The sequence below is a fragment of the Hypomesus nipponensis genome, chromosome 19, assembly GCF_054491055.1.
Source record: "Hypomesus nipponensis isolate SF chromosome 19, ASM5449105v1, whole genome shotgun sequence".
Taxonomy (NCBI): Eukaryota; Metazoa; Chordata; class Actinopteri; order Osmeriformes; family Osmeridae; genus Hypomesus; species Hypomesus nipponensis.
The window spans coordinates 7,648,609-7,718,606 of record NC_140379.1 but is presented as its reverse complement, the minus strand read 5'-3'; the positions used below and the strand labels follow the sequence as shown (position 1 = coordinate 7,718,606).

The 69,998-nt window shown below is 47.7% G+C and overlaps 4 protein-coding genes across 5 annotated transcripts; all 4 read left to right on the top strand.

The window, feature by feature from the left end:
• Positions 1-11,162: 11,162 nt before the first annotated feature.
• Positions 11,163-14,701, top strand: cyp1a (cytochrome P450, family 1, subfamily A). Its single transcript, XM_084682773.1, has 7 exons — positions 11,163-11,261; positions 11,698-12,562; positions 12,699-12,825; positions 12,940-13,029; positions 13,198-13,321; positions 13,417-13,503; positions 13,596-14,701. Exons 2-7 carry the CDS (start codon positions 11,723-11,725, stop codon positions 13,891-13,893), a joined length of 1,566 nt encoding a protein of 521 aa, XP_084538899.1. The 5' UTR covers positions 11,163-11,261; positions 11,698-11,722; the 3' UTR covers positions 13,894-14,701.
• A 274-nt stretch (positions 14,702-14,975) lies between these two features.
• LOC146246759 (enhancer of mRNA-decapping protein 3-like) lies at positions 14,976-26,323 on the top strand. Its single transcript, XM_084681922.1, has 7 exons — positions 14,976-15,079; positions 15,431-15,598; positions 15,804-16,027; positions 19,262-19,627; positions 24,493-24,646; positions 25,118-25,335; positions 25,589-26,323. Exons 2-7 carry the CDS (start codon positions 15,435-15,437, stop codon positions 25,921-25,923), a joined length of 1,461 nt encoding a protein of 486 aa, XP_084538048.1. The 5' UTR covers positions 14,976-15,079; positions 15,431-15,434; the 3' UTR covers positions 25,924-26,323.
• Positions 26,324-28,896: 2,573 nt separating this feature from the next.
• On the top strand, positions 28,897-50,463 carry cskl (c-src tyrosine kinase-like). Of its 2 annotated transcripts, none has more exons than XM_084681923.1 (13): positions 28,897-29,037; positions 41,662-41,745; positions 42,791-42,904; positions 43,256-43,368; positions 45,669-45,888; positions 47,615-47,708; positions 48,393-48,458; positions 48,615-48,714; positions 48,964-49,054; positions 49,216-49,289; positions 49,478-49,673; positions 49,823-49,909; positions 50,095-50,463. In XM_084681923.1, exons 2-13 carry the CDS (start codon positions 41,731-41,733, stop codon positions 50,275-50,277), a joined length of 1,353 nt encoding a protein of 450 aa, XP_084538049.1. In that variant the 5' UTR covers positions 28,897-29,037; positions 41,662-41,730; the 3' UTR covers positions 50,278-50,463. The 2 variants fall into 2 exon arrangements, with proteins under 2 accessions (XP_084538049.1, XP_084538050.1); XM_084681924.1 differs by lacking the exon at positions 28,897-29,037 and adding an exon at positions 29,493-29,511.
• A 13,791-nt stretch (positions 50,464-64,254) lies between these two features.
• Positions 64,255-67,632, top strand: cplx3b (complexin 3b). Its single transcript, XM_084682673.1, has 3 exons — positions 64,255-64,409; positions 67,101-67,188; positions 67,408-67,632. Exons 1-3 carry the CDS (start codon positions 64,255-64,257, stop codon positions 67,630-67,632), a joined length of 468 nt encoding a protein of 155 aa, XP_084538799.1.
• Positions 67,633-69,998: the final 2,366 nt, after the last annotated feature.

Genomic DNA, 69,998 nt, shown 5'->3' with positions numbered 1-69,998 from the left:
TGTGTGTGTGTGTTTGTGTGTGTGTGTGTGTGTGTGTAGGCTATCCACTTGGCCTCCGCGGCCAGCTCAGTGTAATTGAATTATGGCCGAGTGCTGAGCGGCAGGCATTCAGGGTGTCTCCACCTCCCTGTTCAAACAGCTCAAGAGCACTGGCCAGGCCACAGTAAGCCTGGCTGTCAAAGCACGTCAACCCCAGGCCTACCAGGGGGGACACTCTACCGCAAGGAAAAGCATGCTAATTGCTAACGCGTCAGTGCTTTCCTATCACTAATGCTAACAAAAGGCTTAAAAGGACATTTACTGATTGTTGGAGGACGTGCATTTTAAACAAAGTGGAACATTGATATGAAACTGAATGGGCCCCATAAGGCAAGTGAGTTGGAACAAAAACAGCAGTCAGTTGAAAGGGATGGTGACATTTTAATGTGAGAGAAAAAAGAGCCAGATCCTCTTTTGAAGCTGAGAGGCAAATTCTGTTTTCATTACTATGTGTGTGTGTGTGAGTGCGTGCGTGCATGTGTTAGTGTATGTCAGCAGGTGCGTAACCCAGAGGTGCATAGAACCATGGGGCGTGATAGCAAGAACAGCAACACTCACATAAACATCATTTAAAGACAGTTGAAAGGCATTTTGATTTACAATCCAAAATGGCAGTTTGGCAGTGAGAGCAGCTTGTGGTGGCTTTTCATCTCTGTCTCTTTCACAGCATCCTTCCCTGCGGCCCTCACTGACATTTTCCGGGACATTTTCATCTGCAAAAACTTCCTGCATGATGAAAAAAAGCACAGGTAAACAAATACAGTCATCAGACTGACGCACGGCTGTCATGTGTTAATGGTTTTCTGCACAAGAAATGTTGATTTAAGATGTGATCCTGTGATCTTGTCCTCTGTATATAAATGTGTCTGTGTGTGTTTGTGTGAAAGATTATGTTTTATAAGGGTGCACACACAGACAAATGCATGTCATGAACTGATTGTGTGACAGTGATTACTATACCTGTTGGATTATTCGAGGGTGCAACGAAGAGACATGGCAGATGTCATTCCACTCATAACTGCCGTCAAAAGTATTTTCTCTGATAGGGTCTTTCTCTGTGTGTTTCTTTGGGTTACATTCTTCATTGTGTACAAAATCGACAGTTGCACAACAGTGCTGGATCTCACACACGCAAACCTGTGATCTAGGTGAATGGACCTTTTACAAGCACCTGCACACAGACAGAAACATCGTACAAGCCATGAATCAACTTGCCCCAGATCCAATCAAAACACACAGTGCCCATCTACTCTGGAATATTCAAACTGAACGATACAGAAGCTGACCAGGTTCTGCTGTCCGTCTCGGCAAACGAAAACAGAGGGTAATCAGTGTAAGAAGATGGTGTCTCTAAGAAAGTCCTCTGGACTATGAAGAGACAGACTGTAGCCCAGGTTAATGCATTCTATCTTATTGCGTGCAGCAGGATATTCATTTTCACTAAAGATACATTTCTAAAGTTCACACAGAGCACCCCGTCCTTAGAAAGAGAGGCCATCTCAGGTTTCATGAGCGATGAGGCGTTTCACATATAGGATGTTTCAAAAACACACACTCAAACACATTCCCTCCCTCCTGGCACGCACTATTTTCCAACAGCTCTCCTGAATGCACTCTGTTGCCCTCTGAGGTTGTTGTGACTATGATGGACAAGCCTTGGGGTTGGCGTGAGAATATCCTCTTAGATACTCTTGTCCTTACAGCTGGTGTGTGTGAGTGAGAGAAAGAAAGAGAGAGAGAGAGATACTAAGATATACTAAGAGATACTAAGAAAGATCAAGTTTGAGTGAAAGGGGGAAGGCTGACAAAGGTGTAAGAGTTCAAATTATAACATGTGTATTACATCTATGGGTGTAACAAAGGAAACAATCCCTTTACATCCCGGGTGATCAAACCACTGAAACTTGATAACTTGATTTGTGAGAGAGAGACGGAGAAGGAGAGAATCAAATAACCTTTGTCATTCACACATGTTGATTTGTGAATGGGAGTGCCTTCTAGGTTGTTTAGTCAGTGTGCAGACTTCAAGGCACTGGTAAACTGAAGCACACACATTCCAACCCCGAGCAGTGTACTTGACAAAAGGGGTACAGATCTTAAGAGAAAGGAGATAAAGGAGTCTGTGAAATCCTTTCTGAGTTCACACTTCGTTACCACACTACAAACCCGATATCAGAAGCTAAACGCCATACAATGTGTTGGGTGTCATTTGCAAGTATAAGACTCCTTTGATGCTGTATTGCATCAGAGAATGGTAGGAGAAACTGATATGACCTCTGAATCCTTATTTTGAAGTAGGATTTTGTTGCCTTTCAGACAATCAATCTTGATAACTAGTTTTTGCAGCTTTATTCAAAGTAACAGGAGACGGTATGAGCCTGATGTTTTATCAATCCCTAACATCTCCAGCAACTAACCAAATTAACCTTGCAAGTAGCACGCCAATATGAGGAGATAGGAATTGCTATCACTTAATCTGACTCACTTCCGATTCTTTCATAACTTGAAAATGCATACAGTAACTCCCTGCTAAGCATTATTGGAACTGTTGGAAGACAGACTTAGTCACAGTCTCATATAGTTAGTCATGGAGGATCACACAATGATGCATACCTATTCCTTGACTCAACGTTCTCCTCGCTGTCTATGTACACAGGTTTAAAACGAGCTGATCCACATCAACTTAAACGGAGGAGAGATGGCTGTTGTCACTTGGTCCCCACCCATGTGCATGTCTTTCGTCTCTCCTCCATCCCTTCTCTCCCTTCTCTTCCCCTGTCTTTCTCCCTCCTACGGTTCTTTATTCTGTCATCCTCTACCTCCTTCGTACTCTTATTGTGTCCTCTCAGAGTCAGGCATGCTCTCCAAAATTGTGCCTAATGTCAGCCATTTGTGCGAGGTCATCTATTGTACATTTGCTGGCTTCAACTCACAGAGGATCATTACAGTATCTGTGTATACAAGTGACAGGAAGCAAGTTATCAATTTAAGATCAAATATGTGGCTGGTCAGTGAAATCTCATTGTACACTGATTGTAGGGTACATCATTTAAATACATACTATGACGGTGTTTGTCTTGGCCTTGCAAGTGACATGCCAGTGTATATCAGATTGTTGACCTCAAATACTGCATCAGATTGTAAGGGGCTTAAAATAGCACATACCAGGCAAGAATAACAGATCTAATATGGTGTTGGTTCCTGTAAAGGGGGAGTGTGTGCGTGCCACTACTGTTCCTCCTGCCCCTATCGTTAGGGCCATCTTCCACTGAAGCCTGCAGGATTTACCACCACTACGTGCCTGCAATCATGTTCCTCTCGTGGGCAAACAGAGGAAGTGGGCACTATGGTGCCCATAGCTTCCCCGGGAGACTCAACACGCCCGAACATTACACCAATGGATGAGGGGAGTGAGGGAGGGGAACTGAGAGAAGAAGAGAGAAGAAGGAGATCAGAAAATGACAGGATATCCCGAGGCAGAACAGTAGCACACGAGTCGCATATACTTTGAACATGGAATAATTACAGTGGCTCTTAATTGGCAGTTGGTTGTTAAGAACTGGCGGGGGATGAAATCGTAACTGTTCACACCTGACAGACAAAGTAATAAGCCTGTTGGCAGATTGATTAATAGCCCAGTTTTAAAGTGACAAGGAAACACAACATAAGAGAAGTCAAACAGGACATCTACGCTTTCTGTAGCGGTCTGCCAAAAGTCCTACCACAGCCTCAAATTCTCATCATCCACTGGTCAATCATTAACTTAAACTCTACTTGTTCTGTCAGTCACAGGGTTCGCAGCCCCTGGTGCATGCAGGGAGGGTAGTTTTGACAGAGTGTTCTCATCTGGGAACTGGAGACCCGCAGGGTGCAGAGAGAGGCAGCACGCCAAGAGAGGAGGAGAACAGGTAGAGCAGTTTCCTCCCTGTGTTACTGTAAGCAGGTGGAGGAGGAGGTGGATGGGTTAAATAGGGTGGGTGGAGAGGGAGGGAGGGAGGGAGGGAGGGAGGGAGGGAGGGAGGGAGGGAGGGAGGGAGGGAGGGAGGGAGGGAGGGAGGGAGGGAGGGAGGGAGGGAGGGAGGGAGGGAGGGAGGGAGGGAGGGAGGGAGGGAGGGAGGGAGGGAGGGAGGGAGGGAGGGAGGGAGGGAGGGTAAAGGAGAGGAGGGAGGGAGGCAAGTAGGGAGGGGGCAGGGTGGAGGCGTGTTGTTGTGTTTGTATTTTCAGGTAGCAGAGCCCCCGAGCCAAATATTGGGTGTGTGGAGGGAGAACAGCTTGCTCCTACGGGGACTACAGTTTATTTAGGACAGGTACCTCCCTTTTCTCATTCATTGTTCTTTCCCTCTCACACGCACATACACATATGAATGCACATACCTGTGACTGTGTACACACATGCACACACGCAATGTATTGCGCCATGCGCACCGCAAAATTATACGTGTTCATTTAACACCGGGAGGGTTTCGCGTGTTCCAGATCAAAGCTGGAACACTCGTCCAGAAAATAAAGTGATTCAATGTTCTCTGTCTCACCACTTTCACAATGTCTTTCTGATTCTCTCTCTCTTGTTCTTTCTCTCACTTTTTCTTATCTGTCTTTGTCTCCCACCTCGTTAATTTGTTCAATATTGCTCTGTATCTCATTCACATACACACACACACACACACAACCACGCACCTAAACTTGTCTAAACACATTGCACATTCAAAAAAATTATGTCATTTTCTCATCATTTTCGACTTCTCGCAGTTCATCCGTATGAAGCATGGGCATCATCATTGCCACCAGGTTCATCAAACCCGACAAAACCAGGGACAGGTGTTGTTTTAACTACATCTCTAGTCTGGGAGCATGTCAGCATCACCACCTATCAGGCCTTCAAGCTTCTGTATTCTCCTGTAATGAAGCCAATGTGTCTCAGTCCTGGCATGCACAAATGATTCACTGGTGGTGAACAGACCTGATAAAGAGATAATGCTTGGCACACAAGTGCTCCACTGCAATGTGTGTGTACCTTTCAGACCTGTCCGTCCCCACACGAGACAATTACTCCACTCTTCAATTTGTATTCTCAACAAGACCCTTCCGGCAAAGTAAGAATAAATGTAAAAAACGTTATAACTTTACAAACATTGAACAGAGTCAACTTTAACGAGTGCCGCGCTAGTCTGTCTGATATGTTGGAGAGTATATTGAAGGGGCACTCATGTGGGCTTGCTATGGATGTTTGAGTGCTCACAGGAAAGCTGCATATGAAGCAATCACCAAAGACTGCTTTGGGAAGAGGAAGCTGGAGCGTGAATAGCACAGAAATACCTCCTTATTGCTGATGATAGAAGATACTATTGATGACGGGGCTACTGTCTTTAGCGGTACAGCCTTAGGTCACTTCCAGTTAGCTGCTGCCTGGGAAAGCCCACAGAGAACAGCTGCAGCTTACAAGTACTAAAACAGAGACATGGCCCTATAGTGAAATGTACTACTGCTATTGCACTACACTACTATACTCACTGCTACTTCAACTCTACGACTCTCACAACTGACTACAACTATACTACTACTTCACTTATGATTACTACACTATCACACAAACCACTACTGCTGGCCACTACACTTACTACAACGCTTAAACTTAGCTTAGCTACAGTGTAACTTAACCACAGTTACTGCTACTACACTACAACTGCTTAAGTACCACTGGGACTATATGAATGTATGAATGATAGTGACAATGCATTTAGCAGAATTTACTGAGAGTGAGCAGGATCAATAGTTTTGTGTTGATATATATGTTTAAAACTGTTTTTATGAATTTGTGTGTGTGTGTGTCTGTGTGCGTGCGTGTGTGTGTGTGTGTGTGTGTGTGTGTGTGTGTGTGTGTGAGTGAGTGCTTGCATTTGTGTATATGTATTATAGAGTCTGTGTATTTTTGCAAGTTTTTATGTTTGTGTGACTTTGTGTGTTTAAAAATGTAGCCTACATCTGTGTGTGTGCACACACCAACACAGTAGCCGGTAGGGCCGGACATCCTGTGCTGGTAGGGTAAGCGGTATTGTTATGCTTGAAGCGGGCTCAGACAATTACTCAACAGGGCCCTAGGGATAAGCCTTTAGTGCTGTCCAAGAAAAACACTACTCACTGCAGACACACAGGCCTTAATACACACCCCACATAGATACAAACATACTTCGCCACATGCATAAGCCAACAGAATTGTATACATACACCTCCCAAACTATGCACATGCAAGAAAGCATTCACACAATTACACAAATGCACACAGATACCATACACACACACACACACATACATCGTTGTCTATAGACTCACAGTGGGGGCCTTAAGACGAAACATAGATAAACAGAAGTTATTCTGTATACTCTCAATGGACTGTGCACAACATCCATTTATATATATATATATATATATATATATATATATATATATATATATATAATATTTCTGCACGCAAGTAGTGTTATCCCCACAGAGCTGAACATCGGCTAGCACAAGGACTGATGGAGACGGAGACTGTTAGCTCAGTTACTAATATATATGATATGATTGGTTCCAGACAATATTGTTATAAAGGCTTTATAAGTTACTTATTTAAATGCTTGGACTCACTTACTATTTATTTATTGTTTGATTGAGGCCTAATTATTACCAGTGTGTTTTTACCATATGGGGTCAATGTAATACAAATAATGTGAAAAAAATACAGGACAATGAGACTTATTTAGCCTTTTATTGTTTCATACGGCTATTATTATCTGAAGCATCAAAGCTAGGCCTATAGGCAACATATAGAACGGAAATATGCATACAAATGAACTGATTTCTATAGAGAAAATCCATGCGGAATCTAGCCAATCACTGTGAACTTTGTTATTTACACAACAGTAGCGTGCTTCCCCAAAACGGACTGTGATTGTTTTGATAAAACGGGTGACCCGCGAGCCTGGCCGATGCCTCCCTCTGCTCTTTTTGTACACAACCTCGCGACCCTTGGCACGGCCAGAGCAAACAGAGTCTGCACGCAACGGGCTGTGGCACAATGATTAACCCGTGGATGTGCTGTCGACTCATTCATTGCAGCAGTCCGCCGTGAGAAGAGAGGTAGAAGGGTAGACGACGTGTCTCACGCATGGCTTGTTTTGCGTGTCACGCATAGCCTATCCGTATCTACTTTCAATAGAGGTTAGGTTTGTCTTTGAACACGCGTTTCATATTCTCTTCCTTTCTGTGCTGTCTTTCGCTCCCAGAGTCTCTGGAGTCAGCGAGAAAACAACGTATGGTACCTTCGTGCCCGAATATAGAGAGGTGACAGAAAGATGGATGACCGAGATATTTCTGCACGCAACTATTGTTATCCCCACAGAGCTGAACATTGGCTAGCACAAGCACTGATGGAGACGGAGACTGTTAGCTCAGTTACTAATCTGGACTGGTATACACTCTTGTCAGCAGGGGGAAGGTGATACAATTACTCCCCCGTCCGCTGTCATGCCCCCTCCCTATCCAAACTCTTTGTAGTGGCTGCGAGACAGAATGTTGCTCAATTACAGCTTGAGTGTGTGTACGATTGCGTGTTGAGAGGCGATAACAAGTAACGTTTAGCTGATCTTGATACCTGAATGCTGACCATATTTTAGATCGATTCTCACGCTATGGTTTAGCTCAAAGGTCATCAGGTTTTTTTTATATTATTGCCCCCAGTAGTATGTTAAGCGTTACTTCTTTTTGTTCTCTTTTTTTACTGTATTAACCTATCTATAATACAAAAGAATACATTCTCCTACACATTCCAATCATAGACTATAGGTATGCGCCAATTATAGAAACAATTATACAAACGCGTATCCAAGAATCCATAAGAGCATCATTGTCGGGGGCTACTGAATAAATGTATTTCATGAATTTTGTGGGACTTATTGGGTCGATAAATTTGACGTTAAACGAAGTTCATGCCGAGAGAATAAATTGAGTACGTTTGTGTGAGGTCATAGTCAGCATTCATGTGTAAAGTGTCATGACCTGCAGTCCAACGTAATCCTATTAAGTTCAGACTGATCACAGCACACGCATAGCCAGAAGCCTGCTCACTTATAATCGACCTCCTCCATACTTCTCCTCTTACAATTTATTACTTTGGACCTCAGAGGCCTAAAAGAGGCTGGGCACTTTGTTATGCAGTGTGTATATGTTCATTTCATGCAGATGGATCGTTTTCATGGGAGTTCAAAGAAAACATCAAAACATCTGCTGCCATTCATCTGTAGGCACGTACACACGTGAACACACGCATTGTAATGGAATGAACTGTAGACATGTCCTCTCCATATGCTTACAGTAACTGCTTTATGTACCCCAACACATAGGCTACCCACAGGTACGTGCACGCACATACACCTGGTTTCAGGATAAGTGTGACAGGTTTTTTAGAAGCTTAGATGTAACTGCATTCAGTCATTAGACTAGTATCTCCCCAGAAAAAGTGTTTTTATGAGCCTGCTTTGCTCAAGCGGGGAGCACGCACTGGAGAAGAACATTTGAGATCAACTAAACAGCCAATTGTCTGGTCCTATATCGATGCACATGTACAGCTCTGGAAAACAATTAAGAGACCACTGCACTTTTTTTCAGAGCTGTATCTGTCTTGCCCTCAGATTATTTTGAATAGAGAATGTGATAAGTTTGTGATGAGAACATAGTTAGAAAGGTCAGAGTGGCACTATGCCAAACAGTGAAACTGATGGGGTATTTACGCGCGTTTTAAAATCAGGGGAATTTCCATCACCGCCTCTCACGCTGTAGTATTCCCTTTCTTACAAAACCTATACACAACTGAATGGGCGATGCCGTTCCTTCGACATGGACGTTCTGAGTTGACTCTTTCTAAGAACAATTGTATTACATCTGAACTTTTTAAAGCTCTTTGAAATTTCATAACAAGTTCTCCAGTTCACACGCAATAGGTACCTGCCATAGTTGGCATTACCGTGACTATCCCGAGCAATTGCTATTTGGTGGAGTTAAGCAGTTGACTCCAGTCCGGGCGTTTGCATGCCTGCATGAAGCCTGAGTGGCAGATCGCATGACTCAAAAGCTCAAGATCCTCGCATTTACAGAAGCTATAGCGCGCAAATATGTGCACCTCCGTGCCCAAGAAAAAGTCTCACGTCCTGCCCGCTTTGTTCTGCAAGTGTAAGACCCTTGTGTCTTTCCAGGGGCTGCTGCCTTCGCGTGACTGACCAAGCAGATTTAGGATTGTCCCAAAGACCGATCCCACCCCTCCGCGCGGGAGCTCCGCGTTCTCACGCGAACTGCCCAGAGGCGCATGCAGCGTAGAGGGGCAAAAAGGAGCGCGCCACAGGGGAGAGCCGGCCAGCCCGCTCATCAGGTGGAGAATGTCGATCAAAATAGATTGAAAATCTATTGAAAATGTAACGATTGACACTATTCCCATGTCTTTGGTTTATTTAAGTTAGTTCAGCCGAAGTTGAGCGTCTTTTTGAGTTTGGACATTTAGTCATGGTCTTTCATTTATAATCTTTCATAAATGTATTTATTTTGTACTTTCAGGTACGTTTTTAGAACCCACTTTAAATGTTTATGAAGCTGGAACTTTATTATGTTAAAGATAGAAATGATTGGATATCTAATTGTTTACACTTATGAACATCGTCTTGGTGGGTTGAGTCGAAGCTAACCACTATAGGCTACAGTGTAGTGGAAAAGGGGCATGATTCAATATTATTGATTCAATATCATTCAACATCAATGAAAAATTCCCCACCTGTGTGCGTCGTGCGTAAATGTGAAACTCTCCTAAGAAATAATGGGACCCACTCAGACACAAAAATAGCCTACACGCCGTATGAATTTATGGTAAATAACTCACAACATATGTAACATCCATTCCCGAAGGTGAATATAATTCATATTCAATGCATTCATTTAAATATAACACTGCTGGAGGAAAACAGCGAGACAGAAAATGGGACTAATGAACTCATTTAGCCTTTCACCTCAGCAGTGCTGACAGACTACACCCCCCAGCATCCTCATCCAAGGGTCGGGGGAGGCAGGGGCTTGCCACGGCGTTCTCACGCAACTTAGCCAATCTTTAACTCGAGCGCTAACAGGTGCACTCACGCAATGGCTTCTGGCAGTTTTATCACGAAAACAGAGAATGACAAACTGTATGCAATGATCTAATCTGTCGATTTAGAAGCCTGTAGCCTCCCACAGATCACTAGACAATTGGTCACGTAGCCTTTGCCAATGTTGTTAATTGGATGTGTAGTAATTTGCAAAACAAAGGGGTTTAGCCCATGATATATTCTTATTTAAATGTTTTTCAGGGCACAAAGTAAATTTGACTTGCTATAAAACATGATTGAAAACGTACTGACTTTATATATGCTTCTATCAGACTTCAACCATGCCCATTGTTTGTACAATAGAACTATTTGACAGGTTAAGTAACATTTATCAGACTGTCAAGGTGAGTCCCTTGATTATAGACTTGTTAGTTCCCCCGTCCGGAAGAGACTTGCACGCAATCGAGTAATTGCCCTGGGCCATAAAACAAATTGTCATCCCATTGATTAAATATACCGACTATTTAGTAAGCTATTGTAGGATATAACGTTTCACAATGGCATGATCTTATTTAGGTTCATCTTACCTTCTGGTTGAGGGAATTAATTATTATAATGAACATAATTGTATCTGCTGTTTGAGGAGCTGGCAACTATTTTAAATGCTGACTCTCAGGACTCATCGTTAGATCCTTGATCACGCTTTAGAGTGTGATAATAAAGTTTAAAAAGATAAATGCTTTGTAGTTTTTCTGAAGTCGACTCAGTAAGATGCGTTGACAACACATTGTGGCAAATAATTATATACACTTTTAATTCGTCTGTTATATGTCTGTGCAGTGAAACACGTCCTTCCTCCACCCACAGTAAACTTCATTGATGTTTTCAGCTTCTTTTTTTTTTTACTTCTGAGAGCGAGAGAACGAGATAGAGAGAGAGAGAGATTACGTCACAGACTGTAAGCAGCCAATGGAGCTGAAAGGCACACTATAAAACAAGTGCTCATTCAATGTTTTGACACAGCAAACTAAGAGTCAACTATTCTGGACGACAATCCTCACTAACAAAGAACTTGATCTATTCTCACAAGACGATCGACATCTAATTTCTTTCAAGGTAATTACATTTCCAATGCAGCATCTACTTTAAACGGGAAATTTAACTAAATATTTGAATTATAAGCCTGTAATTCATGTATTAGAATACATGTATAGAGTAATGTGAACGTATAAATTATCGAACATTCTCTTGCAACGCAGTATAGTAACCGCTTCTCTTCAGTGTGTCAGTTACCTGTTTCACTTGTTGTCATTGTATGGCTGCAAAATGTACGATTTTTCACGTGTAAGATCTTAAAGTATACTTCATATACTAATGCATGCATTGAGCCAGACAGTGTTGGTAACTTGAGTTTCAATTACTTCTTATGACTCATTAGCATATAATTCAAACACTATTTTGCTATATTTACATATTATACCCATCACACAGTACAATGTCCCCTCTTAAACCTCTGAATGCACACCTAAAAGTCTTTTTTTTTCTTTCTCAGGTTCGCAAAAGTCACAAATATCAAAATGGCTCTGATGATTCTACCCTTAATTGGGGCAGTGTCTGCAGCAGAGGGGCTGGTGGCCATAACAACCATTTGCTTGGTGTATCTGCTCCTCAAGCACTTGCACACAGATATTCCAGAGGGCTTGCGTCGCCTCCCTGGACCCAAACCCCTCCCTATCATTGGAAACGTGCTGGAACTGGGCAACAATCCCCACCTCAGTCTGACCAAGATGAGTGAGCGCTACGGCCCCGTCTTCCAGATTCAGATTGGAATGCGACCTGTTGTTGTCCTGAGTGGTGGTGAGACAGTGCGCCAGGCTCTCATCAAGCAGGGCGATGACTTTGCCGGCAGACCAGATCTGTACAGTTTACAGTTTATCAATAATGGCAAGAGCTTGGCCTTCAGCACCGACCAGGCTGGGGTGTGGCGTGCCCGCAGGAAGCTGGCTATGAATGCCCTCCGCTCCTTTGCTACCCTGGAGGGCACCACCCCAGAGTACTCCTGCATGCTGGAGGAGCACATCTGCAAAGAGGGGGATTACCTGTTGAAACAGCTGAGCACCGTCATGGAGGCGAATGGCTGCTTTGACCCCTTCCGTCATATTGTAGTGTCTGTTGCAAACGTCATCTGTGGGATGTGCTTCGGCCGTCGCTACGACCATGACGACCAGGAGCTTCTGAGTATAGTGAACTTGAGTGCTGAGTTTGGCCAGGTGGTGGGCAGTGGAAACCCAGCGGACTTCATGCCTTATCTGCGTTTCCTGCCGAGCAACACCATGAAGAAGTTTAAGAACATCAACAAACGGTTTAACGACTTTATCCAGAAGATTGTCAGCGAGCACTATGCCAGCTATGACAAGGTAATTATTTAAATGCATCATGTTCATATCAGATTCTCTGCTATTGCAGTCACTATTGACATTATTATTTTATTATTTGTTTACGTTATTTGTGATGTCAGTGATACTGAGGTTCTTCTTATTAACCACTTTTCAGGACAATATCCGTGACATCACTGACTCCCTAATTGATCACTGTGAGGACAGGAAGCTGGATGAAAACTCCAATGTTCAGGTTTCAGATGAGAAGATTGTTGGCATTGTCAATGACCTCTTTGGGGCAGGTGAGTCAAACTTCTCCTCAGCTCACCTGTGACACGTTAATAACACTACACATTATTAAGATGTAGTTGTCCCCAAGAGATTTTCAATGTTTCACATTCCTGTTCCTGTTCCAGGTTTTGACACCGTTAGCACTGCTTTGTCCTGGGCCGTTGTTTACTTGGTGGCTTACCCTGAGATCCAGCAGAGGCTTCATGAAGAGATAAGTAAGTGTGATATCACATTTATTTTGACACTGATTGCACACAGTCGCTTTAAACATTGAGCATACTATTGTTTTGCTATATCTCATCTTACATGCAGTCCTCTTAAGGTACACCAAAACATAAACACCAACTTTGATCTAAACTTGATGTGCTCTTTTTTTTTTACAGAGGAAGTGGTGGGATTGAAGCGCTCCCCACGTCTCTCCGACCGCACAAAACTGCCTCACCTGGAAGCTTTTATTCTGGAGATCTTTCGGCATTCCTCCTTCCTGCCTTTCACCATCCCTCATTGGTGAGTTTCATCTGCTGAAAATCAGACAAAATAAATGTTACATTTGGTAAATTTGGCTTACAGTCTGGCTAATTATTATGTTTTGTTTCTTTCAGCTCCACCAAAGACACATCCGTCAATGGCTACTACATTCCCAAGGACACTTGTGTCTTTATCAACCAGTGGCAGGTCAATCATGACCCGTGAGTTGGATTTCTGCATAAAATGTTTTAAAAGTACAATCATTGTGTTTTTGTATCTCCAGTCTTATTCCTACCTTGTCTCCACTGTGCAGTGAACTGTGGAAGGAGCCTTCTACTTTTAACCCAGACCGCTTCCTGAGCAATAACGGCACAGAGCTCAACAAGCTGGAGGGAGAGAAGATCCTTATCTTCGGCATGGGCAAACGTCGCTGCATTGGCGAGTTGATCGGTCGGAATGAAGTCTTTCTCTTCCTGGCCATAATGGTGCAGAAGATGCACTTCAGAGAGATGCCCGGGGAGAAGCTAGACATGACTCCAGAGTACGGCTTGACCATGAAGCACAAGCGCTGCCATCTAAAGGCCAACATGAGGGCTATGGAGGTGGAGTGAGGTCCATTTGACTTCTGTCAACTAAGATAAGGCATACATAGGCCAAATTCTGATGCAGACTTTTGTCACATTGGTGTTTTGGAGAGAGCAGTGACAGTTGTTAAAAAAGGGGCATTAACACAATCCCATTTTAAAGCATACAGAAAATCTGTGGTTTTCAGTTCTTCCAGGTTGTGGTTCTTGGTGATATCTGGAGACACAGGCTGTTGAGGTGCCTCTGGACCCTTAAATTCACAGCTTTATGCATCAGATTATTTTGAGGAGACTTAATCCAACTGGTAGCAATACAATAAGAACCAAATGTAGCAATTTATGGTTGTTAGACTCATTGTTAGACCTCACTGTTTTAAATGGCTACATCGCTTCTTTACTTAACAAAGTGCCTTCTCTCTTAATCTCATCCAGGTGGCAAAAGAGCCAAGACTATATGATTCTATTTCTAAGCTAAATATATAAATAGTTCACTGAAAACAGCTGTTGTATGTGGACATCAGACACCGAAGCTCTGTTTGCATCCCAAAATGTGATTGTTTCTGTATATGCGTAAGCTAATGTGTACTGGGTAGTAAATTTTTGTGTCTAAAATGTGTATATATTGTGGTGACAGTTTCACTGAGGCATTGTGTAATTTATCAGGATACCAAAATACTTTAAATTCTTGACTTTGTAAACACATTTGTATTAGTGTCTTGAATTAACGTTATGATGTAACGAAGGACTTTTTTATTTTATAAAACATGCAGATGATTTGTGTACAGTTGTTTTGTTGGAATTTCACATAAATAAATGAAAAGCATCAACAACGGTATATATATATATATTTTTTTTTACTGGGATTGCTTCTTTTTACGAAGATACAAAAAAGAAAAGAAATTCATGTACAGTCAGTGCACGCTCACCAAAGTCAGACATGTTTGTCGGCTTCGATAAGCAATAATAAGCACCAAGCAAATATTCAGGTATTTTACTTGTTTGTTTGTAAAGTGTCACCAAGACCTGTCTAAAATTCAACCATAGTTAATTTAAGAAAAATAATAACCGTAGCACAAAAAAAAAGGTAAAGGAAGTGACGCATCTAAGATCAGGAAATAAACATTCTTCGAGAGCTCCGACACGAAGTAGCTACTGATAACTTGCAAACACCGCGGAGATAGCTGTGTTTTTGTGGGGGTTTGTTGCTTGATAAGTAAGACTTAATGTATATATAATCATATATAATGTGCTTAATCACACGAGTTTTGTGATAGTGTCTAAATATGACAGAAAGCTAGCAAATGTTTGCTAGTACGTAACTAGCAAATGGGTGTATGGTGCCCGGCTAAGGCTTTAAACTAGCAAGTATAGCTAGCTGAATAAGTTTAAACAACGCGTTTGCCTTTTGTGGGCCAAAACGCCTGAAATTAGTTTTCCGGTTTTCTGGAAACTACCCTATATTTTGTCCAATGGTACCCAACTTGCTTTGTCAGTTAGCTAGAAAGCTATTTAAAAGTGTTCTAACGTTTCCTTTGTTTTTCCTGTCTTAAATCCATGATGATAGAATCATGGCTGCGGACTGGTTAGGCAGCCAGGTGTCCATCAACTGTGGCCCGACTCTGGGAGTGTATCAGGGTGAAGTCTCCTCCGTGGACCAGGCTAGTCAGACCATCTCACTGAGACAGCCTTTCCATAATGGGGTCAAGTGTCCGGTCCCTGAGGTCACATTCAGGTAAGCAATTTGCTCATGCGGGAGTGCTAGATCCTCTCTAGACCATACACATTTAAATAGGGAATTAAAAAAAAAACATTGCACAACAGAGCTATAATGGAGTGTCAGGGTCAAAGTGAGAGGTAGTCATTTAGCATCTTTATGTATTCTCAACTACACTATTTGAAACTATATTTGTTTTGATCTTTATTACTATCTGTCCCAGTGCAATGGATATCAAAGAGCTAAAGGTCCTGGATATGGCCACTGGAAGCAGCTACAACAATAACAACAACAGCAGCAGCATCAGCAAGACCAGTGTGGGGCAGAGGGTTGTGACTGACATCACTCCCAGCTACTCAGGCCACAGTAGCAGTCAGATCAGCAGGGGTGTGGTCAACAACACACAGACCTCTACTTCTGCTCCAATCACCATCCTCACTCGCAAAGGTGCGTTAAGAGATCCTGTGACTTATATGTATTAACACAAAGATCTTTAGAGGAATTATTACCATCAGCCACAATATGCATGCTGTTCCGATGACACGTTCTCTGCCGTGCCTCTTCTAAACCCTTCTCTGTAATTTAACACCATAGTCACAGCATGACTACAACTGAAGGTGAATAATCATAAATCATTCACTCTTACTTAACATCAGGATGCACAATTCATTTTTTTTGTAATAGTGTCTTTAAATAGCCTACAAAACCCCTGGTATCAAACCTGCTATGAAGCATTTTTGCTGGACAGGGTTTATCTTGATATGTGTTGATGCATACTACTGTTCTGAATCAATTCTTATTCTAAACTCACCCCCGTTTCAAGGGACTTTCCCTGTGTATGTTTTACCTGCATGTGTGTATGCTCCCAGATTTAGGCTTTGTGATGAAGTTGGTACACTAAAACTCACTAAAAAATGAGTTTAGTCTGTGAATATGCTTATAAACACGAATGCTCAAGACCGAAATTTGATGCCGAATGTAACAGTGATTAAGAAAGAAAGTCAGACTGAACCACACATTCTCACCCTGCCATGTTAATGTACGTTTTAACAATCACAGCCTGGAACCATCTTTTCTTTGTTCTTGGTTTGATGACAGAGCAGAAAGGTCCCTGTGTTTATCTTATTCTGTGTAAAGTGACAGGAGGAAATGAAAGGACATATATCAGTGTCACACACAACTCCTGTCCTAATCCCTGGGCCCATGCACATTTGTCAAGTGTCACTGAAGCTGAGCCAAGACATAATCTGACTGCCTGTCACCCTGTGTTGTGACTCACACAGGGCTGTATGAAATAAACAAGTCTTCATGAAGTATCATCAGATAAACATAGGGTTTCTGTACACTCTTAGCTTGCATATTGGAACAGTGTCAGAAATCAGAAATGAGGCTTGGTGGTTCCAGAGTAAAGCGTAAAAAGGGGGACCTGCAGTGCCCCCTTGGTTGTATTTGGGGCTCACTAGCATGATTTGGCCAATGCTTAAATTGTCAGTCTAGTTCACCTGTGTAGTTCCTTCTCCTTGACATGTCACACTCTATCTATTGGTAGGCATATCGGTTTACTTGACAGCAATGTTTGATTATGAACAATGATTGCATTACTATATTCAGATGTGTCTTTTGAATGCGTCCTATACATTTTGGGGCTGAGCTGACAAACCTTATAGTCTAGGGGCTAGCAGTCCTTGACCAGTAGCTAGCTGTTCTGTTAATTTCAGTCTGATCTAAACTTGGGTTCTTTACCATTTAGAGTCTCTCTGTTCTAACTAACAAGTTCGAGCCTGAAGGCTGCCAGCCAGGCACTGTGTGCTGTGACTTCCCCCAAGATTCCCATAGCGTGCTAAAGGCCTGTACCAAAGTTCCTCTTTACAATACGTGTGTGACTAAGATCAATAAACACCCCCTCCTCCACTCCCACCCTCCCTGCGCTGTGTCTGTCTTCCTAAAGAGGAGATTATGCAAGGCCCAGTTTACGTGCCTCTGTGCCCCCTCTGTTTTCTGTCTGTCTCCTCTCTCCCTCTCTCCAGTCCAGTACAGGAAACCTGCCCCCCCACCTCCATACAGGAAGCTGTGTTGTCCCAGGGAGCTCAGAAGGCCAGGCCATATCAATTGTGGAAGCACTGTTTACCTTTGACTTTTTATTTTAATCTCCAGTTCTCGGGCCAGCGGCCAAGGAGCTAATGCACAAATTATATGGGGCCAAAGTGCTGAGTGGCAGGGGTTGGGCTGACCCTTTCACACGCAATGGCATGCTCACTGACTAGGCCTGAGGGCTAGTCCATTGGGGAGGTGGGGGGTTTCTGCTTATGCAAGTCCACGGGTGCTACACAAACCTTTTCCAATTTATCTGTCGTCAATCTTTCTGGGAGAGTTGAATGGGAATGTTTGAATGGACTATCCAAATTATATCAACATTCCTGGACCCCCACCCGCCTTCCGTTAGCCTGGAACCCACCCACCCCCAAATTCCTCAGAACGAAACAAAGATTTACCAAAGAACGTATCATAAGGCTGATAAACGCGTCCCCATATCCAGCAGACATCCCAGTGTCAGCATGTCAGTTGAACTGGATGGGAAGTTGTGTGTCGGCCTGTTCTCCTGCCCCCAACTACGTTTACATACCCAGCTTCACCTCTTCCTTCCTGCTCTTGATTGGATGGTGGATGTCACAAGGATAGAGGTGTGTGTGTGTGTGTGTGCGTGAGTGAGTTTCCTCCTGTCAATCTTACGTCGGTTTGCATGTGAACACACTTCCTCCCTCTTCCAGGCACGACGACAAGTCTCACGCGCTGTACGAGCTGTCACTCTGACCCACTTGTGTAGTTGATTGTTTTCTGACAACATTGCTCAACAGTGGCCATGCCAATATTGACATCCCATATCTTGTCACATATTCTAGATCTCCGTATTAGCTCATTCACTGTAATAGCCTGGCCTGCATGTAATTGCCTCCATGTCTCGGAGCTTCGCCAAGGAGATGCAGGCATGTGGTTCACTCTCACCTAGCACTTGTAGCATGAATCACAGCTGTGGATTCGCTGGATTCACTCAAATGTTTGCTTCTCTTCCAAAGCACACATGAACAGTTGAATTTAATTGAGCGCTCTGTTCCTTATGTACCTATGTCTCTAAACAAGTCTGTAGTCAGATCAAACACTTCAAGGTGATTTAAAACCACAGACCTGTGTTTTGGGAAGGTCAGGCCAACGTGAATGGTTCAAGGCTCAATGGTTCAGTTTGTTGTGTGTGTGTCTTTTTTTGCGTGAGAGCCCAAAGCACCTAGCTGTCACAGTGACACTCGCGTGCGACTATACCTCTCTCTTTCTAGGTTAGCGTGAGAGCTTGGCACTGTTCGAGTTGAACACCAGGTTTTTCCAGTTTTTTTTTTTGTTCTCATCTTGGTTTTTCTTTTTCCCTTTTTGTTTTGTTTGCACATGTATGTAAACGTCGTCCATCAGGGCCCCTGTATTGTGTTCCTCGTGTTGAGGGGAGTATGCACTTATGATTAAATACAACGTTCATTAACACATTAGTCAATATTGACCAACTGGATGAGAAGCTTGTCGTTCCAGATTAGGCCTTTTTGAACAGTTAGTGGAATCCAAGCCGAATGCCTTCGTCCTAGCCGCCTTCATCCCTAGTGCCTTATTTGTCTGCTGTGGCTGGTCCTGTTCCCTCAGGTCCCCAGGGCTGGTCCGGCGGCAGGGGGTCCGCCCAGGCCACGCCCAAGAAGAACGGCGTGAAGAGCGGCCACGTGGGAGGCCAGATGAGGCCGCGCGACGACGAGTGTTTCGGCGACGGCGTGGACGAGGGCCTGGACACCGACTTCGACTTTGAGGGGAACCTCGCCCTGTTCGACAAGGCGGCGGTCTTCTCGCAGATCGACGGCTCGGATCGCCACGGCAACCAGCGGGCGCGGCCCCGCAGCACGCCAAACGAGCAGACGCAGTCGCGTTACCGCCACGACGAAAACATCCTGGAGGTCAAGCCGGTGGTGTACCGGCAGATCAGCGTTCCTGTCCACGGAGGGAAAGAGTACTGCACCGGTAAGACGTGAAGGACAGACATCTTAAACATCCTTACAACCTCTCAAAACACAGCTTGGAACTCCAAGGTCCAGTGTGCCTTGAGAAGGAAGTGCTCCTTGGAGCGTCCCATGATCAAGCTAGCCAGCTGGGGGGGGGGGGGGGCACACAGCCTTGTGGAACAGCCCAGATAGGATGCAAGAAGGCCAGACACAGTTATCCACTCACTGACCCATAAAAGCACATTGTCGCACATGTGGACACACACCAGGAATGTATGTTGTGTACACTGAGAAGGGGACAAAGGTTTAAATTAACGATCAACTAAAAGTTTCATTTGGAAGCAGTCCCTCTAAATTTGCACCTAACCCCACCACGCATTTATTGATTTTGGATGGAAATTGTAGAAGAAGTGGGGGAGTTTGATAAACTTGTTATGTCATTCTGTAATGTAACACAGTGTACCTGATAGCTTTTTCCTTCTAGGGAAAGGGGTAGATAGCTCCTTCCTCATTGGCCAGAGAGGCCACCTCCCCCTGTGGTCTGACTGGCTGGCTGGAATTCTACTTTAGGTTACTATTTAGCCTTTAAGATGAAACAATGTTTCGTTCTGTCGGGCCTTGATAAGCTACAGCGGCCCTGTCAGTCTTTCCTAACACTGCGTGTTACATAACTTTTTAGTAGGGGGTGATAAGCCAGTGGCGCCCTCCAGTAGCTCCAGCCCTGCAGCCCAGGTGTGAGCAGCTGTGTTCTGGGGGCGCATGTGAAGCCCTCTGTGACGCGGCTTGAAAGGGCTGTACAAATATACATTTCGATTTGATGTGTGACAGGAGCAGGGACAGCGCCCAGGCCTGTCCATAGCATAGCTTCACCCCACCTGCACATCTCTAGCCCCTCATTTGTACCTGCAGGCATCCACGCAGAAATGTAGTTGAGTCGACCTAAAGTCATGGGAGGCCTCACATGGGATGGTATAACGTAGCCAAGCTTGTCTCCTTTGTGTTCATTGGTGACACACACTCCTAGAAACAAACACATACATAAACATGTATGCACACACACACACTGCACCTCCTGCAGTTCCATTCATGCAAGGTGCGTACTGGGATCAGAGCTGCTGAATGAGGAAGTCAAACCCCCCCTACCGGCTGGGCAGGTCTGCGTCTAAATGCTGTCATCTTAATCCCCTTCCTCTGTACCCTGTAATTAGACAGGCCGTCCACGGTTTACATAAACAGCACCTTGCCTACCTCTCTCTCTCTCTCTCTCTCTCACACACACACACACACACCCATGCACACCACACACACACGGGCAACAAGCCCTAGACAGCCTCAGCTGAATCCTCGCCATGCCACTGTAAACATTTGAATCAACAATACCCCGAGACTGAGACTGGGTCTAGCACAACAGACGTCTGACGGTTTGCGTTGGCGTAATGTTCCCATTGCACACAGAGCGGGGGATGTGTGTTTACACTGCAGTGACTTGTTTATTCGTCTGGTTGTGTGGCCTGCTGAGGCAAAGTGGCAATGTCGGCGCCTCCTGTGTGAATGGTGCACCCCAGACCCCACCAAGAGCCTTGAGCTCGTTTCAGTCTCCCCACTGCCGAGAAGCCCGAGCTGGGCTCTCTCCCATCCTATCACAGACTGAGCTGGGCTCTCTCCCGTCCTATCCCAGACTGAGCTGGGCTCTCTCCCGTCCTATCACAGACTGAGCTGGGCTCTCTCCCGTCCTATCACAGACTGAGCTGGGCTCTCTCCCGTCCTATCACAGACTGAGCTGGGCTCTCTCCCGTCCTATCACAGACTGAGCTGGGCTCTCTCCCGCCCTATCACAGACTGAGCTGGGCTCTGTCTCCTCCTATCACAGACTGAGCTGGGCTCTCTCTCCTCCTATCACAGACTGAGCTGGGCTCTCTCCCGTCCTATCACAGACTGAGCTGGGCTCTCTCCCGTCCTATCACAGACTGAGCTGGGCTCTCTCTCCTCCTATCACAGACTGAGCTGGGCCCTCTCCCGTCCTGTCACAGACTGAGCTGGGCTTTCTCTCCTCCTATCACAGACTGAGCTGGGCTCTCTTCCATCCTTTCACAGACTGAGCTGGGCTCTCTTTCCTCCTATCCTAGACTGAGCTGGGCTCTCTCTCCTCCTATCCCAGACTGAGCTGGGCTCTCTCCCGTCCTATCCCAGACTGAGCTGGGCTCTCTCTCGTCCTATCCCAGACTGAGCTGGGCTCTTTCCCGTCCTATCCCAGACTGAGCTGGGCTCTCTCCTGTCCTATCCCAGACTGAGCTGGGCTCTCTCCCGTCCTATCCCAGACTGAGCTGGGCTCTCTCCCGTCCTATCCCAGACTGAGCCAGAGCACTTCTCCCGAGTCTGGCCTGAGCCAGGTGTCTCTGGGAAAGGGAGGGCCAGAGACGTATCTGCTCCCAAGTATCATTTGTTTCCCTCGACACAGACTCTGATGGAATGTTCCAATCAGTTGACCTGCATTCATCGTCATTATGAGGTTGGGGAGGTGCAGCAACTGGCCCAGATGAGGTCCTCAGGGGCTGCAGTCCTTCAAGCCCCACGGGCCTCATTGTCCTGCTATGCAGCTCTCCTTTCTTCCTCTATCTCTCTTACTGTCTCCCTGTCTCTTTCCCTCTCGCTCTTTCTCTCTCTCTCTCTCTCTCTCTCTCTCTCTCTCTCTCTCTCTCTCTCTCTCTCTCTCTCTCTCTCTCTCTCTCTCTCTCTCTCTCTCTCTCTCTCTCTCTCTCTGTCTGTCTGTCTGTCTGTCTGTCTGTCTGTCTGTCTGTCTGTCTGTCTGTCTGTCTCTCTCTCCCTGTCTCTCTCCCTGTCTCTCTCTCTACCTGTCTCAGCAGCAGTCTGAATTGCTCATGGCCTGCGTCCAGCCTGCGTGTATTGCTTTCAGCCTCCTCCGGTGTCCTTGTCATGCTTGAGGGATTGCTTCCAGTTCAGTTTATTTTACTGCCGCTGCCTGCGTGCTCCTGGCTACCCAGTTCAGCAGGTTGAGTGTTGCGTTTGTACCGGCACCCACCTTGCAGATTGGGTGTGTGTGAGAGAGGTTGACAACACGGTGTCGGAATGGGGAGGGTTAGGTCACGGGGGTGGGGGAGCAGGGTGTTGAGCAGCAACAGCAAGGGGAATTAAAAAGCAAACGCGCCCGGAGGCATGGTCAAAAAAGCTATTGGAGAAGAGGATAACCGCCCCCTCACCTCCACTTGTCTTTCAGCCTCTTCAAAGTGGCGGGTTGCATGAGAAGGAGCAGTTGACTCTGCTGTGCTTATCGCTCGCGTGGTTGGATGAGGATGGGCTGTGCGGACCAAGTCCCCCCTCCCCCGCCCCGTGTAACATATTACCTGTCTTTGTCAAGCTCTGATAAAGGAGCTGGGGGTGGAGCATGGACAGCTGAGAGATAAGGTTCATTACACCCAGGCACGACATCCGTCTCTTTGGGAGTGTGTGTGTGTGTGTGCGTCTCACCTCAGGTGTGCGTGCGTGTCGCCTTAGGTGTGCGTGCGTGAACGAGCGGGACACCCTGTGTTTGCGTGTGGGTTATCACGTTGCGTGTGTACTCGCCTCTGGTGTGTTTCACGCCTGTGCGTGCGTGTGTGTGAGAGCGTGTCTGCGTGCAGCCTTATGAGACTGCTGAACACCCGGCAGCTGGGGACACCTTTCAAGGGGCCCATTAAGGTATTAGTTGCCTCCCAGTGGCCTTTCTATCAAAGGGACACTGAGCCGGGCGGCTCTCCACCCCCTGCTTTGATTAGCCCATCTAAGGTGCCTCGGGACTACAGGCTAGCTGAGGATTAGCCGTTGGCTCCCAGGAGGCCCACCACGCAGCCTGCTACTAGGCAGTGCAGCCCGTCACTGAGGTAATGACTGTGGTATTAGCTACCTTCCCGGTACGGCCCGGCAGCCCTGACAGCATAAACCGTGCTCGGAAAAGAAGGCTTTACGAAACTCCACGAAAGCCTTCGCCTACTAAATGGAAGGTCTTTGGTTTCGTAGTTGTTCTGCTGCGCTTCATCTCATTGTGGTGCCAGTCCCTCTGGACCTGGCCGTAGGTCGAACGCAATCAAGAGGAGAAAAGAAGAAGAAGAATTAAGAAGAATTAAGAAATCTGAAATCTGAAATGTCGAAATGAACTCATACACACCCTCGGTCATGCTACCCCCATGTGTGGCCTAAGGAGACCAGCGTAGCGGTTGTTTCTGGGGGGTCCAGAGGGTCAGCGGGCTGCAGACGATGTGGTGCCCAGGCCCAAGCTGTGAATCCAGGGGGAGGTGCGGAGACAAGTGGGTGCGTGTGAACACAGACCTGAGCTGCTGCCCTATCTGCCTCGTAGTTGCTTTTTTCGGAAGACTGCCAGTATTTCCCCTGGTTGTTTGGCACTTCAGTGAAGGCTGAGAGAGGAAAGAGGGACTCATCCGTGATGGGGGGAGAGATCAGGTCAGAGGAAGAGCCTTTCCCAAGGGAATGGGCTCCTTGCGTGAGGATGTGCTGCTGCTTAGGCAGAAACTCCCGTCCCCAGAGAGCGTGTGTGACCTCGAGCTGCATATTGGGGCTATTACTAGAGACACACACACACACACACACACACACAGTCTATTACTATTTGCTTCAGAACCACATGGACTGGTGAATACCTGAATCCGTGCACAGACGTAGTCCTTAACCATGGTCTCATCAGTCAGGGAAACTGGAACCGATCCGTTTTTCTTTTCTTTTTCTTGAAAAACTTTTCTTTCTGTTGAAGGACAAAATAGAACTACCTCCTAATATCTTTCCCTGTCTGTGCTCAGCATGAACCCAGTCTCTCTGGCCCAGTGCCACATGACCACTGCATGTAGACTGTTTTATCTTCCTTCATTTCTCCAGACTCAGGCCTGGTGGTTCCCAGCATATCTTACGAGCTCCACAAGCAACTAGTTGCAGTGGCGGAGCATTATGGGTTGTCTCTGGAACGGAGGCTGGAGATGACTGGGGTCTGCGCCAGCCAGATGGCTCTTACCCTGTTGGGGGGGCCCAACCGGTGAGTATCTGACTGCTAACAGCCACATCCACACACCAGGGTTAGAGAAACATACCCCGTGCCCAAGTTCAAGGGTGTCCTTGTTCCTATGTTCTTTTTTTGTTTTGTTTCTTACATTGTTTTCATGGTTGCCGTGGCAATAGCGTGGTACGGTGTTTCTAAGCTGCCGACCTCAACCTTGCCCCCCCCCCCCCCACACACACACACACACGCACCTTCCCTCCCTCCCACCTCCCATATCCAGGCTCGCACAGGAAGGAGCTAATGCAAACACCGAAGGTGTTGGACTAGCTGAGAAGCTCCTTTCTCTCACTGTTATCAGGCTTTATTGCAGAACTCTCATAATGATTGACACTTACAGGCAAATTCCAGGGTGTCTTGCCTCGTAACCACACACATTAGCAAAAATAGAATCATGGTTTGGAGGAAACGGGTGTGGTCAAAACCAGTTGGTTTTCCTCCTTCCTCCAGACTGACCCCTAAGAACGTGCACCAGCGGCCCACGGTGGCCCTGCTTTGTGGGCCCCACGTCCAGGGGGCTCAGGGCATCAGCTGCGGACGCCACCTGGCCAATCACGACGCAGAGGTCATCCTCTTCCTGCCCAACCTGGTGAAGATGCAGGAGTCCATCATCAGCGAGCTCGCCCTCTACGACAAGACTGGCGGCAAGCAGGTGGCCACCGTCAAAGGTACGAAACACCTTGGTTTTTACTCTTTTCTAGGTATGGAGACTCGGTAGGTGACAAAGATTGTAAATCTTTGTTGGGTTTTCCTCAATGCAAAATGGTGTAGAAAGGGTGCTGATATGTACTGATCTTTGATATAGAGAGACCATGAGAATCAGAGCTTGTCTGGTGCAGCAGTCCCATATTAAGACAGCACTGCCCTCTGCTGGAGGGACAAAGAACTCCCTTGAAATGCTCCTTCTCTTCCCTCATCCAGACCTGCCGGTGAGCCCAGTGGACCTGGTCATCAACTGTCTGGACTGTCATGAGAACCCCCTGCTGAGGGAGCAACCCTGGTACCAGGCTGCTGCCAGCTGGGCCAACCAGAACCGGGCCCCAGTCCTAAGCCTGGACCCTCCAGTGGGCGGCCAGCCCCAGGTTGTGGAGGCCAAGTGGACCCTGGCCCTGGGCCTGCCTCTCCCTCTGGCCGAGGGCCATGGTAGAGTCTACCTCTGTGACATTGGCATACCCAAACATGTGTTCCAAGAGGTCGGCATCACTTACCATTCGCCCTTCGGATGCAAGTTTGTCATCCCTCTGCACTCAGCGTAGCAGGGCATTGGAGCTCCACAGGCAGCCGTGTGTGCGCGTGTGCGTGCTTGTGTGTGCTTGCTTGTGTGTGTGTGCGCGTATGCTTGTGTGTGTGTGTGTGCGTGCTTGTGTGTGTGTGTGTGCGTGCTTGTGTGTGCGTGCAGCTTTTTGAATGACCGTCACTAACGTGCAACACTAAAGGTTGATGGATGTGTCCCTACTGATGTCAAAGCAGCTTGGGATTGTTCCCCTGTCGGGAGCACATCCATGGCCCTCTGAAAGGGAAACGGAGCAGTAGCCCCTGAATGGAGCATCCCTGGAAATGGCTTCAGATGGTTTTGATGGGGGTATGTTGTATGTTTTCCTGGAACTCTCAGAGGGTGCGTGAGCTGTCACTGCTAAAGGGAAACCCTCTGAAGGAGGGGGGGGGAGGGGTTCCTGTCCTGTTTGGTTGTGGGTGTTGTGATGGGAGGGGGGGGGGGGGCGGGGGAGGGGGGTCTCTGTCTCTCCCTATCATCCAAAGTATGTTTACACAGCCCAGAGTGCTGACCACTGAGTCTATTCATGACCTCTGTCAGCAGCGTTGAGTCTGAGACACACTTCCTGTTGAAGAAATGTGTTGAGACTGGAGTTGAGCCAGGCCCAAAGTTGCCTATTTTGTTTTTGCCAATAAACAGACAGCAATAACAATTTAGATTTTCAGCATTTTTGAGTATTCAGTTAGTTAAAAAAGAGGAAAGGATCAAAAAAATTCACATAAGCACAGATTTCACTGAAAGAAGTGTATTTCTTTTGCTAAGCAAAGTTCACACTTAACCAGCAATCATTTTGGTTCTCTTCTCAATTGTACCTCAGGAATACATTGTGATATTACATTGTTATTATTGTGAAAATGTTTTGTCTGCATTCATTTAAATGCATATGTATTTTCTATTCAACAGCGGGTCTGTATTTGCAAGACTACTGAAATATTTGATGTACACTAAATAGGATTGTTTATTTGAATGAATTTGTATCACTACCCATCATAGGAGATTAGGTTTGTTTTTTAACTTATGGCCATGGTCTCATATGGGCAGTGTGAGATGTCTTTGTCAGCAGAGTTGACAAACTCTGTGCTCTACCTCCACTGGCATATCTCTTAACTAGTATCTGGCATCCTAGTGTGTAGCATTTAAATATGACAAGCATTTCAGATAAAGATTAACCTGGCCTTTTCTTTAATTAGACAAACATTGCATAGGACGTTTGTTTCTAGGTTGGAGTAACCTCGAAATAACATATCTAGAATGCAGAATGTTGGTTGTTGTTGGTTTTTCTGCTTGGTTTTGTACAAGACTACTTCTACTCATCATACAAGCTCTGTGTACATCTCAGAGGAGTCCAGCGTCTCTAAACTGGGGCAAGAAATTGTTTGCCTTCAGAAATAATGTTTTTCAATCAGGCTCTTTAAAATGTACTTGAGGCAAACTGAATTGAGATGTTTTTCTGTTCAGTAAACAAGTTTGTGATTGCCGGCCTCTTTGCTAAGTAACTTCCTAGGATGGATGAGTTATGTTTGTGAAAGATGAGCATTTTTTCCCAAGCGCAGTCCGTCCATCTCTGTGTGGTTTGAGTGGGACTCCTGGACAGATTTCCTGTAACAGGAGCTGTTGTCTGGCTTAGATTAGTTTGGCTGGGTTCTCATATGGCAGGTTTCAATCACTGAGTAGATTAGACTGACTTCTTGTCGTCTTCCTCTCAGCCTGGTGGATTTTACTCAAAGATCATCTTTTCAATTTCAATCACAGCATATGTTGTGTGCATTGGCACGTCCTCTATTTTCTGAGGTTCCTCACAGGTCAGATGATCGATAGAGCCATTCGACGCTACCTGTCTGGCCTTTCGGATGGCAAAAAAAAAAACAGCCATAAGAAGAATTGAGTCCACCAATGTCTGTATCCAGTGGTTGCAATACCACACTGTGTATCATTTATTTGCATGTGATTCCAGTGTGTTTATATGCAGTTACTGTTTGTTTAGGGAGTAGACTTTCTTCTTTTATACTGCATTGTTGTTGCAGCCGGTTTTGGGTTTGGTGCTAGTGGAATGGTTATATAAATTAACCTTTTCAACAATGTTTTGCCTGTGTATTGTGAAGAGTTGTGGTTCGAGATGACAGCTAAAATATAGTGTAGCTGTTCACTGGCTTGTTGGGCATACAAAATCGAGATTTGTTACCCAAAACACAAATACTTGTTTTCTATAGATTTTTAGTTTGTTTCTTATGGATCAAGTTACGAAGTCTGTCCCCCAGGGGGTATATTTTGAGATATAAGTGGACTTAAAATAGAGACGGAAACAATTCCATTGCTTTGGTTTATTTAACCCGCTTTTGGGTGCAAAACAGACCAGACAATTTATCAAATTAACACGTGCGCCTCCAGGATTTTTTCACACGTGCGCCTCCAGGATTTGTCGTTGGGATTGGTATTCAGTTAGGGCCTTGAGCTCTGTTGTTTACAGCTCATTATGTAGTGTCTTGATAGATATGCTTCGAAAAGTACCCAGACTGCCAATTAATGTTGATACAATGTCATTTGCGTATGTTTCAGTTGCCACTCACATGTTTGAATAAAAGAAAATTATAATCATCGCCGTTGTCCTCATTCCTAATGCTAACCATTTCAACTATATATCTTTACTGTGCTCACATGGCACAAATTCCAAATCTGACTGTCTTCGTGAATCAATGAGCTTTCTTTGTAGAACGAGTCATTTATTATTATTCTCCATCGACATGATTGTCTGCAAGTTAGATATCCAGACATGGGTAAATAACCTACATTGACATGTTCAAGCAGCCTAGTTCCACCTCGCTTGTTTGACCACACGGCTGTGATCAGAGCTCACTTGTGTCCTTTTTTGTGCCTTTAGACGGGAACGGGAATGCGCCTGCGCATCACTGCTGGTTGGACGGAGGGGAGACCATTTCCTTTACAAGGCCTGTGCGAACTCGGCAGAGTACACAGCCGAACGTTGGGATTGTCTTATTTTCCCGTAGACATATTTGATGCCCGCAATAAAGGACTTCTTTTCATGGCCTGCTTCGTTCATTTGTGAGAACATCTGGTCAACCTAAAGTGATATCTTACGGTGAGTTGCACCGACTACTCTCAAATCAAGCAGTGTTTTTTCTCCCGCTGTGCACTGCAACATCTTGACACAGGAAAACCTTTCAAATGACACATCTTTTCTGTTTCTTCTATTTAAAAAACGCTTTTGCCTCACGCATTGCTTTATTGTATGTAAAAAAAAATATATTACCTGCAATGTTTAGTAAATTAAAGCAGCGACTGTAACCAAGCGCTTTAATTAGGTAATCATGAATTAGCTAGCTAGCTAGCGCGTATTAGTAGCCAGGCTGCCAGCCACCTCTGACTGCGATCCACTCACACACACTATCAGTCACTACACAGTCATGGTGTGTGGCTAGGGATAGCCCATTGAGAGAACAACAGCGCAGATACTAGCGTTAAGCTAGCTAGGTGTCTGTTATTGCTGCTGACATGTGCAATAACAATTTATTACATTTGTATTTTTAAACCAAGAGGAGGAAGTGAGTGCAATGTTGGTAAACATGCTTTATCTTGATTGTTATCTTTGTGTGCGTTTTTAGTATTGTGGATGTAGCTATGGTCGTCTATAGAAATTAATAATGTAATGTTAGCTATAGTATACTTGCATTGTCTGTCATCGTCGCGCATTGCCTGATTTCTGTTTGTCTGTTGGTAGGTAGACTTATGTTGTTGTCCACACGGTCATTTATGTGTTTTGACGCTTGATGTCAAGTGGTTTGTTATGGAATGGCCTTGCCCTAAGATTAAGTCACACATGTTTTAAGCATACTGTGGCATTCAATGCAATAGCTAGTGAGTCCTGGCCAGATATCTGATGTTGAGCAAGATTTTCACTTGGCATTGTTTTGCCCTGTTAGTCAGTTTTTAGTTTCTGTAATGTGATGTGATCTAACAGTGTGCGGTTCTGTTACAGTGTGAGCCTTTTTCATTAATCTAGGATCGTATTTTGATCTATGATCTATAGGGTTGAATCATTTATGGTGTTATATGCATGTTCAAAATGTTGAGGGGGTGGGTGCTGGCAGCATCAAACTGCTTATAATGGGTTGCGGTCTATCTGGGTATGTGCGAACTGGAACACTGCGCGAGGGCTCGGGGGTCCTCCATTAGAGAGGAGCAGAGCTTGGGGAATTTGGTCTGGGGTTCACAATGCCCTCAGGAAATAATTTCACCAGATTGCAGCATGTTAGCCCTCCTTATGTCGTTGGGTCTGTTCAGACTAACCTGCTGTTTCTGTCTCGGGGTCTCAGTCCACCTGGCAAATCTTGGCAGAGACAGGGATGGTGTCATCTCAATTTGTGAAATCTTGAGGCAAGGCACATTCATCTAATAAGGACCAATCCAAACATGAGAACATTGACCACATCAAGCCGCAGACCCTTTCTCAATCTAGGCTTGTCGGCTCCCTAGTCAATAGTTTTGTGTCTACGCCATTGATTGGTTGATTGATGAGTGGATTGGACCAGCCACTGGGAGGTCTGAAGAGTGGTGGACATGTCACACAGAGGTTGTTTTATTCTCTCCCCCATCTTAACTGACAGTCTGGAGATCAGTGAGGGCCTGGACAATTTAAATTGCTAGCTAGCTAACCCCAGGCTCTGAATTCAGTTTAGCCACTCAGCAGGGAACCTTCTAGCAGCTTACTGTCCACACACTGCCTCTCATACAGCCAGTCTTCAGATGGCTTAGCTGAAGCCCACCCACCCCACCCTGGCCTTTACTTGATACATTCTTTTCCACTTAAATGCGTGATATTATCTCTATCTTCCTTATGTAGGTTACGGCTTTGTGAAGTGAGGAAAATCGATAGTGGCCAGTGAGCTAATCTGTGTTGTGTTCCTGTTTTGTTTCCTTTTGTATGCTGATAGCCCACGAAAAAACAATAGTCTGTTGTAATGTCTGTCATGTTAGTGGACTTGCGTAGATTTCAGTTGTGTTATTCAAAGTTGTTGCTTCATGGCAGCGCAGCAGCATGCGCTGCGCGTGCAACGGACAAGAATGAGAGACGCAGACGGTCAACCTTTTGTTTGGACACAAGCTCCGTGTCATGCTTGATACCTAGGGTTTCTATGATGAAGGGCAGCGATGGCGAGGACCTTGTCATTCAGCTGAACCTGTAGATCACGTTCGACTTTTCAATGCTGCTTTCAGAGACATCTGTAGTTGTGTACGGAGGGGAGAACTGATGGCCGGCAGCCACAGCCCAAACTCCAGCCCTGTTTCGTTTCCCTCTCGTGTCCACCTCTCTGCCGAGCAGCTGTGGTGCCGTGTTAAGGCTCACCCCCTCCCCCCTCCCCTCTCCCTGCCCTCTTTCCTGGCCGTAGCTGCTGCCGCTCAGCAGAATGGGCCCCATTGTGGCCGCGGGCGAGGGGACTGAGATAGTGGGCAAGCAGGCTCCATCTGGCCAGCGTATGGCCGGGCAGCCTGCTCGTCGAGTGGGTCATGGAGCGGCCTGCCTCCTTGCCTGCTGGGCGTCCTCAAAGAGACGCAGCACGCCTCCACCGCCACTCCACACGCCTCGCCGCCACTCCGCACTGAGCCGTAAGACTCCTCGCCGGGAGCCGCTTCACAGCAATCAGACCCTAATGATTGTTATCCTGTTCTTGTTGTCATTCTAAATGTGTGTGCAATGCTCAAAATCCAATAAGCGTGTCGGATCTGAGTGTGTGTGTGTGTGTGTGTGTGTGCGTGTGCGTGGGGGGGGGGGGATGTGGAAGCACATCCTCTCACTCTTTCATGCCACGCTTTCATGTTTGCAACCCGGTGGTGCTTGAGGACGTGTGTTTCTACAAACAGTCCCAGCCAGGTGCCTCCGAACGACACCGCTGACAGTTATATGGAGGCCAGAGGCCCCTGCAGGTCATCCTCTGGGGAGTGTTAGAGTGTGTGTGTGTGTCCTGCAACGGAAACAGGTATTTTACAAACCCTGTTATCATTTCCACCCCGAAGGGGTGAAACTAGCGCAGGGAAACAGCTGAAAACCGAGCGTTTCTGAAGCAGACCACTACTAGTACACAGACCTGATGCGAGCAGTCTGACGCCTGTGTCTGACGCCTGTGTCTGACGCCTGTGCCTGACGCCTGTGCCTGACGCCTGTGTCTGACGCCTGTGCCTGACGCCTGTGCCTGACGCCTGTGCCTGACGCCTGTGCCTGACGCCTGTGCCTGACGCCTGTGCCTGACGCCTGTGCCTGACGCCTGTGCCTGACGCCTGTGCCTGACGCCGGCACCTTTACTCATGTTTAAGTAATGACAGAAGTCGTGCTTTAGATCTCATTAAAGCCCTGCCTGGTGTGAGGCTTCAGGTGGCTGTTAATTATTTAAATGTAAATGGGCAGCATCAGACGAGAGCTTTTGTGTTTTGTGGGAGCTGATTTGAATGAATGAGCAGCAGATAGATTTCATCCGTTGGGACCAGAAGGTCACTTCCTCCTTCAGTCTGAGCCCTGAAGAGGAGCTGAGGTTAAGACCAGTGCACTCCACCGTGCTAGGAGGTCTGACCGCCTGCCTGCCTTAGGACTGACCCTGTCTTTGACCTGGCCATCCATAACATTTCATTTAGTTCTTTCCAGGAACCGTTGTAGATGATTAACCAGAATAGACACCACAGTACACACTCCCACACAGCCACCCACGCACACCTGCTCAGCTACACACCCTCACCAGGGTTGGCCATATGCCAATCATGTGTGGAGGAAGTGGAAGAAGTTTAGGGGAACACACAAGCCTGTCCTTTGGACCTGGTTTTGCCTGCTAACCTTTACGCTTGAAACGCTGTGCCTGAGGGGATGGAAAGTCAGAGATACGGGCCGTACCTAGGCTGTTGTTGTTGACCCCTTGTCTACATCATGCTGTAGCAGAGCAGTGGATGAGTCATCCTCGATGCCTATTGTCTGTGTAGAGATCTACTGAATTTAGGACGGCTTGTACTATTTAGTCATTAGATAACAGCCGACATCAAAGATGAGATGAGTCCACAGGAAAGCAGACACCAAAGTGAGATTTTATGCATTTCGCTCTACATGTTTTGATGTCTCGCAAAACTGCCTTTGATCCCAATGCGATTGATAGTGAAAGGGTGTGGCCTACTCCTCATCTCAAAGCTGTGATTTAAAGAGAGAGATTTGCACAGCTTACAAGTCCCCTCTGAACCCTGGGTAGTTGACTCTACAACAGATGTCCAGTCAAGCCAGGGTTCTGCAAGCCAATCAGGAAGAGTCATGATGAGCCTTGGGACAGATCAGACGACAGATACAACAGTTGCATCAGAATTGCCTCCGTCATCAATTGTTGAATTACAGCATGATTCAGTAGTCATTTTCCCTCCTAGCTTCTCACACCAACGGTCTCTGTGTAAGGCTGCTTAATGATCTGTCACTCACCTAAAGAGGGAAATGAATAGAGCTGTACTATTACTACTACTAAGTGTGGTGTGTGTGTACAATCAGCTTCTAGAGTTTGGCAACTTCACCTTCCTGTGTGTAATTATGGTAGACAGATTGAGCAAACCGTGGGACTGAAGCATTGGTAGTGTCTCTCTGACTGGACTAGTGTGTGACGGATATAATCTACTGCTGTAGTCATTCAGTCAGTGACCAGTGACCACCAGTCAGCCATTCCCTAACTCACTCAGTAAAACATATTCAAATGCTCTCCCTCACACACACACACACACACACACACACACACACACACACACACACACTCTCTCTTTGTGCACCCATCAGGCCTAGGGGTGAAAGGTCAGCTGCGCCACAAAATAAAGCCCTGCCGTCTCCAGCTCCTCAACACCACGCTGTCCCCTCTCTTGGGGAGTGGAGGAATGTAACCAGCCCGCCCGCCCCCTGGAAACAAGATATACATAGATTCTTATTTATTCATTCTTTTTCTTTCTTCCAGCTTTTGATTGAGTCAATGCAGGGGAGAGAGAAGACCACGTCCCCCTTCAGCAGAAGGGACTGTTTATGAGGTGTGGGGGGGTGTGGACGAGGACGGGTGGTTAGAGGATAGACTTAACCCCATCTCTTTCTGTGTGTGTGTGTGTGTCTCTCTGTGACTGTGGGAACGGACACCACAGTTTTGGGTGGGATCCAGCTGCCTGCCTGTCTGCCACACCCAGCCACTAACTGTACGCTACACACTGTCTCTCTCTACACGCTCTCTCACTGTTCATCTCTCTCTTTGGGTCCCCAGCCTCCATTCAGGCTGTGCTGTGACTGGATGGTGACCTGGCTGGATGCTGGTTGGCTCTCTCCCTCTCTCGTCCTGCTGGCTGGATCCAGACCAGAATCTCACTGGCTTCTATTTTCATCCTAGTTTTCTTCAGTTTCTTCTCAGTGAGTTTCACTGGGATGTGATTTGATGACTTGGACAACCTCTTTGGAGCAGTAAATCCTTTGTGGATTAAGCTCTTTTCAAGGGTTCTTCCAGCCTGTTGATCTGATCTTTTCTGAAGGCTTCAGTTGGATGATAGGTGTTGAGATGCATGGGTTCTTTCAAAGTGCTCTGTGCTGTATGCATCTGAAATAAATATACAAATATGACCATAGACGTAGGTGGTAGCTATCTGTCTATCTAACCACAACGCAGAGCTAATCTTGTAGGCTGTTGTGAAACTCACGCTGAGCTCAAAACATTTTCATATGCCAGCCTACTGAGGCTGTGTGTGTTTGACCTGGGCCCCACACACGCGCTCACAAACACGCACATCATCCCTGTGGCCGGCCTGTGTGTCGAAGGGTCATCTTCAGACACAGTTTCGCTGTTGCTTCAGAGCCCTCATTCACTGTTCTCATCATCCTTGGAGCCACAAATGCTGCCTTGGCAAATGTTGGCAGAAGTGCTGTCTGAGCTATCTCAGTTTCCCTCTGAAATGCACGCTTATCTTTAATGCCCTCCTTTTTTTTCCAGGTCAGACAAATGTGCACCTCACATCATTTGTGCCCCCCCAAATGAACATATGTTAATAATCGAGCCATTTCCTTAAACATAGGGACTGGAGTCAATTGTATTTATCTTAAATAGGATACTCGTCTAACTTACAACAGTGTAAATAAATAATTTAATCGAACTACTTCCAGAAGTTCCAGAAACCTTTTAAGAGATAATAAGTTACAAACTCTAGCCTATAATAAATCACAACTGAGGTACTGAACTGTTTTTTTGAAGTAGCTTATGCCTGGAATCCGATTTTAAGTTTCCGTCTAGGCTATGTGTCCTAGATTTACAGAGCACTCGACCAATTAGCACACGCACCAAAAAACACGCACTTTGTATTCAGTCCTTAACGTATCGTGTCTATTGTGTGTCGATCGAATTCTAGGAGTCGTGTGTCACACTCCTTCATATGAAAGTCTAACCTCCATTCCGAGACGTCCTCTACACAGTCCATGTGGCAGACGCCTCCATGCAAGCTCGGAGGTGTGAGAAGTCTACCCAACTCTTGTTCAGGTGTCTTGTAGTGATATCATTACCGTGTACGTGTATGGGACGTGCGTGTGCCCATGCGTGTTTGCGTGTGCGGAAATGTGACGATGAATAATGAAGAGCCGGAGAGGATGTAGGGGTGTGATGGCCGCGGGGGCGGAGCCTCTATTATTCATGGCCGGCTCTACTGCAGTCGGCTCACACATTTGAACCTCTCTCTCTCTGTCTCTCACCATCATCCTCACTCTTTGTCTTTTTTTGTCTCTCTCTGTCTCTCCTGCATTCTTTCTCCCGCCTATCTCGCTCTCTTCCCTTTGTCTCTCTTATCGTCACCTCTCTCTCTCTCTTTCGCTCTGTCTTACTATCATCACCTCTCTCCGTTCTTCTATATCGATCTATCGCTCTCTATCGTTTGCTGTCCTCCCTTTTGCCCTTCTGCTCTTCCCTCTCCCTACCCTCCACCCTCTCTCTCCTCATCATGGCTCACCTTGGCTGAATGCAGGTGACAAGTGGTCGTGTTTGGCATGGCTAACCTTCTCCTGCTCCACTGTGCTTAATCGAGCCGATGCCACCGAAGCTACTGTGCTGTTCCTCTCCTCTCGCCTGTGTTTCGGTGTGAACAGGAGGCTGTCAACGTGTGCTGAGGAACAGGGGAGGGAGGGAGGCAGGGAGGGAGGCAGGCAGGCAGGGAGGGAGGCAGGGAGGGAGGCAGGGAGGGAGGCAGGGAGGGAGGCAGGGAGGGAGGCAGGGAGGGAGGCAGGGAGGGAGGGAGAAAGACAGGCAAGCAAACAGGAAGGCATGGCTCGCCTCACTGGGTGTCTCAGACAGCAGTGGTTTTCCGCCTGACACTATACAAGCCTGTCAGAACAAAGCATTGCTATGACACACATACACACTCCTCTCTTTTCTACCACTGACTTCCCCCCCCAAAATCCCTTTTTTATGGCTGCAGCTCATTTTGGATCTCGGGCACCCTGTCTGTCACTTTCAGGGAACTCCTCTCACACTTCTGTCTGTTCAGCATCCTCTCCTCCCCTCTCCCCTGCTCTACCATTCCCCTCCCCTCTCCCCTGCTCTACCATTCCCCCCCCTTTCCCCTGCTCTACCATTCCCCTCTCCCCTGTTCTACCATTCCCCTCTCCCCTGCTCTACCATTCCCCTCCCCTCTCCCCTGCTCTACCATTCCCCTCTCCCCTGCTCTACCATTGTCCTCTACCATTCCCCTCTCCCCTGCTCTACCATTCTCCTGCTCTCCTCTTGGGGCTTACTCTCTCCAGCTGTCCTCCCACCTTCCCCACAACAATTTCCTCCCTGTAGCATCTCTCTTGACAGCCTCAAGGCAAAGACAATCCCCCCGTTATAAACACACACACACACACTAGCATAATACAATATACACACTCCCATGCACAGCTACTTTAATGTATGCAATCAGGAAAATGAAGCCCGTCTCCCATGCCTGGATTGAGAGGGGTTATAAATAGCAGTGATGAGCAAATTGCCTCGGTGTGCGCTGAGGTTGTGGCCACAGCACTCAACAGCTCAGAGGGCTTTGCTGCTAACGCGATAGAAGGACTCCTGCTGGCGTCGTCCCTTCTTTTCTTTCTCCTTCTCTCCCATTCCCTTTTTCTCTCACACACCTTTTTCTTTCTGTCTCCTGCTCTCTCCCAGCTTGCTTCTGCCCTGCACGCTCTCATATTCTCTCTCTCTGTCTTTCTCTGCCACTACAGAAAATCTGAGGACATTCTCCTGCTGCAGTCTTCCACATGTGTTGCCACCCCCCAGTACATTCCCTCAGGCCACTTCCTCGACGTCCAGTCTGTGCATGGAGCCGTAGCGTGTGCCCTTGGCTGCCCCCCTCACTGCATCCTGACACATCTCAAAGTCTTCCCCCCGGTTATCAGGGGAATGCTATATCCACTACTCCAGCCTTCTGGCTCCACTGCAGTCAGATGCAGAACATGGCACGCTCCGCTCATTCCTCCTGGAGTGGAGTGGGCAGGGGGTCATGGCAGAGGCTGGGCTTGCCCCAAAGGTGCCCAGTCTTTGAGGGCCGAGGGCAGGGGCCCGGGGCATGGCCGTTCCACTAGCAGGGCCAGTCAGGGAAGAGGCACTTCTCCTCCAGATTGTCTCTCCTCTCTTCTGACCGTCAACTTGTAAATCCTTTCTCTGTTCATCTTCCCCACCCCTTTCGAGACAAGGAAACCGGGGGGAAGGGGGGGTGAGGAGGAGGAGGAAAGCTGGTTGAAAACGGCAGATGGTCCAGCCATTTCAGAGGGACTGTGAAATGGGGACCATCATGCCTGAAAACGAAGAGAAGTGAGGGCTGGAGAGGACGTGGCGTGCACCAGATGGCAGCGCCATGCACTCTGTCTAATGAGCTGGAGGAGAGACCTCCAGCTCTCTGTCGTCTACTCTGACCCTGCCCCCTTCTCTCTCTCTCACTCACTCACTCACTCACACACACATGACCCCCGGGGGCCCACCTCATGCCTGGCCAGGGACATGCCCCCCGCAAGCACACTTGGGGATGTGCGTGGTCGCATGAGGTCATCATTGGGTTTGTTATGCCTCATTTCACCTGGCTCATCCTAAACTGAAGCATGCCCTCAAAGCCGTGGTTTTTGGGTCGATATTGGACCCTGCAGCCGATATCTTTTGCAGGAAAGAACCCTTTGGCGTGTGGTCTGTGCTGGTCGTGGACAGGGATGTTCGAGTCATCCCACCAGCTCCAACAGGGCTCAGTGCTCCAGCCAGCCAGCCAGTGTGAACCGTGTGAAGCTGCAGCTGGGAAATAGCCTAGCGAGTGGGGCACATGGCTGCAGCTGGGAAATAGCCTAGCGAGTGGGGCACATGGCTGCAGCTGAGAAATAGCCTAGCGAGTGTGGGGCACATTGACATGTTTCTGTCCGTTTCTTTGCCCCACTCCCATGAACAGTACCAACCTTGTGCTGAGCCCGTGACACCATGGCCATCAACCTGACGTACTGATGCACAAACACACACCTATAGACACACGCGCGCGCCTCTGTTGCCAAATGCTGTGAAAGTCCCTCCACATGGCGACCTTCATTCTGTGTTCATTCTGTCAGACTGTCGACGCGTGCTGCAGGAGGCGTCACACCTGCTCCTTCGGCTGGTCCTCGTGGTCACACACTTGTGCTTGTGCAGCACACTGACGACGCTGTTGGAGAACACAAAAACACACCCTTCGACCATAACCCTAGGCCGTCAGATTACCTTAACGGGGACTTTTCTTCCTCAGAAAAGGGGTGTGTTTTATGTAACCTGCCCCCACACACACACACACACACACACCAACACCACCCAGTCCCAGACTGTGCCCCTCTCTGTTTAGCCGTAGTGGAATGGAGGCAGGAAGGGCTTGTTTGTGAAGGGAAGTGCGACCGGCTGGCAGTCTCCCTGTGTCCTGCCGTAGCCATGGAGACCTCACATCACAACAATGAGAAGGAGAGGGAGCCTTGTATACAAGTGCACTTTGAGCTGAGCTTCACATTCAAGTCCTGGAGCAGCGATTGTGCCCATCTGAGCCCCTTGTTCAGCACAGGGGCCCAAGCTAGCTTAGTAGTACATCAGACAAGACAAGAGACAGTACGTGTTAAATCATAATGCAGGTTTGGGGTGGGATTTGTTAGCCGCTCGCACTCTAGAAAAGGTGTGGCTCGGCTAGACAACTAGATGGCTCAGTGCAGAGAATTGTGTTTTTAGAGGAGTATGTTTTTTTGGTGTGTAGGGAGTCCTCTGTGTGTGTGGATGCTGTGAGGCTGTAACCTAAATGGTGTTACTAATGACAGTCATTTAGAGGAGGAGGAAGAGGAATTGTGTTCCGTGAGGCAGGACTGCACTGCCCTGTGTTACATGAGCCAGCAGGTTGCCATGGCAGTGTCTGCTAGACAGCAGGGTTTTTGTGAAGAAAGTTGGAGGTGGGGATTGGGCATCAGTGGAAATGAAGATGTGTGTGTGTGTGCGTGCAGTTTCTCTTGTGAGTTGACCAGATGCTTAGGCCTAGCCTTGGAGCAGCTGTGTGTGTGCGTGTGTGTGTGTGTGTGTGTGTGTGGGGGGGGGGGGGGTGTAGTAGTGCCCTTTTCTTTTTTTGTGTGTCAGACATAAAAACTGTCCCCGACCTTGAACAATGCTTAGCTTGTGTGTCTCTGTCACGTGACTCCGTTTAGCAACACACTAGCCTTTTATCATAGAAACAGACACACCGGCACAGCCATCATACCAAAATGGTGACATCCCCAGAAGGTCAGAGCCCCCCCGGCCCTCCCGACACCAGGAACAGCGGCCCAAGCCTCCTCACGGCCAGGTCATGGCAGGGCGGCCACTTTCAACTGTTTCCCGCTCCCAAACTCGGCCGCATGGCTGAGACTCCTCTGCTGCCCAGAACCCTGCTCCGCCAAAGAGGACCAACAGGGCTGAGGGGAGAGAGCCTCGAGGTGGAGGGAGGGAGAGTTACAACCAGCCTCTGGCATGAAGACTTCTGGCTGAAAACTTGAGGTGTTGCTTTTGTGCTTCCTGTTGAGGCCTGGGCAGCCCACCCGGGTGGAGCCAGGCCCACGGTTAAGACTCCCCCAGGAAGGAGGTCTTCTGTTTTCGCTTTGTTCATTCAAACGCAGGGTAGTTCAATTCGATCTCCGACCTCTTGAATTTGTGTTTGGGCCCCGTCAGTGAACTGATCTGCAGCCGTCTGCAATTAGCCAGCTTCCTGTTGCTGCACAGGATGAGGTGGAGCTGCGCTTCCAGGCCAACGATAGGCTGAGGGCCCCAGAGGAGACAGGGGAACGCAGACCTCCCTGTCTGTATGCATCATTGAACAGGGCTGAAGTTCTCCAGTCTGGTCTTCATGGAGAGATGTTAGGGTATTGGGTAACTACCTGTTTGATGTTCGGAGGAGCTCTGCTGTTTTTCCTGGTTGCGATCAATCATATCGTTTGTGACGTGGACAGTTGACCACAACAGTGGCCCAATTCAGCCAAGCACAGAGTGATGTCGTAATATGTGCAAATCCCGGCTTCCTATTGGTCATCCGACTGGGTGAGTGAGGAGGAGGGAGCGGGAGCAGGAAGTGAGCCTACAAATAGTGCCCCCCCTCCCTTGTGATAAGGTCATCGGAAAATATCTGTCAGCCACTTCCTCCTTCTCAGTATTTCTTTTTTGTTTGTCCCCCCCTTCCCGACGGACACTTCCTGTTCTGGGGCCAATGGGAGGGGGCACGCGGCAGGCTGTTCGGCGCTTCAAGCTTCTTTTGACTTCATAACCATGGGAGTTGTGACGTCAAGTGCCGGTTTGAGTTAAGGCCACATCCAAAATACGATCAAAAACCGGATTTGATGATCCTCTGTAAATCTGTCAGTTGAAACTTTGGAGTGTCAGAGATTCTTTGAATTTCCATGTTACGAATCATTCTGTTAACTCACTCCTGCTCCTTTGAGAGGAGGTCTTTCCATATGTGGGGTACCGCATCAGCCAAATGTCTTCAGACATTTCCAGGTTACACATACTCTCTCACACACACACACGCCTGAAGCCTAGGCATCTGATGTCTTATCCTGCATGCATGGGCTGCAGTGTAGTCTGATTCTTACAAACACATATCGGATCATTGCCCCCCCCCCGTGTGTGTGTGTGTGTGTGTGTGTGTGTGTGTGTGTGTGTGTGTGTGTGTGTGTGTGTGTGTGTGTGTGTGTGTGTGTGTGTGTGTGTGTGTGTGTGTGTGTGTGTGAAGCAGTATCTCAGACTACAAAGGGATTTTTCTCTCTGTTCTCCAGGGGGGGGTCATCTCCCCTGCTGGCCTGCCTCTGCCTGTGAAGGTCACCCTGACACAGGGAGAGACCCGCTTCTCAGAGAAACGCCCCCCCGCCCAGCTGCAGAGAGACTTGCCTTCAGTGTCGTTCTGCCTTTCTCTCCTGCTGGGTTGTGCTGTACCGGGGATGGGAATGTGTAGTAGAGGATTCACTGTGACTGAGCCGGCATCCCACACACCGGCCCATTCCTGATCTCCTGTCTTAGCAGGGTTTCATGTTGGGCTGTGTTACTGTTGACCACGTGGTCAGCTGAACCCAGCTGGACAGAGTGGGGCCATGCCTACTTGAAGAGCTCATTGTGGGGCCTGGCTTCCTCCGCCTGTAACTTGGATGACTCGGATGACCTGATTCTGAGTCACTGATTCCTCTTCCTGTCTCCTTCCTCAGCTCTCATGGTACCAGCTAACCAGTGACACCTGCCCAAGGACATTTGCCCCCCTCCCCCCCCTCTTCACCATGTCTGGGATCCAGGTAAAAGGAGCTCTCACACACCGTCCTCTCTCACACCTTTCACTCTCCCATACACACACGCCACGTGTGTTAACACACACACACACACTGCAGTGCTTCAGGAACAGAGCGCTGATGTGATGGGAAGGCAGCTCCCACACAGCTACCTGCTGCTCTGCACTCTCCCTGTCCTTTCATCTCTGCTGCCACAGCAGCTGCTGTCACGTAGGAGCTACTATACAATCACCAGACACCACACTGCTACTGTTAGGAGCTACTATACTATCACCAGACACCACACTGCTACTGTTAGGAGCTACTATACTATCACCAGACACCACACTGCTACTGTTAGGAGCTACTATACTATCACCAGACACCACACTGCTACTGTTAGGAGCTACTATACTATCACCAGACACCACACTGCTACTGTTAGGAGCTACTATACTATCACCAGAGACACCGCACTGCTACTGTTAGGAGCTACTATACTATCACCAGACACCACACTGCTACTGTTAGGAGCTACTATACTATCACCAGACACCACACTGCTACTGTTAGGAGCTACTATACTATCACCAGACACCACACTGCTACTGTTAGGAGCTACTATACTATCACCAGACACCACACTGCTACTGTTAGGAGCTACTATACTATCACCAGACACCACACTGCTACTGTTAGGAGCTACTATACTATCACCAGACACCACACTGCTACTGTTAGGAGCTACTATACTATCACCAGACACCACACTGCTACTGTTAGGAGCTACTATACTATCACCAGACACCACACTGCTACTGTTAGGAGCTACTATACTATCACCAGAGACACCAAACTGTTAGGAGCTAATATATTACCACCAGAGACACAACACTGCATGCTAGGCCAGGATAAATGTATGGCTTGAATCCTATACAGAAAGAACGGAAAGGAATCAAAGATGCTACACTAATTCATGCGTCACTCACGCTCCTATAGTGTAAACTCTGAACCTGTAATTGAGTACTTGCGCTAGGAATGGGTTTGTGACATCAATCCCCCCCCCCCCTAGGCTGCCTGGTCGCCAGGCACAGAGTGTGTAGCAAAGTACAACTTCCAGTCCACCAATGAAGAGGACCTGCCTTTCTGCAAAGGAGATGTGCTCACTATCATAGCAGTCACTAGGGTAAGTCGAGCATTCTGCTGTCACCGTTACCATAGGAACGCATTCATGTTTTTTTTTTTTTTTTCCTGTGTTTCTATTTGTCATGTTGTCATTTCATACTGATTAGCAACATAAAATAAATGTTTCTGTGTTTCTTTTACTTGTAAGTCAATGTCAAGGTAATCGTTACTATTCCAAAGGGGGAATTTGTTGCACAACCAGCAGTGAATAGTAATACCTATACATTTTAATAAATAAATGTAATAATTATCACCAGTCAACACACAAACCATTCACACAAATGTATTATTTCTTGTAATTCCAAACGACAGTACTAAAACCATTTCGGTTTTTTTTCTGCGACCGTTCCAGGATCCAAACTGGTACAAAGCTAAAAACACAGTGGGCCGAGTGGGCACCATCCCTGCCAACTACGTCCAGAAGAGGGAAGGGGTCAAGTCTGGAGGGAAGCTGAGCCTCATGCCGTGAGTACACCAGCTCTGCTGCTTCAGCACTGGGGACAAACGATAACTCTCTCTCCATGTCTCTCGCTCTCCCTCTCTTGTGTCTCGTTTGCCTTCTTATCTCTCCCTAGATCTCTCTGTCTGTCTCTCTCTCTCTCTTTCTATCTGGCTCTCTCTGGCTCTCTCTGGCTATCTCTGTCTCTCTCTCTCTCTCTCTCTCTCTTTCTCTCTCCCACTCTCTGAGTGTCTAAGCTTAGGTCTGATTTGAATCGGCCTCTCTGATGATGCTATTTCAAAAGAGGAAAGTCAAATGAGGGACTTATGCAAACGTCCCGCCACAGGTGATGCGGAGCTAACAGCCGCCATTACACTGAGCGGCTGACAAAGGCCGGACTTAGAGGCTGTCTCTCTCTTTCTCTCACTCACCTCCATATATCCATGATGGCCTGGTTGGCCAGGGGGTTTCTCCTCGTGGCTGAGTTGCAGATGTCGTACTTGGAGGTGCTCTCTGGCTCTGCCCAGCTCCCCAGACCCTCTCAAGGCTCTAGATGGATAGATGCTCCATGCTGACCACTCTCCACTGCCCCCTGCTGGTAAACGGTACAACGATACAATCCTGCTCCTGCCGGAATACTAGAAAGGGAGAAAGGAAGACACTGAAAGAGGAAAGAAAGGCGGGAGAGACAGTGGAGGGGAAAACATTGCCATGCTCTGTCCCTACAGTGGTGTCCTCAAATGTGTTTTCCTCAGCACTGTCAATAAGCTGTGTTTCCCTCTCCATTCCAGTCATCTTATTGGATTAGGAGTACAGACACAAAACTACACCTGATGTTACACACTAGGCTACACACTAGGCGACATAAGCCCTGCTGTCAACAGTCCAATGGATTGTTTACCAACCATCTTGCCCTCTCGAACAGAGAGAGTTTGTGTGTGTGTGTGTGTGTGTGTTATCTTGGATCTGACACACACAGATTAATGGGAGTTAAGGATCCTGCCGTCCATGGAGAAGCTGCTCTCTCTCGCTGATCTAATCACCTCCAGCTGCATTAAGCTGCTTTGCACTGGAGCCTGTTCTGTGTCTCTGTGTGTGTCTGTCTGTCTGTCTGTCTGTCTTTCTGCTTGCCTGCCTCCTGTTTTCCTCCTTGTCTGCCTGCCTACTCTGTCTGTGCAATGGAGGGGAGGGGAGGGCCAAGCCGTACACTCAAGGGAACATCACCAGAGAGAGAACATGAAAGATAGAAAGAAAGAAAGAAAGAAAGAAAGAAAGAAAGAAAGAAAGAAAGAAAGAAGGAGGGAGAGAACGGAAGGTGGGGTGAGCTGAGCCAAGACCAGGAGTGTGAACAAGAGAGGGAGTGAGAGGAGAGAGGGTGGAGGGGAGAGAGGGTGGAGGGGAGAGAGGTTAGAGGGGAGAGGAGAGGAGAGAGGGTGGAGGGGAGAGGGAGGGGGAGGGGAAATGAGGCTTCATCAGTTAGAGCACCTTGATGACCCAGTAGTCACCAGGGCACAAAGGGCCTGTAGGTCTGGATGCCCTCCTCCTGCGGCCGGCCCGCTGTGTCCTAGTGCACCGAGGGTCAACCGCAGTAGAAGTGTATGGAGCAAAGACGGGACTGAGGCAGGTGAGATGTTGAACAGTGAGCCACAGCTGGACAGCCTCCCGAGAGAGCTGGTGAGTTCGGTAAAGTCCTGCTGTGACCTGCAGCTTGTCTGGCCGTCTGCCAAGGCCGGGGTTTATAGGCTGTACTTGGAGGTGAGTGTGTGTTTAGCAGTGTGGGAGTGTGTTAACTGTCTGAAGGGGTCAGCTGTGGTAGCTCTCACTCTCCTGTCAGGGGTCTGCCGGGCCCAGCGCCTCGCCTCGCCTCAGACCATGTTCCTGTTATTGCTGCTGCCTGTGTTCGCTTCCGACTCAGCCCCCACTTTGTGTGTGTGTGTGTGTGTGTGTCATGTCAGGGTTTATGTGCGTGCACATTGTTTCCTGTTGTTAGGGTCCAAGGTGCTTCTAAATGGCTGTTTCAGATACCCCCCCCCCACACACACACACACACACACACACACACACACACACACACACACACACCTCAAGTGGAACCGACTGGAAACACTCTGGTGTTCCCCTGCCCTCTGAAACTGCCTCTGTGTGGAGACACCCGGCCCTACTTCTGCTTTCCACGCAGGCCTGTGAGCGCCAGCTTGCTGGGCTGTGCTGAGGCACATCTGGATTCATCACTAAGGGGCCGACCTTAGCTTTGGCTAGGTACTCGCTGAGGCCCTGACTCTCCCTCTTTGTCTCTCTTCCTCTTTGTCTCTCTCCCTCCCTCCAGATGGTTCCATGGGAAGATCCCGCGGGAGCAGGCGGAGCGTCTCCTGTACCCCCCGGAGACGGGGCTGTTCCTGGTGAGGGAGAGCACCAACTACCCCGGGGACTACACCCTGTGTGTGAGCTGCGACGGCAAGGTGGAGCACTACCGCATCATCTACCACAACGGCAAGCTCACCATCGACGAGGAGGAGTACTTTGAGAACCTCATGCAGTTAGTGGAGGTGAGGAGGTCTGCTCCAGGATGTCATTTACTCACACAGGGAGGGGAGGGGAGGGGGAGGGGGAGGGGGACACCAGCACACACACAAGGCTCTGTCTAGCTCCCTTGAAAGCCCAACTTCCTCACATACACACAGGGGAGAGCGCGTGTTGGCGACTGGAGAGGTACTTTATGCTGAAGACAGATCAGAGAGGAGTGATTCGCAAGATAGTTGGCCACCACAACTCAACTAGGCTTCTCTCTCTTCATCTCTCTTTATCTCTCTCATTACTGTGGACTGGATAGCTGGCCCAGGAGCAGGGTGGAACTGAATAGCCTCTTATTATAACGTCACATTATCAGCCACATTTGTCTCTCCAGTCTCCTGCCTTCTCCTCCTTTCCTCTACTCTCTCCCCTCTCCTCTCTCTCCTCTCCTCTCCCCTCTAACCTCTCTCCCCTCCACCCTCTCTCCCCTCCACCCTCTCTTGTTCACACTCCTGGTCTTGGCTCAGCTCACCCCACCTTCCGTTCTCTCCCTCCTTCTTTCTTTCTATCTTTCATGTTCTCTCTCTGGTGATGTTCCCTTGAGTGTTCGGCTTGGCTCGCCCTCTTCCTCCCTCCCTCCCTCGCTCCCTCACTCTCTCTCCCTCCTCCCCTCCCTCTCTCGATAATAGCGCCTGTGACTGAATTCCTTAAATTCTTGTGTATTTTTCTTGTCTGTTCTCTTTCCACCCCGAGCTTCTAAATGGCCTGTCACTGCAGCCTACACATTTAGATCCACACACACATATACTGAACAGTTTGGTGGAAACAGTCACCACAGAACCATGGCTCGTTATTGCTGTGGAAATGACCAAATCACACAACACACACAGGTACTACTCTAGAATCAATACACCCACAGCCAGTGGGATTTGCGGTATTAACCACACAATGACAATCAAACAGCTTCTGAAGCCTTTTGAGGGATTATGTCGCGTGTACACACACACACACACACACACGTCACTGTTCTTGCAGCTTCACAACCATATGGAAGTTTGCTTCCTCAGCATGCCCAAGGAAAGCCCTCCTTTGACTCATACATGCCTCAGTTCTAATGATTTTCTCGATGCTGAAATGCCAGATCAACAAAGCTAGGTTGACTGAAGGCCCCTGAGCTGTGTTAGCTGGACCATTGTTGTGCCTGTCCTGGAAGTGGGACATGTGTTCACATGTCCAACATCCCCTAGCTCGAGCACCCAGCACACTGACGCCTCATACAGGCACTGAGGTGGCGCTTCCTGCACCATGCTGCCCCCTGGTGGAAGGAAACGTTACTCGCGTCGTACGATTGCCAGGGAGACAAGTTGGCGCCCGTGCTCCTTCAGGTGGAAGCTGTGTTAACCACTCCCACTGTCCAACTGGCACGCTCGCCCTGCCGTGTGTTCTCCCAAAGCCCTCTCCAAGACCTCCCAGGGCTCACGGGCGCTCTCCTCCTGCTCTGCTGCTGAGTGGCAGGGCTGACACATCGGCTCACCTGGATCTCTCTCTCTCTCTGTGTCTCTCTGTTTCTCTCGCTCTGTGTCTCTCTCTCTCTCTGTGTGTCTCTCTCTCTCTGTGTCTCTCTCTCTGTGTCTCTCTCTCTCTGTGTCTCTCTCTCTCTGTGTCTCTCTCTCTGTCTCTCTCTCTCTCTGTGTCTCTCTCTCTCTCTGTGTCTCTCTGTGTCTCTCTCTCTGTGTTTGGTCCCCCTGTTCCTGGTTGCAGCATTACACCAAAGACGCAGATGGACTCTGTACGAGACTCATCAAGCCCAAAGTGATGGAGGGGACAGTGGCGGCCCAGGATGAGTTCTCCAGGAGTAAGGACACACACACACTCTCTCTCTCTCTCTCTCTCTCTCTCTCTCTCTCTCTCTCTCTCTCTCTCTCTCTCTCTCTCTCTCTCTCTCTCTCTCTCTCTCTCTCTCTCTCTCTCTCTCTCTCTCTCTCTCTCTCTCTCTCTCTCTCTCTCTCTCTCTCTCTCTCTCTCTCTCTCTCTCTCTCTCTCTCTCTCTCTCTCTCTCTCTCTCTCTCTCTCTCTCTCTCTCTCTCTCTCTCTCTCTCTCTCTCTCTCTCTCTCTCTCTCTCTCTCTCTCTCTCTCTCTCTCTCTCTCTCTCTCTCTCTCTCTCTCTCTCTCTCTCTCTCTCTCTCTCTCTCTCTCTCTCTCTCTCTCTCTCTCTCTCTCTCTCTCTCTCTCTCTCTCTCTCTCTCTCTCTCTCTCTCTCTCTCTCTCTCTCTCTCTCTCTCTCTCTCTCTCTCACACACACACACACACAGTCCAAACTTCTGAGTAAACCTGACACTAATGACTTTAATCGGGAATTAATTTACTTAAATACTTATCAGTTACTTTGGCTAAGGGCAAATGTGCTGGTCTGTCTGGGGAGAGGAAGGTGGGCCTGGTGAAACTACTAAACTCTCTCTCTCTGTCTCTCTCTCTCTGTCTCTCTCTCCCCCCCTCTCTCTCTCTCTCCCTCCCCCGTCCCTCCATGTGTTCTCCCAGGTGGCTGGGCCCTGAACAGGAAGGAGCTCAAGCTTCTGCAGACCATTGGTAAAGGGGAGTTTGGAGGTGAGGATGCCTGCTGACCAGTGCTGGGGTCATGCTTCTTCATATCTCATTATTTGAATGAGTGGCCACACGCGTGTTTCAAACTGCATATTGACTTGACTTTACTGCCATTTTCAGTGCAGAAGTGATTCGACAGTGTGTATGTGTGTGTTCCAGATGTGATGGTCGGGGACTACAGGGGTACCAAGGTAGCGGTGAAGTGCATCAAACACGACGCCACAGCGCAGGCCTTCATCGCAGAGGCCTCTGTCATGACGTAAGGCTCCACGCCACACTCCTTACTGTGTCTGTGTGTGTGTGTGTCTGTGCGTGTGTGTGTCCGCCACTGAGTGTGTGTATCTGTGTGTGTGTGTGTGTTTGTCTGTGTGTGGGTGTGTCTGTGTGTCCGCCACTGAGTGTGTGTATCTGTGTGTGTGTGTTTGTCTGTGTGTGGGTGTGTGTGTGTGCGTGTGCGCGAGCATGCATGCGTTTCCCCCTGAACCCTGTGTGTGCCATTGTCCTGCAGGCAGCTGAGACACAACAACCTGGTCCAGCTGCTGGGGGTGATTCTGGAGGAGAGGGGCAGCCTGTACATCGTCACTGAGTACATGGCCAAGGTCAGACCCACTGCACAGCCCACAGCCCAGTATGGAGGGATGGAGCCTGTGGCCATTGTGGAAACTGACAGACAGCTCTCTCTCTTTCTCGCTCTCCCTTTCCCTCTCTTCTTTCCCTCCCTCCCTCGCCCATTTTCCCTCGCTTTCTCCCTCCTCTACAGGGCAGTCTAGTGGACTACTTGCGGTCTCGAGGCCGAACTGTGCTGGATGGGGACTGCTTACTGAAATTCTCCCTGTAAGACATTGTTTGTTGATGCCGTCAATAGTTACTGCATTTTTCAACGTAGTCATTTTAGACATTTGTTAAATATCCAAAATATTGTTCACTGTGTGAATGTGTTTCCCCTCTCTCTCTGTGACTCCCCTCCTCCTCCTCCTTCTCCTCCTCTCCTCCTCCCCTCTTCCTCCTCCTCCTCCTCCCAGTGATGTGTGTGAAGCCATGGACTACCTGGAGGCCGCCAACTTTGTCCACCGAGACCTGGCAGCGCGCAACGTGCTGGTTTCCGACGACAACATCGCCAAGGTCAGCGACTTTGGCCTGACCAAAGAGGCGTCGTCCACGCAGGACACGGCCAAGCTGCCCGTCAAGTGGACCTCCCCAGAGGCCCTGAGAGAGAAGGTGAGGGGGGCAGGAACGGACGGATGGAAGAACGGATAGACGGAGGGAGAGGGGGATTCATGAAAGAAAAGGAAGCATCTTCATGAATCTTAGCAATCGCCAAGATGTGTCTGCATGTGGGTTTTGACCAGAGCTTTCCTTTTTTCCAGAGGTTTTCCACCAAGTCAGACGTGTGGAGCTATGGTATCCTGCTATGGGAGATCTACTCCTTTGGCCGTGTGCCTTACCCCCGAATTGTAAGTAAATCACAGTTGCTGCTTGACTCATCTGTTGCCCATTCCGCCTGTAACAAGCAGAGGGCAGTATTGACTGTATTTGTGATCTCTAAACTGGGATTCTAACCATGTCTCTGCCCTCCCCCCCTCCCATACACACCAAAATACACAAACATCCACACGCGCGCGCACACACACACATCCAGCCCCTGAAGGAGGTGGTCCCTCGTGTGGAGAAGGGCTACAAGATGGACGCCCCAGACGGCTGCCCCCCCGTGGTGTATGACCTGATGAAGCAGTGCTGGACCCTGGACGCCGCTGTGCGACCCTCCTTCCGCATGCTGCGGGAGAAGCTGCATCATATCAGATCCAAGGAGCTCTACCTGTGAGCCTGACGGACAGGACACGCAGCCTATCACAGCCCTGCCTGGAGGGAGAGGGGAGGGGCAGGGAGGAAGGGGGGGGGGGGGGTCAACTGGAGCTGGCCACGCCTGTGTCAGACTGACTGCCTAACTGGCTCGCTTACTTCTGGACCACAACCCCACCACTCCTTCCACCCCCACACCTGAGTCTAAGGGCCCTGTGCTGAGCCCCCCCCCCTCTTCCTGACTCAAATTCCCCCCCCCCCCTCTCTCCCTCCTCCACCGAGATGAAGAGACCTTTAACTGGACGTGTTGCAGAGCTGCTTCTCCCCCGCTTCCTCGTCTCATCTCTCGTTCCCCACCCCCACCCCCTCTCTCTCCCCCCCCACGTCTCATTGTTCATCCCACCATTTCTTCAGTGGCTCGATCGTCCTCTCCTCCGAAGATCCCTCGCTTTTTTTTTTTTTTCTTCCTCTCCCCCAAAAAACGGGACAATAAAGGAGTGAAGGCTGGTCTTTTCCTCCACGTTTGTCAAATGTCCCTCTCTCTCTCTCTCTCTCTCCTACCTATCTCATACTCTCTTTCTCCCCGCATCACTTCTGCATGCTTTCATCCCCTCCATCTCTCCGCCTGTCCTCTGGTGTGTGTGGGGCCGTTGCTCTGTGCCAAAGTGCCTCCAGTAGACCAGGCTCCTGACTCACCCTCCAGCACACTCCTCCTCCAACTCGGGACTCCTCACTTTGTGTTCCTTTAATTTTTTGTATTACTTTTTTTAAGAGAGAAAAAAAAATCATTCTTTTTTTATTATTATTGTTGTTGTATTTCTGGTTAGGAGGGCAAGAATGGGGATATGATGTGCCGTCATCCTTTGGAACGAGTTATTTTTCGTCCCTCTCTGCATTCCCTACAAGAGAAACTGAGAAAGAGAGAGAGGGGAAGCAATCCCAGTAAACGTGCTCATCTCTCCAGCTGCTCTCTCTCCTCTCTCCAAGCAAACCAACAGAACACAGGAGCAGAGGATTGTGTGTGGGGAGGTGTTGGTCACAACATGGTAAATTCATCATCTGTTGGCTTGTTTTATATGAAATATATTTAAAGGAACAAAAAAAAAAAGAAAAGAACAACAAATTCATATAATGAAATAAAAAAAAGACTTGTGGGGGGGAGGTAGTCTATTGGAAAGAGGAAGGGGGGACTTTTAGAAGCCAAGAAGAGGGAAAGAGAAAACGGAGTGTGTTGATGCGATGTAGAATGTTCCGTCTTGCTGTGACTGCAGGGTTGTGCATGCCATGTGAGAGGCCTTGGTTTAAACTGTCAGTGCTTTCAATGTTCATTGTTTTATTATAATGCTACCATGATTACAAATAAATCATTCCATCTGAAAAAAACAGGCGCTTTGTGACATCACCAGGATAGGACGGGGTCTCCCTCAAAATGCCTGGATTAGTGTGTGTTCACGAGTGCATGCGCATTAGAGGCATGTTTACAACAACAGAGCTCTCACACTGACCTCTGAACCAGTTAGCTTATATACACGTCGAGTTTTCTACACTCAATCTTGGGTCTATCACCTCACAGATGGAGACCTAAATAGCTTTGCAGTGCTGCTGACGGCACGAATATTTTGAAAGTGTGACGTTCTGATATAGCAATAGTGTCAGAGAGGTGTCTTAAAGGTGTGAAGTTTCTTCACATGATGAGCTGTTTCCTGTGGACAAAAACAGCACCACATTGTTCCCTCACTTAGATTTTGTTTTCGTCTCTGGTCATCCATTCTTGCCTCTCTCACTTTTCCAGCCTTCTCTTAGTCCCCCTCTCTTTCTTTCTCCCTCTGTACTCAGTAACATTCTGCAAACAGCATACTGTATGTGACACAGCCTGAAATAAGCACAGCTAGCCATGATCCAATACAACTGCTTTAAGGACTTTAAGGTGACACATTTTATTTCTGTGACTTTGTTTGTAAAAAAATCCCATAATTTCCACTAAATTATACTGTCTCTGTCTCAAATACTTTGTTTTACCGTCCCTGCCGTAGCGGACTGTTGGCATGAATAATGGTTGGCCCTCGCCAGTCCCCTGTTGCTGCCAGTATACTAACAGTTATGCACAGCAGCCTACCCTTCGTGTGATTCTTATGTTAAATGGCGCTGACAAGGCAATAACAATGGATGGGTTGCGTAAGCGCTTGTGCTCATGGCTAGGAGTGTGCTGCTGTCAAGGACCGTCACTGCACTGTGGACCGTCACTCCAACTCAGGAACGATCACGGCTTGCCTGTATGGAGCGTGGGTGGGAGGCAGAAAGCGTGGGGGTTATATTTAAGATGTTTTAGGCGGCTGCAAAAAAAGAGCAAAATTATTTCTTACCCACGGTTCAAAGGAAGATGAACATTTACGGTGAGTTCAGTCGATCGCTGCTAGGGGGCGTTTGTGTGTTGGGGCCAGACAGTGAGTAGTCTGCTTACGGAGGGAGACGGAGACACAACAGCTCGAATCCTGGCTTGGTGATTTAAGTAGCTTGTGCGCACACGCTCAGTGATCCCAGGAGTATCATAGATAAACCGGAGTCGGCCCTCTAGCATCTCTCTGTTGGTTGGGTATCAGCATGACGTCATCCTACCCAGGAAGGGCGATAGTTCACTCTAGGACTGTTCCGGATACTTCAGTCGTTCACTCAAACTTTCACAGTGAAGCGCCGTAATCCTGACAGTCGCACACGGATCCGTGTTACCCGCCAGCACAGGGCAGAGGAGGGAATCATCTTAATCAGGACTTAATCAGCTTTTAATAAGTTACGGATGCCTACTGCTGACGTACGTGTCTCCAGAGAAAATACATACAAACTCTTGACAGCTCCAAATTAAACCCGTTGAATTAAACTGATTACGCCAACAGTTTGTGGCCAAATCCTAGAGGATGCTGATGGGAGAGTGTGGTTTAGTGGACATAGCACGTTTATTGTCCTCTCTATGGCCATTCTGAGTGGGTGGCTTTACAGATGCACCTACGTGTGCCTGTGTGTGTGTGTGTGTGAGCACAGATGAGCTGCAGCTCTGTGGCACCATGACAGCCATTCGACAGTTAATTCGACGTGCTCCTGTGATTGCCTGGTACAATTAGATCACCTGGTCACGCTGTGAGTACGGAAGACTTATAGCCTGTGCCAAGTCAGCAGTCCTGAGTGGGAAGGCCTTAACTCCTGGGGATCTGAAGGGAGTTGACAGGTGTGAGCAATGAAGGAATGGGTCCACCTTGCCACCTGATCCACTAGTCCAGATGACAGCCATGCATCAACCCTTTTTCAACCTGCATAACTGGTGAAGTTAACTTTAGATGATGAGCTGTAAGTGGTGCACAACTAGAGGGATGTTTTCAGAACAAATAGGCGACCCTGTGGTCCAAGAGGTGATTATTCCAGTCACAACAGGATGTTGCACACTTCTGTTTGGTTGATTCTGGCGACAGGAGGGGGTGTTGAGGTGAGGGGCACTGACAAGGCCAGCGGCAACCTTGTCTGTAAACCACACCCCCACCCACCCACCCCAAACACACACACATCTTTATTTCTGTATCGATTTTTCTCTTCCTGATAATTCCCCCTCCAATACGTGTACACGCACATACACACACACACACACTCTTCTCTCTTGTCACTCCTGTGAGCAGCAACACCCGATAATGTTGTTGCTTCGTCTGTTGACTTCACTGCAATTAGCTTCTATTTGGGCCCATGCGTGCAGACAGCAGAACTAGCTCTCCAGACATGGGCGTCAGTATGGCCCCAGTGAGTGAGTGAGTGAGTGAGTGAGTGAGTGAGTGAGTGAGTGAGTGAGTGAGTGAGTGAGTGAGTGAGTGAGTGAGTGAGTGAGTGAGTGAGTGAGTGAGTGAGTGAGTGAGTGAGTGAGTGAGTGAGTGAGTGAGTGAGTGAGTGAGTGAGTGAGTGAGTGTGTGTGTGTGTGTGTGTGTGTGTGTGTGTGTGTGTCCGAAAGTCTGCCAGCCACAGCTGCTAAATTAAACATACGTATTTAACATTTTTGAATCCCCTGGAAGACTTAACCCCTAAATTTAACAGTAATTATATTCAGTGTCAGGCTGACTTGTGTTTGTGCCATGTATGATTTCCAGCCCGACGTGACCTTGCAGAAACAGCAGCTTTTCATCGACCCGCCCTTCCACGGTTCACACGCATGCAAGCGGTGTGCCTTTAATGTCACCCCGGCAGAGGGTGACCGGGATCAATGGCTTGACAAGGTCTTCGAAGAGAGATCCGAATCACAAACACACAGAGCATAACATAGCCAGAGCCATGCATTATGTATGTGCACTCGTACTGCTAGCGAAGCCCAGTGAAATAGCTCAGGAGATGACGCAGAGCGTGGCGGATCAGGGACTGGAGAGACCGTGGCGCGCCGCAGACGAGCTGCGCGTCATTGGTGCTCAGCATGGCAAACTTGAGGCAGGATGACGTGACGCAGAGGAACCAGCGAGCAGCTCTGAGGCAGAGACTGAGTCAACAGCCCTGCCTTATCCCCGACTCCTGATGACCTGCAAACAGAGCCGTTCCCCGGCCCCAGAAAGGAGAGAAGAGAACCAATGATACAGAGGAGAGGAAAAGAAGAGATAGGGGAGATAGGGGGAGAGGAGGGATTGACAGATACAAGAGAGGATGAGGTGAGGGAAAGGGCGCGAGGAGGATATGAGGGCCAAAACAGCCTGAACAAACCCTATCCAGTGACGCAACCTGGGACGGCTGTTTTTCAGGGTCCCTCTTTAAATAACCTCTTTGGAGCCCTCGGGGACATGTTCGTTTGACTTTGTGAAATATCAAGGTTCCCCGAGTCAGAGAACATGTTTTCTGCACCGCTTGTCAGGCCACATTTGCATTCAGCTCCGTGACATTTCCCCACCACCCACCGCCATCCCCCAATCCCCACCCCCCACCTCCCACTCTAGGGCTCCCGCCCCTTGCCCACTGTCTGTCTGTTTGAGAGGCATGGAACGGGGGGGGTGGTGTGGCGGCTGTGCCAATACACATCTCTCCAAGCAGGATCCACCATTGCTCCCTCCCCACCCCCACCTCTCCACCCCCTCCTCGCCCGCCTCACCCTCATATCCCGGTTCCTGTTACCCTCTAAATCTCCCTCCAGTTCAGACCCGGCTGACGGAGTGATGAAGCCGTCAGAGACTGAGGTGGAGCAGGAGGAGGAGGATGACGGGTGCTGGAGGAGATGGGTGTAAGAGCCGCCGGCTGTAGCAGTGGGCCGCAGGCAGGGGAAGGAGATGCTTTAATGACTCTGCATGAGTCAGAGACATTAACACTGAGGACTGGATTAGCAAGCCTGGGCTTGTTTGAGTGTGTATGTGTGTGTGTGTTTTCTCACGTTGCCTTCTTGAGCACCAGTCTGATGATAGGCTTTCTGAGCAGAAAGCTTCTATATCTCTCTTCACACCCTGCGTTGTTCTTGACACAACCATGCCGAACATTACCTATTTCAGCTGATCTCATCAAGTGATTAGCCTGTAACCTTCACTTTTTATTCTATTTCATTATTCTAGTGTAGAAAAAGAAAATGCCATGTGTGTTGTACTGTATTATGCTATAATAACTATTGTAATTTACCAAATGATGGCATGTCCTCTTTTGGATTGTGGTAGATGCTATTGTTTGAAATGTACCTTGGGCATCCCACATACAGACTCAGCGGAGAAAAGATTGTAAACACTCATGACACATGGAAGGCTGCGGCCAACCGTGAGTAACACCAGAGGTTCATCTTATGCCTGCCAGATTTGAAATAACAGCCTGTATGTAAACATCCCCCTGTGTGTGAAGAAGCCCGCCGTACTCTCCAAACAACACGTTTTTGTGCTAATTTGTTTGTCTTTGAATGTACATGTGAGTGCGTGTTTAACAGCTGTCTTTGAACAACCATACCTATACATGCACATCTCCGTGTTTGCTAACAATACATTTTAGCCAACACTACTGGCAGATGAAGGCTACGCAAACCTTGGTACACTCAGGTCCCTCTGGGTCTCAGTGTTCCACAGTCTGAGGCCGCCCCGGGCTACTGTACACCCCCTTCCCCCAACCCACTCCCTGTGCCAGCCTAGGGAGGGCACAGTCTGAGTCAGAGCGGGCCCCCAACCCCCCCACTGCCTTAGTCCAGTGCTGACAGATGCAGCCAGAGGTCAGAGTATGGCTCTGTACACGAGCCAGTCTTAACCCTGATAGGGGTGCAGAGAGGGGTGGGGGGGTTAGAGAGATGAATCCTCACATACAAACACACAAACATGTTTCCAAAATAGCTGTGTGTGTGTGTGTGTGTGATGGAAAGAGAGAGAGAGAGAGAGAGAGAGAGAGAGAGAGAGAGAGAGAGAGTGATGTAACAGCCTGTGTGGCGTCCGTGGGCAGGAATGACTCGCGGCTCCAAGCACATTCACATTCACATTCATTAAGATGATGCGTTGTGGCAACTCACATGCAGAGAGACATATATAATCCCATAGCCTCAGCGCAGCAAGCTGTTGGTGAGGACATGTTCTTCATGAAACACTGGGAGAGGGGAGTGGAGTGGGGGCAGAATGTGTAGACGTTTGACCATACAGATGTACATCAGTGTACATTAGTGAGTAACACAGCAGACTGTGGACTGCTCTGCTTCCGGTTCAAGTATAGATGTGTTTGTGTCTGTGCTTATTTATGGGTATGTTAGTGAGTATGCAGTGTCAGGGTGACAGACAGAGCTTTGGAGAATTGTATTCAAGTAAAGAAGCTGCTTCTACACCATGTGACCTTTGGGTCAGCTAACAGAAAGGACCCCTGGTCTCTCATAGGTAGCTAGGCACACACCCTCAGGTTACATTATTCACTAGCCTAGGACCCTGTGCAGACAGAGGTGACGATGAACGTGCCTGAATCATGTATTCCCCTCTCTCTTTCCTCTCACGGAGGCGCCATCTTAACAGAGCTGTGATGAGATTGGTTGTGAAGTCTGTCAATCATCCCTGTCCTGACAGCTTCCTGGCTGTGTGTGTGACGCCTTAAAGGGTACCTCGGGGGCGGGCAGAGGGCCAGAAGAAGCAGGGGATTGTGGAGAAGCTCCACCATCAGGGTCCCATAGAGGGGAGGGCCATCGCTTTGGAGAAAGGAAAATGTGGTACCACGGAGCAATCAAAATGCTTTTCCTCTTATCTGGGTGTTTGTGAAGTTCCAGACAGACAGGTTGGGCTTGATATAGGTGAGAGATAGAGCGGTTGGTGGTCTGTGCGTGGACACCGTCTTCCTACAGTGGTGTTGCATGTGATGTCGCGGTTTGGGGGGTGCGGGGGGGGGGGTTGGCGTAGGGTGGGGGGGGGGGGGTGGCAGGTAGTGTGGTCTTGGGGCTGCTGTGCCAATGGTGTTCTTTCCCAAGTGTCGGAAGTCCGATGGAGGTGGGTGGTCACGTGTGTCTGTGTGTGGTGTGTGCGTATGATGTGTGTGTAAGGGACGGGCGACTCCATCACAGTGGTGGTGACCTGACGCACAGGCGACGATGCTAACTTCTCCAGGCAGCCTGTCACATAAATCCAAGAGCTTGTCCAGTACAACCGGTACTTTGATGGCTTCTATATACGGTCCTGACACCACACACACACACACTCACACACACACACACACACACACACACTTGGACAGCCCCTGTTTGGAGCTCACCTAGCCTTCACCGAGCATGCACGTTCGGATTGGACTGAAATGAAGAGTTTGGAAAGCGAGGGACTCACGAAGAGGGGTCGTAGGGAGGTGGGAAGAGGAGGGAGCAGAAGAGGGAGAGAAGGAGAAGAGGAGGGAGCAGAAGAGGGAGAGAAGGAGAAGAGGAGGGAGCAGAAGGAGAGAAGGAGAAGAGGAGGGAGCAGAAGAGGGAGAGAAGGAGAAGAGGAGGGAGCAGAAGAGGGAGAGAAGGAGAAGAGGAGGGAGCAGAAGAGGGAGAGAAGGAGAAGAGGAGGGAGCAGAAGAGGGAGAGAAGGAGAAGAGGAGGGAGCAGAAGAGGGAGAGAAGGAGAAGAGGAGGGAGCAGAAGGAGAGAAGGAGAAGAGGAGGGAGCAGAAGGAGAGAAGGAGAAGAGGAGGGAGCAGAAGGAGAGAAGGAGAAGAGGAGGGAGCAGAAGAGGGAGAGAAGGAGAAGAGGAGGGAGCAGAAGAGGGAGAGAAGGAGAAGAGGAGGGAGCAGAAGAGGGAGAGAAGGAGAAGAGGAGGGAGCAGAAGGAGAGAAGGAGAAGAGGAGGGAGCAGAAGAGGGAGAGAAGGAGAAGAGGAGGGAGCAGAAGAGGGAGAGAAGGAGAAGAGGAGGGAGCAGAAGAGGGAGAGAAGGAGAAGAGGAGGGAGCAGAAGGAGAGAAGGAGAAGAGGAGGGAGCAGAAGGAGAGAAGGAGAAGAGGAAGGAGCAGAAGAGGGAGAGAAGGAGAAGAGGAGGGAGCAGAAGGAGAGAAGGAGAAGAGGAAGGAGGCCACAGTTATGGACATGAGCAGGATGTCTCCCAAGGGAGAAGGGAGGATTTGTGTTAAGGAAGTCCAGATCATCTGGGTTGACCCCCTCCACCCTCCTCCTCTATTGAGCCCATGTCTAGCCTAAAAAGAAGCAATTATTTTGGATGTGGACGACAGTAGGGCAGAATAGATCCTTTGCTTTGTATGTACATACTGGCTAGGATGTATGTGCGTACGTGCTTGCATGTGTGCGCATGCGGGAATGTGTGCATTTTGAAATGTGTTTATTTGTTTTTTGAAGTGTGTGCGAGCGTGCACGTATTGCATGGGGCCTGCGTGCATGTTTGTGCGTGCGCGTGGGAGCGTGCACGTGTGTGTGTCTCCAGGCCCAGGAACCTGAAGAGGCGGAGGAGGGCTGGAAGTGACAGGATGAGGGCGCCCGGCTGAAGCTCTGCAGACTCTCATCCCGCCTCCCTGGCTCCGAAAGGCAAAGCAGGACTCTCCACTGCCTTTCACTCAAAAACACACTCTGTCTAGAAAGGGTTTGTTTGTGAGCATTTATGTTGGTGGGTGTTTATGGGCACATGTGTGTACGTGTCTGTGACTGTGCGTGTGTGTATGTGCATGCGCATGAGTGCGTGTGTGACCTATTTGAGGACAGTCCTCAACTGGCGTAGCATGGACAGAGATCAGATGAGGTCATCAGAGGTAAATGTGTGTGTGTGTGTATACAGTCCTTCCTCACATGTTGATGAAGCAGTCTCCACATGGTCCAATGTTTGTGGTAGTTCAGTTGCACTCAGTTTGAATGCGTCCGCTGGGAGTGTGTGTGCATGAGTGCTCCTAGCATTTCAGCCAGAGAATTAAGCCCAGTGAATGGACGAGCAGTAGTCGTTGTGTAGCAAAGCACACACACACGCCCACACACGCACGCACACACACAATATTAGCTCCAACTACAAGCACACCCCATTTAAGAGTTGGTTGAGGCTGCAGGCTCAAGGGTCAGTGTGGCAGAGAGGAAGAGGAGACAGAGTTTCCTAAAGACAGGGAATTATTCTCAAACCCAAGGCAAAAGCCATCTCTCTTTCTCTCCACCCTCTTCCTATCTTTCTCTCTCTCTCGCTTTTCCTCCCTCTTCCTCTGAACAGAGAGAAGGGGGCCCAATGCTGCCATCCAAGGACACTCTGTCATATGATGTAAGCATGCCTGAACAGTGTGTATCATCTGAATGGGTGGATGCTCTGCCATGACTCAAGCGAGGAACACGTCACTTGTAGAAGGCACAGTCACCGCCTTCGTGACAGACTCGAAGGAAGCAGGAGCCCTGCATGCAAGTTGGAGTCAGCGGGGGGGTGGGGGGGGGGGGGGCAGCGGGAAGAAAAGGGGCGGCCATTGTCGCCAGACATGGGGGGCTCACGTACTGCACTCTGGCTAGTTTTTACGTAAGAGGGTGATGGGGGGGGGGGTGCTCGGGTGACACAGGAAGCAGACGGAGAGCCTAGGGGTGGGCTAGAGGGTGGGGACCAGATGACAGCACACAAGAGATGGAGATGATGGAGAAGTGGATGGATGGGCGATTTTCATTGAACTCAATGTGTTCCATTATAAGTCCAGTGTTACTTAACTGTAATACTGCTTATGTGGGATTACATCTCAAACAGGGCCAGTGCCAAGACCCTGAATCTTCTTTTCCCTTGGTGTCAGAATAGTTTTTCAGTACAAAACTCAGTGTATTCTAAACCATAGATGCTGCACACAGATATGGAAAGCTTTCCAACAATTGGGTAACCTTCTCCAGAGAGTTCTGCTAATGCGATGACTGCTCAAGGCCTTGCACTCCTCCTCTGACCTTCACTGTCTCTCCCTCTCGCCCCGTGCATTCCCACCAATCCAATCCTCTCCTACTCTCCCCATTCCCCCTCCACCCATCCTTCCCAGCCAGCCCTGTTTAACTTCTCTCTCTCCATTCACCCTCTGACTGCCGTTTGTTTGCAGTCATTCAGATGAAAAGAGAATCTTCCGCTCATCGCATTCCATTTGACCACAGCCAGCACTGGCCTATTGTGCACCAGTACTCTCAGGCTACTACTGGACATCAGGCAAAAGACAGGGTGGGATAAGGAGAGAGAGAAGGAAGGAGAGAAGGAGGGAGAGAAGGAGAAATTTGATTGTAAGGAAAGTGAGAGGAGTGAAGACATGGCGTGAACTTACTGGTATGGACCAGTTCTGTGTTGTCTTACATAACACACCTTATGCTCCTCTTCCACATATTTCACATATAACCTGGTAGCACATAGCAGGAAGTGCATGCTCAGTGTCTACAGGCAGAGCAGTGTCAACACCAGGGTTATCTTCTTCATTTTCCAAATCTGAATATTCCTTGGAAGGAAAGGTAATGTGTGTAATCCATCCTGGTTTACAAGGGGAAAGCATGTGTTCATCTACACAAAAAGCACTAAACCTGTCATTTCAGATCAAGGCAGCACTTTTAGAGGACAGGTTGCACCGTCCACCATTTTGAGTTTTTGCCCTCCAAGGCCACATAATGATTTCTCTGATGCGAGTGGAGAAGACAGTTGTCATCAAAGCTGAGAGTAGAGTTTAGCACCTAGAGGACTACCTGAGGGGTGTCAAATGTGCATGCCACTGGTCTTTTACACAATGCCACATTCAATGTAACACATTCATATGCTCTAAAGACATTTAATTTTCAGAAAATGTTGAACAGATTGGAAAGGAAAGTAGGAGAAATAGCCTTTTTATTCATTTATTTTATTTATGTAAAGGTATCACGTATAGCTATTTTGGGCATCTCAGACACCATCCCTTGCTTGAGGATGACGCCGTGGATCAGAGATGACAGTGCTCACTCTGTCTTCTGTCCAACATCTGTGGAACCTTGAACCTCACCTGTGTCAGAGGGCTTCCACATCAGTCCGCACCCAAGTATCCCTGAATTCATGGACCCCAGCCAAACATGGATATTCATGGGACTGCATGACCTCCAGCCACACTGATAGAGCTGAGCATGGAGATCAGCTGCCAGAGCCAGAGCTTCATTTTCTGTTCATTTACGCAGCTCCTCCAGAAGTACAGTATACTTGACAGCTGCTCCTCGTCTGACTTGACTCATGTGGCCAAGTAGCTCCACAGCTGCTGCACAAACTGTCACACAGACACACAAACAGACCAATCTGAAGTGGACTGACATGGGTTGGGTTGGGCGGGCTGGGCTGTACTGAGGTAGGGCCAACTGTGCCATCCTTCCCACCCATCCATACCCACACAATCAGGGTTAGTGTGTGAATAGGGCATCCATGCATGCTCATTATATAAGAGGGTGTGTAAGGGGTTTGCACTCATTCATGCAGCATGTGTGTTTCCTGCATTTAGCCTCAACGGTCATTTTCAAAGTGTTGGTGATGTTTATGTGAACTGCCCTGAGCACAAGAAGTGTGGGAATCAGTAACACATGAGGAAGTCTCCAAACTTCCATTTTTTCACAATTGTACATTTCTGCTTTAAGTTACGTACAATTTTATAGTAATTTATTGTCATTTTATATTTTCAAAATGATCATCTGAGCTGGTTGGTGATGATTCAGAGAAAGAGATAGAGAGAAATAGAGGGCGAGGGGTGACAGAAGGAGTTAGCGGGAGAGATATAAGGAGGGAGCGAGAGACAGAGAAAAAGAGAAGAAGGGAGGGAGAAATAGAGAGATAAAGAGAGATTGGAGGAGGGGAGGGAGTTAATGATTGTCTGTCTTCCTATTGTATTTTGACGTCGCTTTTCCCTTTCAGTCTAACTTCTATGGTGAAGATATTTGTTCAGGTTTCTGTTAACAGGCAATATACAAGAGCGGGCCTCATGGGAGTGGAGATCAAATGAGATAGATAACACTCCAGACCCTAATTCGTATCCTTATTCAGCAAAGTTACAATTCAATTTATTTGATGTGGAGCAAGCTTTAAAGCATGGAGGGGGATTTGAAGCTAGCCAGGTAGGCCCTGGTAAGCCTGTGACAGAGAGCACTGAGACATGATCCCACAGGAAAGTAGGCCACTCCAGCAGTCAGATGTGCTGCTCACGTCAGGATACTAATGCTGTTGACTTTAGATGCAGCTCATGCTCCTGAGAACGTTACTGTCTGTATCTTTACCTTTCATTATGAAAATAGAGAGAGGGGTCTCTGTAAATGTATGGCCCTTTTCTAACCCTGAATATCCATATAACTAACATAGTGGTAATGGATAATATCCATCTGACTTGGACTTCCCATAGTACCCTTAAAATACTGTTTTCACGTAGTAACTGAGGGGGTGTAATGGTACTTTTTGGGCTAAAAAGTAGGGGAGAAGTTTTCAGCATTGGCCATGCAGATATTCACCTGAATTATTCAAATGTTTTTCCATGGTATAGACATATTTCTCTAGTCTATTGGTTGGGACACCATTTCCTTAATGTAGCGCCATACTTTGGACAGGCGCAACGGATGACGGGAAGGTTAAGGATCAAACTGTTGTAATTCAAGGGCGTGTGAGCTTCTTAAAGCAAGCGGGCTCTGTGGGTAATATAAGCATAAGAGGCTAGCCGTTGTTGGAGGCGCGTGGGCGACTGTTTATTGAGGTTTGTGCAGCCTTCCCTTAAAATGCAATTACACACCAGTCTGCCGGCGTGAGCGCTCCCTCTCTCTCCGAGTGGCAGACAACTGCCTTCCACCGCCCCATGTGAGACGAGTTTTTATATGTAGGCTACTATGGGAAATCCAATATACCCTTGTCCACATTAAAACAAATAAAATATCATTTTAATAAACGTAGGTGTAAGAGATAGACGGGTGAATCCAGTGCGCCATGCTTTACTGTAACTACTACAAATTACAATGTGAATTACTGAAGAATTACAGTGAACAATGCCTTAGACACAAAAAAATACAAATTGAGATAAATACTGGCAAACGAGTTCAAAGACTGGCTCGTAGAGTGGATGTGTCCCTGCTGAAGTCCGTATTGAATATGAAAGCAGCGCTTGTCTGAATCAATACTGAGTTATAATTAAACGGCGAATCACGGGATCCCATGTGTGATGTCTGGGCGCATCATGCTAGCGCACACTTAATCCAGCAGTCTATGGGATTGGGCAGAGGGAGTGGAGGTTGAGGAAGGGAATGCAGGATTGGTAGAGTTGAGAGTCAAACTTGTTGACTCACATATTTGTGCAGCCTCGTTCTTTCTTGCTACCCTTCCCATCGGCACGGAGCTGTCCGTTGGCACTGGTGCTGAAACACGTTTTCTGCTAGCTCATACGGGGAGACTGGAGCGTTGGGAATAAAACATTTAGATTTTTTTAACTGAAAATCAAAAACACTTGATCGTGTCGTTTTGTATCGTTTAAATCACTTTGTCGACAGCTTGAATACTTTCAGACAGTTTGACACTCTCCGGGCGATAACCGTTGAATTAGCTTACTCCGCTCTAATCAAGAGCGCGTAAAGGTCCAATTTTCGACCCAGGTACTGTGGTCTCTTGAAGGCAGAAAGATGGCTTTTATGGTGAAGCACATGGTGGGAGGCCAGCTGAAAAACCTCACGGGGGGAAATGAAGAAAAACCAGAAGCAGAGAAATCAGACGCCGCGGCGAACGGGATGACCCAGGAGGAGTTTGAACAATACCAACAACAGTTAGAAGAAGAAAAGTAAGACGAAATGTTAATGTATTTTATTTGGGGAAATATGTCAATAAGCTAGGCTACTGCTGAAATTGGTCGCATTAAAGTCAATTCCCCATCTAAGCATGTACAACGCTTGCTTTTTTCAGCCATCTGTGCGCCATGCTTTACGCACCAGTGCCATCAACAGCGCGAGTTTAACTGCAGCTGCTTCTCTCACTCATGTACATTACTTAAATTCTGCATGATGGAGCAAGTGAGACAAGTAAAAGCGTGCATACATATTATTATATGTAGCCTACTTGCAGCAGTTTAGATTATAATTAGCTGTGTATAGGTAGGCTATTATTCATAGGTCATCTTGCTTGCATCGTATTCGTTAAAAGATTTGCCTTAAAAAAAAACGGATGAAGCCGGTCCATGATCGTGTTTGTGATCACATTTAATATCCTTGGTGAGCTAGGTTAATGTGTTTGTGCGACTCCCTTGGGAGTCAGGTGGCTGAGCGGTTAGGGAATTGGGCTAGTAATCTTAAGGTTGCCAGTTCGATTCCTGCCCGTGCCAAATTAGGTTGTGTCCTTGGGCAAGAGACTTCACCCTACTGGGTGTAGTCCCTGTAATGTCCCTGTACTTACTGTGACTCGCTCCTGATAAGAGTGCCTGGTAAATGTAAATGCTCCTAGGGGTTGGGAAGGTGAGGGTAGGGTGGGAGTATAGTTTGGGGGTTAAAACATCACCCCCAATGTCACTAACCACAGACTCATCCACCCCCCCCCCTCCCGATACGCCCATGCACTGACCTTCAATGGGTGTGACTGCTGTCATAGATCAATCAGAGAACCATATTGCTCAACAGAAAATGGAATTGGGAGAGAGGAGTAGCATGAAATACTGTGAAATCGCTCATGCATTGGCTAGTGTGATTCTCTGATGTCCTCACAATGCTATCAGATCTCTCCCATTGGCTACCAGCAACAGTTTGCTTCAGGAATTTGATGTTTTGTATGCTGATGTTGATACATAGCCAGCTGGGGCTCATCTGCATCCCACTAGGAAGATCTGGAAGCCCCTTCATATGGACAATCTCAGTATGGTTCTCAGTCCACAAAGCTTGTGCGTGTCACGGTGTCACATTTTTATTTAGCCCCCTGCAGTTGATGTGATCAGACTAGTCACCAAATGTCACCTTCGCTCACAGCGTCTGTGCTTTGACATGTTTTGGTAATTGTGTGTCACTTTCATTATATTATTACAGTGTAATTGGTTTCTGTGAATGGCTAATGTCCTTGATGGTAGAGGAGAACCACAAAAAATACCCCTAAATTCATAGAAATATGATGAAGAAAAAAAGGGAGCAATTCCGTCATGTTGACTAGAACACAGGAGGGTGCAACTGTACAGCAATAATACTGTTCATTGTTTTGTCTGCCCTCTACTGGACACTACTATGTGTGCATCAAGGAAGTGTCCATCACAATGTACATTGGAAAAATGATATGGGACATGAATTTGCTGTAATTAAAATCATCAGATGAGTGTAAACCTTCACATTAGCCATCGCCAGGACAATCATTACCCAAAATAGAGGATGCATTTGGGGATAGAATTGTGGAGAGAAAGCCAGTCTAATATATCAAGTAATGAACTGCAAGTGTGGGTTTTCCAGTGGTGGATCTCAGATTGGGTTTGTCCCAGTTCCTCTGGCTACTGCCATGGACTGTCAGTAAGGGTATTTGCCAGAATTGATGATGTATGATAGTACAAGGCAGTGGGTTCAGGAGCTGTGTGTGTGTGCGTGTGCTGTGATGTGTGTGTTGTGATGTGCGTGTGTGTGTGTGCAGTGATGTGCGTGCGTGTGCTCATGCATATTAACAGAGTGGTGTGATCCCCGCCCCCATGGATGGGTTGTTTGGGTTGGCAGCTGCTGAAGTAGGTTAGTGGTAGCTAGCTAGTCAGACAGTCAGTCAGTCAGGGAACAAGCCTCTCAGTCAGACAATCAATCAGCCAGTAAACTAGCCAGCCAGTCACTCAGTAGCGCTCTCTGTCCCGGAGGACTGAGGTCCCTCAGTGTAGAAGTGGCGCATACAACATCTGGGTCTCATCAGGATCCCAGCCTTCCTTACAGCCGCTATCCCTTCCTTTCTCTCGCCCTCCTCTTCTGCCCCTTTCTCTTTCTTTTTCAATCCTTCCCGCTCCCTTTTCTCCAAACCATTTACTTTCCCTTCATTTATCTCATTCTCTTTTCCTACTCCACTTTTTCCCCTCTTCCTCTCTTTTTTCTATATCTCATTCCCTCCATCTCTCTTCTTCCAACTCTTCCTCACTCTCTATCCTGGAGTGCTGCTCATCCACCTTCTGTTGGCCTAGACTCTGCAATCAGAGCAGAGCGGATCAGAGCTGGCCAGCACCGGCACCTTGCGGTTTGTCTGGATAGGATGCAGTCAGGTTAAATAAAATACATCATGCTCATGTCTGATGACAACTTTATGAATAATATGACATACGGTCATTTCAAATGGTACACTTTAGCACATTGTTTTGGTCTTACAGCAGGAAGACTGGAATGAAGGACGTTTTATTTTAAGAATGTGGAAACGTCTCAGATGCCACATCTGTGTATGGACACTACCCTTATATTGTTTTCATAGACATTTAAATGATTCTGTCTCATTCAATTCCATTAGATAACCTAACAGCATTATCTCTCCATTTCCCCAGACAAGAACGAGATGCTAGCTTTGCTCAGAAGAAGGCAGAGAGGGCAACAGTCAGAAGTCACTTCCGAGATAAATACAAACTCTCAAAGGTAAACTTGTACTATAACGTGATGTCATTCTTCCTTATTGTGCCACCTTCTTTGACCATTGGAATGTGTATTCAAATCCAGAGTACTACTTAAACTTGTTCTTTATTTCTGTTACCCTGCCTTTATCCCATCATCTTCCCTCTGTTGATCTGCTCTTGCACTCACTTGTTGTGTGTATGTGTGTGCGTGTGTGCGTGCGTGTGTGTGTGTGTGTGACAGAACGAGCTGGATGAGACCCAGATCCAGCAGGCGGGGGATGACGTGGAGCTGCCCACAGAGCTGGCCAAGATGATCGCCGAGGACAACCAGGAGGAAGAGAGCAAACAGTCTGTGCTGGGTCAGCTGACCAACATCCAGAACGTTGATTTAGACCAGCTGAAGGACAAAGCCCAAGCCACGCTGGAGGACCTGAAAAACTCAGCCGAGAAGTGCAATCTCATGTGATGTAATGGGGATGCCAGGTCCATCCCCCTACATCCCTCCCTCCCTCCCTCCCGCCCTCCTGCCCTCCCGCCCTCCCTCCCTATTTTCTCTGTACCTCACATGATCTATGACATCATGATGTATGCTCCATGAACATGTGCAGTTGTGGGTGTTGATGTTAAATAGCGACAACACACACTCATAGACATAGGCGTACAGTAAATATACATGCGTGTCTTGCTGTGTCTACAAGCCAATCAGATAAAGATATGGAGGGAGTCATAAACAGTGTAACCTCTTATTATGCTTTACATAGAATGCCAAAGTCCCTTACAAAAACAACACTGCCACCATTTAGAAAATGGAACACATGCATTCCATATGACTATTTTTAGAGTTTGTGTAAGATGTCGTAGAACTATGTTCTCAGAACATATACAGTATGATGCTAGGTTTCTGTTGTTTCTGAGATATAGGCTACATATAAGTGTATTTGTACTGTCGGCCTGGCAGGCTTTCATTCAGTATCCAGGTCTCAGCTGAACATCTTCATGCCTACCCACACATAGTGACCTTTGACCTGTCCTCATATTTCCACTTGGTCCCCTTGCCCTCTCCATTTCAGTGGTGCCGTTTTGTGCTGGTGGTTTGGTGTAATGTAGCTGCTATGATGTGTCAAGTGCTGTCTTTTAAAAACGTCATCCTTCGGCTGAGCGTGCGGAACACAGTGTAAAGCAGCACACGCTCCTGTGTATGAACATATACGTACTTGGTTGTTGTCTGACTTGTTGTCTTCTAAGTCAAATTTAGGTAAAGATAGGCCAGCAGTGGGGTTGTCAATTCTGTGTTACAGTTTACACTATTGTTCATTACCAGTGTTCTTGTTGTGTGATAGTTAAAACAGCCCGTTTGTAGATTGCGGTATTTGCTATGTGGAATGGGAGTACGGTTACCTGCACCTGTGGCTTATTTGACCTGATAGCTGCAGTGTGCTTCCATGTGTGTTTAAAGAGACATGAGATACACAAAAATTCAATGAGCCCACTAACCTTATCTTTGTTTGTCAAGAGTCAATGATTTGTCACGTCGTTCACCAAAGCATATCGTTTTTTAGTTGCCTTGTCAAAAGCAAAATGAGGGTGGCCATAGTGATTTCAGGAATGAGACACGAACATGGTTTTCGTCATCCTCTTTATTTTGTAATTTATTTTACAGTGCATCGTTGTTGTCGTTCAGCGCTGTATGAACCTTATTTTATTGATTTTGGACTGACTGTTGAAACTTCAATAAACAGGTTTTTATGAATTGTGCTTCACGTTTCTGTGTTGTATTTCTGTCTTGACTGAGCAGGTGTGGGGGTTGTAAATGCAGGGAAAGAAAGCTCAGCACAGAGTAGTGGCCACGTCGTGGCCTGATTGAGACTGGTAGTGTGTGTTTTTGAACACCAGGTGGCGACATACATAATAGACGTCCAACAAAGTGATTTAAGAAGTCAGTAAATGTTATCATTCTGAGGCTACAGATTTAGCTAAATCAGACAGTTATGCTGATAAAAACTTGGTTGTGTTTGCATTTGAATGGTAGAATTGTGACTGAAATACAGCCCATATTTTGAAAGTGTGTGGTTATGAATGTGGGCATCACTATATTGGGTATGTCTATTATGATTGTCATTATAATATACACATATACATAGATATATTTTGAGATTGTTGGCTATTTACACAAGAATGGCAATTACAATAATAATTTGTATGCCACTGAATGTTTAGACTGTAATAATTGTCATTAGTATCATGGCATTATCATGGAATCGTGTCATTATTATCATCATGACATTACAATGATTTATTAGGTGTCCGGCCACATGACAGTGAAACCTGCAGTTACTTGCTATTGTGTCAGGCAGCCATCTGGTCCTAATGTCCAAGACCAGCAGTGTTCCAGGAGACCTAGACTACTTTGTTGGAGAAAAAAAAACGTAGACGGCCCGGGTGTTTTTTTCAAATCAAGTTAGTTACCATTTCAATAGCGGGGAAGCCTGAGCTATTGGTAGTTTTCAAGTGCGGAGTGAAAGGAGAGAGCTGTAAAATATATTGATGCTGAAACCCTTGTCCATTGATAGGCTACAGGGCGTGAACAATCTTCAGCCCAAAAAGACACTGGGCCACTGCATGGCCAATCTTGCACAATTGGGGTGAAACGGGCCAGAAAATACCATTCTCTTCCTTTCTCTGCTATCAATCAAGGCTTAAAAACTCACTAGAATAAAGAACAAGAGGGAGAGGAGAAACTGCGCGCAACAATTAGTAAAAGTTTTAGGTGAAACCCTCACAGTGCTACGGTTTTTATAGAGGTTTCTCTCCTCGGTTCCTAATTAAAAGGGA

Excerpts from the sequence above, each read along its gene's own strand:
- cyp1a (XM_084682773.1), top strand. The coding sequence starts at position 11,723 with ATGGCTCTGATGATTCTACCCTTAATTGGGGCAGTGTCTGCAGCAGAG. Across the intron at positions 13,322-13,416 it reads CCTTTCACCATCCCTCATTG|CTCCACCAAAGACACATCCG; the intron begins GTGAGTTTCATC and ends TGTTTCTTTCAG. Across the intron at positions 13,504-13,595 it reads TGGCAGGTCAATCATGACCC|TGAACTGTGGAAGGAGCCTT; the intron begins GTGAGTTGGATT and ends TCCACTGTGCAG.
- LOC146246759 (XM_084681922.1), top strand. The coding sequence starts at position 15,435 with ATGGCTGCGGACTGGTTAGGCAGCCAGGTGTCCATCAACTGTGGCCCG. Across the intron at positions 16,028-19,261 it reads CACCATCCTCACTCGCAAAG|GTCCCCAGGGCTGGTCCGGC; the intron begins GTGCGTTAAGAG and ends CTGTTCCCTCAG. Across the intron at positions 24,647-25,117 it reads CTGTTGGGGGGGCCCAACCG|ACTGACCCCTAAGAACGTGC; the intron begins GTGAGTATCTGA and ends TCCTTCCTCCAG.
- cskl (XM_084681923.1), top strand. Across the intron at positions 42,905-43,255 it reads CTATCATAGCAGTCACTAGG|GATCCAAACTGGTACAAAGC; the intron begins GTAAGTCGAGCA and ends CGACCGTTCCAG. Across the intron at positions 49,910-50,094 it reads GTGTGCCTTACCCCCGAATT|CCCCTGAAGGAGGTGGTCCC; the intron begins GTAAGTAAATCA and ends ACACACATCCAG.
- cplx3b (XM_084682673.1), top strand. The coding sequence starts at position 64,255 with ATGGCTTTTATGGTGAAGCACATGGTGGGAGGCCAGCTGAAAAACCTC. Across the intron at positions 64,410-67,100 it reads CAACAGTTAGAAGAAGAAAA|ACAAGAACGAGATGCTAGCT; the intron begins GTAAGACGAAAT and ends CCATTTCCCCAG. Across the intron at positions 67,189-67,407 it reads ATAAATACAAACTCTCAAAG|AACGAGCTGGATGAGACCCA; the intron begins GTAAACTTGTAC and ends TGTGTGTGACAG.